The sequence below is a fragment of the Aristolochia californica genome, unplaced genomic scaffold, assembly GCF_029961685.1.
Source record: "Aristolochia californica isolate CCGP_79_NKW_82.1479 unplaced genomic scaffold, dmAriCali1.0.hap1 SCAF_3, whole genome shotgun sequence".
Lineage (NCBI taxonomy): Eukaryota > Viridiplantae > Streptophyta > Magnoliopsida > Piperales > Aristolochiaceae > Aristolochia > Aristolochia californica.
This window is the reverse complement of record NW_027181992.1, coordinates 36,147,323-36,219,411: the sequence shown is the minus strand read 5'-3', so window position 1 is coordinate 36,219,411 and position 72,089 is coordinate 36,147,323.

Sequence of the window (72,089 nt, the reverse complement as noted above, 5' to 3'; positions counted from 1 at the left end):
AGCATGTTAAAGACGCAAATGATTGCATAACCTAAGATAAAAAAACTTGTGTGAGTTTACAATCCCTAAAAATTACAGGCAGTTTTTGGAATTATCTCTGTCTAAATTTGTGCATTTCCATTTTAGATGTATACTTTTCTCTTAAAGATAAACTTGTGTTATCTCTCCTAAACAACAATATAAGAAGGGAAATAAGTCACAGTACATTGAAAATTTTAGGGAAAAAAATTTAAAACAGGACAAAAATAAGTGAAAAAAATTTATTCACGCACCACAAAGGAACACAAAAGTTTTGTTATCCAAGTCTGGGAAATTCCACTTGTTCAACTCTAATAGCTTGGAATTTTGTGAGAAAGAGATTTCTAATTGATGATACACATGTTTTAAACATGAATATTGCATGCTTGAAGCATGTTAAAGATGCAAATGATTGGCAAACCTAAGAGAAAAAAATTGAAGTGAGTTTACTATCCCTAAAAATTACAAACACTTTTTGGAATTACTTCTGTCTAAATTTGTGAATTTCCATTTTAGATGTATAATTTTCTCTTAAATATAAACTTGAGTTATCTCACGTAAACAAAAGTATAAGAAGGCAAATAGATTATAGTAAAATGAAAATTTTAGAGAAATTTTTTTTAAAAAAAACAAATGTAAGTGAAGAAAATTTATTCACACACCACAACGAATACAAAAGTTTTGTTATCCGAGATTTGGTAATTCCACTAGTTGAACCTTAATAACTTGGCATTTTGTGAGAAAGAGATTTCTAATTGATCCAAGACATGTTTTAAACCTGGATATTGCGTGCTTGAAACATGTTAAAGACGGAAATGATTGCATAAGCTAAGATATAAAAACTGAAGAGAGTTTACAATCCCTAAAAATTACAGACACCTTTTGGAATTATCTCTGTCTATATTTGTGCATGTATACTTTTCTCTTAAATATAAACTTGAGTTCACAGTAAAAATAAAATTTTAGAGTAAAAAATTTAAAACAAAAACAAAGTGAAGGAAATTTATTCACAGACCACAAATGAAAACAAAAGTTTTGTTATCCAAGTTTGGGAAATTCCACCAGTTGAACTCTAATAGCTTTGAATTTTGAGTGAAAGATATTTCTAATTGATCCTGCACATGTTTTAAACATGGATATTGCATGCTTGAAGCATGTTATAGATGCAAATGATTGCAAAACCTAAGATATAAAAACTTAAGAGAGTTTACAATCCTTAAAAATTACACTCTTTTTGGAATTATCTCTGTGTAAATTTGTGCATTTATTTTTTGGATGTATACTATTCACCAAAATATAAACTTGAGTTATCTATCGTAAACAAAAAAATAAGAAGGAAAATTGATTACAGTAAAAAGAAAATTTTAGAGAAAAAAATTTTAAACAAGTAAAGAAAATTTATTTACACACCCCCAATTGAATAGAAAGTAAAGAAAATTTATTTACACACCCCCAATTGAACAGAAAAGTTTTGTTATCCAAGTTTTGGAAATTCCACTAGTTCAACAATAATAGCTTGGAATTTTGTGAGAAAGAGATTTCTAATTTATCCAACATGTGTTTTAAAAATGGATATTGCATGCTTGATGCATGTTAAAGACACAAATGATTGCAAAACCAAAGATATAAAAACTGAAGAGAGTTTATAATCCCTAAAAATTACACACACTTTTTAGAATTATCACTATCTAAATTTGTGTATTTCCATTTTAGATGTATACTTTTCTCTTAAATATAAATTTGAGTTATCTCTCGTATACAAAAATATAATACAGCAAATTGATCACAGTAAAAAGAAAATTTTAGAGAAAAAAATTTAAAACAAGTAAAGAAAATTAATTCAGACAGCACAAATGAACACAAAACTTTTGTTATCTAAGTTTGGGAATTCCACCAGTTCAACCCTAATAGCTTGGAATTTTGTAAGAAAGTGATTTCTAATTGATCCAACATGTGTTTTAAACATGGATATTGCTTGCTTGAAGCATGTTACAGACACTTTTTGGAATTATATTTGTTTAAATTTATGCATTTCCATTTTAGATGTATACTTTTCTCATTAATATAAACTTATCTATCGTAAACAAAAATATAAGAAGGCAAATAGATCAGAGTAAAAATAAAAATTTTAAAAAAAAAATTGGATAGAAAAAGAAAGTAAGTGAAGAAAATTTATTAACACACCACCTATGAACACAAAAGTTTTGTTATCAAAGTTTGGGAAATTCCACCAGTTCAACCCTAATAGCATGGAATTTTGTGGAAAAGAGATTTCTAATTGATCTAACTCATGTTTTAAACATGGATTTTGCATGCTGAAAGCATGTTAAAGACACAAATGATTGTAAAACCTAAGATATAAAAACTGAAGTGAGTTTACAATCCCTAAAAATTACAGACACTTTTTATGAATTATTTCAGTCTAAATTTGTGCATTTCCATTTTAGATGTATGCTTTCCTCTTAAATATAAACTTTTGTTATCTCTCGTAAATAACAGTGTAAGAAGGCAAATAAGTCATAGTACATAAAAAATTTTATGGAAAAAATTAAAATAAAACAAATGTATGTGAAAAAATATTTTTCATACACCACAAATTAACACAAAAGTTTTCTTATCCAAGTTTGAGAAATTCCACCACTTCAACTCTAATAGCTTGGAATTCTGTGAGAAAGAGATTTCTAAATGATCCAACACATGTTTTAAACTTGGATATTGCATGCTTGAAGCATGTTAAAGATGCAAATGAATGCAAAACCTTAGATATAAAAACTGAAGAGAGTTTAATATCCCTAAACATTAAAGACAATTTTTAGAATTATCACCATCTAAATTTGTGCATTTCCATTTTAGATGTATACTTTTCTCTTACATATAAACTTGAGTTATCTATCGTAAACAAAAATATGAGAAGGTAAGTAGATCACAGTAAAAAGAAAATTTTAGAGCAAAAAAATTTAAACAAAAAAAAAATGTAACAAAAGAAAATTTATTCACACACCACAAATGAACACAAAATTTTCGTCATCAGAGTTTGGGAAATTCCACTAGTTCAACCCTAATAGCTAGGAATTTTGTGGGAAAGAGATTTCAAATTGTGCTAACTCATGTTTTAAACATGGATATTGCATACTTGAAGCATGTTAAAGACGCAAATGATTGCAAAACCTAAGATCTAAAAACTTGAGTGAGTTTACAATCCCTAAAAAATACAGGCACTTTTTGGAATTATCTTTGTCTAAATTTGTGCATTTCCATTTTCGATGTATACTTTTCTCTTAAAGATAAACTTGTGTTATCTCTCCTAAACAACAATATAAGAAGGGAAATAAGTTATAGTACATTGAAAATTTTAGGGAAAAAAATTTAAAACAGAACAAAAATAAGTGAAAAAATTTATTCACGCACCACAATGGAACACAAAAGTTTTGTTATCCAAGTTTGGGAAATTCCACCGGTTCAACTCTAATAGCTTAGAATTTTGTGAGAAAGAGATTTCTAATTGATGTTACACATGTTTTAAACATGGATATTGCTTGAAGCATGTTAAAGACGCAAATGATTGGCAAACCTAAGACAAAAAAGTTGAAGTGAGTTTACTATCCCTAAAAACTACAGACACTTTTTGGAATTATCTCTGTCTAAATTTGTGCATTTCCATTTTAGATGTATACTTTTCTCTTAAATATAAACATGTGTCATCTCGTGTAAACAACAATATAAGGAGGCAAATAAGTCATAGTACATTGAAAATTTTAGGGAAAAAAATTTAATACAAAACAAAAGTAGGTGAAAAAAATTTATTCTCACACCACAAATGAAAACAAAAGTTTACTTATCCAAGTTTGGGAAATTCAACCAATTCAACTCTAATAGCTTGAAATTTTGTGAGAAAGAGATTTCTAACTGATCCTACACATGTATTAAACATGGATATTCCATGCCTTAAACATGTTAAAGACGCAAATGTTTGCAAAACCTAAGATATAAAAACTGAAGAGAGTTTACAATCCCTAAAAATTACAGACACTTTTTTGAATTATCTCTGTCTAAATTTGTGCATTTCCATTATAGATGTATATTTTTCTCTTAAATATGAACTCGAGTTATCTCTCATAAACAAAAATATAAGATGGCAAATAGGTCACAGTAAAAAGAAAATTTTAGAGAAAAATTTTTAAAACAAGTAAAGAAAATTTATTTACAAGCAGAAATGAACACAAAAGTTTTGTTATCCAAGTTTGGGAAATTCCACCAATTCAACCCTAATAGCTTGAAATTTTGTGAGAAAGAGATTTCTTATTCATCCAACATGTGTTTTAAACAAGGATATTGCTTGCTGGAAGTATGTGAAAGACGCAAATGATTGCAAAACCTAAGATATAGAACTGAAGAGAGTTGACAATCCCTAAAAATTACAGACACTTTTTGGAATTATCTCTGTCTAAATATGTGCATTTCTGTTTTAGATGTATACTTTTCTCCTAAATATAAACTTGAGTTATCTCTCGTAAACAAAAAAATAAGACGACAAAAAAGAACTCAGAAAAAAGAAAATTTTAGAGAAAAAAATTTAAAATAAAAACAAATGTAAGTGAAAAAAATTTATTCACACACCATAAATGAACACATACGTTTTGTTATCCAATTTTGGGAAATTCCACCAGTTCAACCCTAATAGCTATGAATTTTGTAAGAAAAAGATTTCTAGTCGATCCAACACATGTAAACATGGATATTGGATGCCTTAAACATGTTAAAGACGCAAATGTTTACAAAACTTAAGATATAAAAACTAAAGAGAGTTTACAATCCCCAAAAATTACAAACACTTTTTGGAATTATTTTGGTCTAAATTTGTGCAATCCCGTTTTAGATATATACTTTTCTCTTAAATAAAAAATTGAGTTATCTCTCGCAAACAGAACTATAAGAAAGCAAATAGATCACAATAAAAAGAAATTTTAGAGAAAAAAATTTAAAACAAAAACAAAGTTAGTGAAGAAAATTTATTCACACACCACAAATGAACACAAAAGTTTTGTTATCAGAGTTTGGGTAATTCCACTTGTTCAACCCTAATAGCTTGGCATTTTGTGAGAAAGATATTTCTAATTGATTCAACACATGTTTTAAACATGGAAATTGCATGCTTGAAGAATGTTAAAGACGCAAATGATTGCAAAATCTAAGGTGTAAAAACTGAAGAGAGTTTACAATCCCTAAAAGTTATAGACACTTTTTGGAATTATCTCTGTCTAAATTTGTGCATTTCAATTTTAGATTTATACTTTTCTCTTAAATATAAAATTGAGTTATCTCTAGTAAACAAAAATATAAGAAGGCAAATAGATCACAGTAAAATAAAAATTTTAGAGAAAAAAATTTAAAACAAAAACAAATGTAAGTGAAGAAAATTTATTCACACAACACAAATGAAGAGAATAGTTTAGTTATCAGAGTATGGAAAATTCCACTAGTTCAACCCTAATAGCTTGGAATTTTGTGAGAAAGATATTTCTAACTGATGAAACACATGTTTTAAACATGGATATTGCATGCATTAAACATGTTAAAAACGCAAATGTTTGCAAAACCTAAGATGTAAAAACTGAAGAGAGTTTACAATCCCTAAAAATTACAGACACTTTTTGGAATTATCTCTGTCTAAATTTTTGCATTTCCATTTTATATGTATACTTTTCTCTTAAATATAAACTTGAGTTATCTATCGTGAACAAAAATATAAGAAGGCAAATAGAGCACAGAAAAAATTAAATTTTAGACAAAAAAATTTAAAACAAAAAACAAAGTAAGTGAAGAAAATTTATTCACACACCACAAATAAACACAAAAGTTTTTTTATCAGAGTTTGGAAAATTCCACCAGTTCAACCCTAATATCTTGGAATTTTTTGGGAAAGAGATTTCTAATTGATCTAACTCAAGTTTTTAAACATGGATATTGCATTCTTGAAGCATGTTAAAGATGCAAATGATTGCAAAACCTAAGATATAAATACTGAAGTGAGCTTTCAAACCCTAAAAATTATAGACACATTTTGGAATTATCTCTATCTAAATTGTGCCTTTCCATTTTAGATGTATACTTTTCTCTAAAATAAAAACTTGAGTTATCTCTCGTAAACAAAAATATAGGATGGCAAATGGATCACAGTAAAACGAAATTTTTAGAGAAAACAATTTAAAACAAGTAACGAATATTTATTCACACAGCTCAAATGACCACAAAAGTTTTTTATCCAAGTTTGGGAAATCCCACCGGATAACCCCTAATAGCTTGGAATTTTTTGAGAAAAAGATTTCTAATAGATCCAACATGTGATTTAAACATGGATATTGCATGGTTGAAGCATGTTAAAGACGCAAATGATTGCAAAACCTAAAATATAAAAACTGAAGAGGGTTTACAATCCCTAAAAATTACTAACACTTTTTGGAATTATCTCTGTCTAAATTTGTGCATTTCCAATTTTAGATGTATACTTTTCTCTTAAATATAAACTAGAGTTATCTCTCGTAAAAGAAAATATAAGACAACAAAATAGAAAACAGAAAAAAGAAACTTTTAGAGAAAAAAATTTAAAACACAAACAAATGTAAGTGAAGAAAATTTATTCACACACCACAAATGAACAAACACGTTTTGTTATCGAAGTTTGGGAAATTTGACCAGTTCAACCCTAATAGCTTGGAATTTTGTGAGAAAGAGCTTTCTAATTGATCGACCACTTGTTTTAAACATGGATATTGCATGCCTTAAACATGTTAAAGACGCAAATGTTTTCAAAACCTAAGATATAAAAACTAAAGAGAGTTTACAATTCCAAAAAACAACAGACACTTTTTGGAAATATCTCTGTCTAAATTTGTGCATTTTCATTTTAGCTGTATACTTTTCTCTTAAATATAAACTTGTGTTATCTCACATAAACAACAATATAAGAAGGCAAATATGTCACAGTACATTGAAAATTTTAGGGAAAAAATTTTAAACAAAACAAAAGTAAGTGAAAATAATATATTCACACACCACAAATGAACACAAAAGTTTGGTGATTTAAGTTTTGGAAATTCCACCAGTTCAACTCTAATAGTTTGGAATTTTGAGAGAAAGAGATTTCTATTTGATCCTACACATGTTTTAAACATGGATTTTGCATGCTTGAAGCATGTTAATGATGCAAATGATTGCAAAACCTAAGATATAAAAACTGAAGAGAGTTTACAATCCCTAAAAATTACAGACACTTTTTGGAATTATCTCTGTCAAAATTTGTGCATTTCCATATTAGATGTATACTTTTCTCTTAAATATAAACTTGAGTTATCTCTCGTAAAAAAAAATATATGACGGCAAATAGATCACAGTAAAATGAAAATTTTAGAAAAAAAAATAAAACAAGTAAAGAAAATTTATTCACACAGCACAAATGCACACATAAGTTTTGTTATCCAAGTTTTGGAAATTCCACTAGTGCTACCCTAATAGCTTGGAATTTTGTGCAAAAGAGATTTCTAATTGATCCAACATGTGTTTTAAACATTGATATTGCATGGTTGAAGCATGTTAAAGATGCAAATGATTGCAAAACCTAAGATATAATAACTGAAGAGAGTTCACAATCCCTAAAACTTACAGACACTTTTTTGGAATTATCTCTGTCTAAATTATTGCATTTCCATTTCCGATATATACTTTTCTCTTAAATATAAACATGAGTTATCTCCCGTAAAAAAAATATAAGATGACAAAATAGAACACAGAAAAAAGAAAATTTTAGAGAAAAAAATTTAAAACAAAAACAAATGTGAGTGAATAAAATTTATTCACACAACACAAATGAACACAAACTATTTGTTATCCAAGTTTTGGAAATTCCACCAGCTCAACCCCAATAGCTTGGAATTTTGTGAGAAAGAGATTTCTAATTGATCCAACACATGTTTTAAACATGGATATTGCATGCCTTAAACATGTTAAAGACACAAATTTTTGCAAAACCTAAGAAATAAAAACTGAAGAGAGTTTACAATCCCTAAAATTACAGACACTTTTTGGAATTATCTCTATCTAAATTTTTGCATTTCCATTTTAGATGTATGCTTTTCTCTTGAATATAAACTTGAGTTATCTCTCATAAAAAAAAATATAAGAAGGCAAATAGATCACAGTAAAATGAAAATTTTACAGAAAAAAATTTAAAAAAAAAACAAATATAAGTGAAGAAAATTTAGTCACACACCACAAATGAACACAAAAGTTTTGTTATCTGAGTTTGGGTAATTCCTCCAGTTCAACCCTAATAGCTTGGCCTTTTGTGAGAAAGAGATTTCTAATTGACCCAACACATGTTTTAAGCATGGATATTGAAAGCCTGAAGATTGCAAAACCAAAGATAGAAAAACTGAAGAGAGTTTACAATCCCTAAAAATTACTGACACTTTTTGGCATTATGTCTATCTAAATTTGTGCCTTTCCATTTTAGATGTATACTTTTCTCTTAAATATAAACTTGAGTTATCTCTCATCACAAAAAATATAAGAAGGCAAAAAGATCACAGTAAAACAAAAATTTTTTGAGAAAAAATTTTAAAATAAAACCAAATGTAAGTGAAGAAAATTTATTCTCACACCACAATTGTAAAGAATAGTTTTGTTATCATGGTTTGGGAAATTCCACCAGTCCAACCCAAATAGCTTGGAATATTTTGAGAAAGATATTTCTAATTGATCCAACACATGTTTTAAAGTTTGATATTGCATGCCTAAAACATGTTAAAGACGCAAATGTTTGAGAAACCTAAGATATAAAAACTGAAGAGAGTTTACAATCCCTAAAAATTACAGAGACTTTTTGGAATTATCTCTGTCTAAATTTGTGCATTTCCATTTTATATGTATACTATTCTCTTAAATATAAGCTTGAGTTATCCATCAAAAACAAAAATATAAGAAGGCAAATAGATCACAGAAAAAATAAAATTTAGAGAAAAAAATTTAAAACAAAAACAAAGTAAGTGAAGAAAATTTATTCACACACCACAAATGAACACAAAAGTTTTGTTATTAGAGTTTGGAAAATTCCACCAGTTCAACCCTAGTAGCTTGGAATTTTGTGGGAAAGAGATTTCTAATTGATCAAACTCATGTTTTAAACATGGATATTTCATGCTTGTAGCATGTTAAAGATGCAAATGATTGGAAAACCTAAGATAAAAAAATTGAAGAGAGTTTACAATCCTTAAAAATTACAGACACTTTTTGGAATTATCTCTGTCTAAATTTGTGCATTTCCAATTTAGATATATACTTTTCTCTTAAATATAAAGTTCAGTTATCTCTCCTAAACAAAAATATAAGACGGCTAGTAGAACACAGTAAAATGAAAATTTTAGAGAAAAAAATTTAAAACAAGTAAAGAAAATTTATTCACACACCACAAATGAACACAAACGTTTTGTTATCCAAGTTTTGGAAATTCCACCAGTTCAACCATAATAGCTTGGAATTTTGTAAGAAAGAGATTTCTAATTGATCCAACTCATGCTTTAAACTGGATATTGCATGCTTGAAGCATGTAAAAGACGCAAATGATTGAAAAACCTAAAATATAAAAACTGAAGAGAGTTTACAATCCCTAAAAATTACAAACACATTTTTGAATTATCTCTGTCTAAATTTGTCAATTTTTAATTTAGATGTATACTTTTCTCTTAAATATAAATTTGATTTATCTCTCGTAAACAAAATATAAGACGGCATAAAAGTACAAGAAAAAAGAAAATTTTAGAGAAAAAATTTAAAACTAAAACTAATGTAAGTGAAGAAAAGTTATTCACACACCACATATGAACACAAACGTTTTGTTATCCAAGTTTGGGAAATTTCACCAGTTCAACCCTAATAGCTTGGAATTTGGTGAAAGAGAGATTTCTAATTGATCCAACACATGTTTTAAACATGGATATTGCAGGACTTAAACATGTTAAAGACGCAAATGTTTGCAAAACCTAAGATATAAAAACAGAAGAGAGTTTAAAATCGCTAAAGATTACAAACACTTTTTGGAATTATCTCTGTCTAAATTTGTGCATTTCCATTTTATATTTACACTTTTCTCTTAAATATAAACTTTAGTTATCTCTCGTATAAAACAAATATAAGACGGCAAATAGATCACAGTGAAATAAAAATTTTAGAGAAAAAATTTAAAACAAAAACAAATGTAAGTGAAGAAAATTTATTCACACACCACAAATGAACACAAAAGTTTTGTTATCAGAGTTTGGGTAATTCCACCAGTTTAACCCTAATAGCTTGACATTTTTTGAAAAACAGATTTCTAATTGATCCCAGACATGTTTTAAACATGGATATTCCATGCCTTAAACATGTTAAAGACGCAAATGTTTGCAAAACCTAAGATATAAAAACTGAAGACAGTTTACAATCCCTAAAAATTATAGACACTTTTTGGAATTATATCTGTCTAAACTTTTGCATTTCCATTTTAGATGCATACTTTTCTCTTAAATATAAACTTGAGTTATCTCTCGTAAAAAAAAAAATGAGAATGCAAATAGATCACAGTAAAATAAAAATTTTAGAGAAAAAAATTTAAACAAAAACATATGTTAGTGAAGAAAATTTATTCACACACCAGAATTGATCACAAAAGTTTTGTTATCAGAGTTTGGGTAATGCCACCAGTTCAACCCTAATAGTTTGATATTTTTTTGACAAAGAGATTTCAAATTGATCCAACACAAGTTTTAAATATGGACATTGCATTCTTGAAGAATGTTAAAGACGCAAATGATTGAAAAACCTAAGATATACTTTTCTCTTAAATATAAACTTGTATTATCTCTCGTAAACAATAGTATAAGAAGGCAAATTAGTCACAATACATTGAAAATTTTAGGGAAAAAAATTTTAAACAAAACAAAAGAGTGTGAAAAAAATTTATTCACAAACCACAAATGAACACAAGTTTTGTAATCCAAGTTTGGGAAATTCCACCAGTTCAACTCAAATAGCTTGGAATTTTGAGAGAAAGAGATTTCTAATTGATCCTACACATGTTTTAAACATGGATATTGCATGCATGAAGCATGTTATAGATGCAAATGATTGCAAAACCTAAGATATAGACACTAAATAGAGTTTACAATCCCTAAAAATTACTGACACTTTTCTGAATTATCTCTGTCTAAATTAGTGCATTTCCATTTTAGATGTACAACTTTCTCTTAAATATAAACATGGGTTATGTCTCATAAATAAAAATATAAGATGGCAAATAGATCACAGTCAGAAGAAAATTTTGGTGAAAAAAATTTAAAACAAGTAAAGAAAATTTATTCACACAGCACAAATGAACACAAAAGTTTTACAATCCAAGTTTGGGAAATTCCACCAGTTCAACCCTAATAGCTTGGAATTTTGTGAGAATGTGATTTCTAATTGATCCAACCTGTGTTTTTAACTTGGATATTGGTTAGTTGAAGCATGTTAACGACGCAAATGATTGCAAAACCAAAGATATAAAAACTGAAGAGAGTGTACGATCCCTAAAAATTATAGACACTTTTTGGAATTATCTCTATCTAAATTTTTGCATTTCCATTTTAGATGTATACTTTTATCTTAAATATAAACTTGAGTTATCTCTCGTAAACAAAAATATAAGACGGCAAAATAGAACACTGAAGTAAGAAAATTTTATTGAAAAAAATTAAAACAAAAACAAATGTAAGTCAAGAAAATTTATTCACACACAATAAATGAACAGAATAGTTTTGTTATCAGAGTTTGGGAAATTCCACCTGTTCAACCTTAATAGACTTGAATTTTGTGAGAAAGAGATTTCTAATTGATCCTACACATGTTTTAAACATGGATATTGCATGCCTTAAACATGTTAAAGACGCAAATGTTTGGAAAACCTAAGATATAAAAACTAAAGAGAGTTTACAATCCCTAAAAATTACAGACACTTTTTGGAATTATCTCTGTCTAAATTTTTGCATTTCCATTTTAGATGTATGCTTTTCTCGTAATTATAAACTTGAGTTATCTATCGTAAACAAAAATATAAGAAGGAAAATAGATCATAGTAAAAAGAAAATTTTAGAGAAAAAAATTTAAAAAAGTAACAAAGTAAATGGAGAAAATTTATTCACACTCCACAAATGAACAAAAAAGTTTTCTTATCAGAGTTTGGGTAATTGATCAACCTCATGTTTTAAACAGGGATGTTGCATGCTTGAAGCATGTTAAAGACGCAAATGATTGCAAAACCTAAGATATAAAAACTGAAGTGAGTTGACAATCCCTAAAAATTACAGACACATTTTGAAATTATCTCTGTCTAAATTTGTGCATTTCCATTTTAGGTGTATACTTCTCTCTTAAATATAAACTTGTGTTATCTCTCGTAAACAACAGTATAAGAAGGCAAATAAGTCACACTACATTGAAAATTTTAGGGAAAATGATTTAAAACAAAACAAAAGTCATTGAAAAAAATTTATTCACACACCACAAATGAACTCAAAAGTTTGTTATCCAAGTTTTTGAAATTCCACCTGTTCAACTCTAATACCTTGGAATTTTCAAAGAAAGAGATTTCTAATTGATGCTACACATGTTTTAAACATGTATATTGCATACTTGAAGCATGTTAAAGATGCAAATGATTGCAAAACCTAAGATATAAAAACTGAAGAGAGTTCACAATCCCTAAAAATTACCGACACTTTTTGGACTTATCTCTGTCCAAATTTGTGCATTTCCAGTTTAGATGTATACTTTTCACATAAAAATAAACTTAAGTTATCTATCGTAAACAAAAATATAAGACGACAAATAGATCAGAGAAAAATGAAAATCATATTGAAAAAAATTTAAAACAAGTGGAGAAAATTTATTTACACAACACAAATGAACACAAAAGTTTTGTTATCTAAGTTTGGCAAATTCCACAAGTTCAACCCTAATAGCTTGGAATTTTGTGAGAAAGAGATATCTAATTGATCAAACATTTGTTTTAAACATGGATATTGCATGGTTGAAGCATGTTAAAGATGCAAATGATTGCAAAACCTAAGACATAAAAACTGAAGAGAGTTTACGATCCCTAAAAATTAGACACTTTTGTGAATTATCTATGTCTAAATTTGTGCATTTCCATTTTAGATGTATACTTTTCTCTTAAATATAAACTTCAGTTATCTCTCATAGACAAAAATATAAGACGACAAAATAGAACTCAGAAAAAAGAAAATTTTAGGCAAAAAAATTTAAAACAAAAACAAATGTAAGTCAAGAAAATTTATTCACACAACACAAATGAACACACGTTTTGTTATCCAAGTTTGGGAAATTCCACCTGTTCAACCCTAATAACTTGGAATTTTGTGAGAAAGAGATTTCTAATTGATCCAACACATGTTTTAAACATGGATATTGCATACCTTAAACATGTTAAAGACGCAAATATTTGCATAACCTAAGAAATAAAAACAGAAGAGAGTTTACAATCCCTAAAACTTACAGACACTTTTTGGAAATATCTCTTTCTAAATTTGTGCATTTCCATTTTAGATGTATACTTTTGTCTTAAATACAAACTTGTGTTATCTCTCGTAAACAACAGTATAAGATGGCAAATATGTCACAGAACTTTGAAATTTTTAGGGAAAAAAATTTAAAACAAAACAAAAGTAAGTGAAAAAAATTTATTCACACACCACAAATGAACACAAAAGTTTTTTATCCAAGTTGGGAAATTCCACCAGTTCAACTCAAATAGCTTGGAATTTTTAGAGAAAGATATTTCTAATTGATCCTACACATGTTTTAAACATGGATATTGCATGCTTGAAGCCTGTTAAAGATGCAATTTATAGCAAAACCTAAGATATAAAAACTAAAGAGAGTTTACAATCCCTAAAAGTTACAAACACTTTTTGGAATTCTCTCTGTCTAAATTTGTGTATTTCCACTTTAGATGTATACTTTTTTCTTAAATATAAACTTGACTTATCTCTCGTAAACAAAAATATAAGACAACAAATAGATCACAGTAAAATGAAAATTTTAGAGAAAAAAATTAAAAACAAGTAAAGAAAATTTATTCACACAACACAAATGAACACAAAAGTTTTGTTATCCAAGTATGGGAAATTCCACCAATTCAACCCTAATAGCTTGGAATTTTTTGAGAAAGAGATTTCTAATTGATCCAACATGTGTTTTAAACATTGATATTGCATGGTTGAAGCATGTTAAAGACACAAATGATTCCAAAACCTAAGATATAAAAACAGAAGAGAGTTTACAATCCCAAAAAATTACAGACACTTTTTGGAATTATCTCTTTCTAAATTGGTGCATTTCCATTTTAGATGTATACTTTTGTCTTAAATATAAACTTGTGTTATCTCTCGTAAACAACAGTATAAGAAGGCAAATATGTCATAGAACATTCAAATTTTTAGGGAAAAAAATTTAAAACAAAACAAAAATAAGTGAAAAAAATTTATTCACACACCACAAATGAACACAAAAGTTTTGTTATCCAAGTTGGGAAATTCCACCAATTCAACTCTAATAGCTTGGAATTTTGAGAGAAAGACAATTCTAATTGATCCTACACATGTTTTAAACATGGATATTGCATGCTTAAAGCCTGTTAAAGATGCAATTGATTGCAAAACCTAAGATATAAAAACTAAAGACAGTTTACAATCCCTAAAAATTACAGACACTTTTTGGAATTCTCTCTGTCTAAATTTGTGCATTTCCATTTTAGATGTATACTTTTCTCTTAAATATAAACTTGACTTATCTCTCGTAAACAAATATATAAGACGACAAATAGATCACAGTAAAATGAAAATTTTAGAGAAAAAAATATCAAACAAGTAAAGAAAATTTATTCACACAGCAGAACTGAACACAAAAGTATTCTTATCCAAGTATGGGAAATTCCACCAGTTCAACCCTAATAGCTTGAAATTTTTTGAGAAAGAGATTTCTACTTGATCCAACATGTGTTTTAAAAATGGATATTGCATTGTTGAAGCATGTTAAAGATGCAAATGATTGCAAAACCTAAGATACAAAAACTGTAGAGAGTTTAAAATCCCTAAAAATTACAGACTCTTTTTGGATTTATCTCTGTCTAAATCTGAGTATTTCCAATTCAGATGTATACTTTTCTCTTAAATATAAAATTGAGTTATCTCTCATAAAAAAAATATAAGAAGGTAAATAAATCACAGTAAAATGAAAATTTTAGAAAAAAAATTAAAACAAAAACAAAATTGTAAGTGAAGAAAATTTATTCACACACCACAAATGAACACAAAAGTTTTGTTATCAGAGTTTGGGTAATTCAATCAGTTCAACCCAAATAGCTTAGCATTTTGAGAGAAAGAGATTTCTAATTGATCCAACACATGTTTTTAACATTGATATTGCATGCTTGAAGCATGTTAAAGACGCAAATGATTGCAAAACCTAAGATAAAAAAACTGAAGAGAGTTTACAATCCCTAAAAATTACAGGCATTTTTTGGAATTATCTCTGTCTAAATTTTTGTGTTTCCATTTTAGATGTACACTTTTCTCTTAAATATAAACTTGAATTATCTCACGTAATAGAAAATATAAGAAGGCAAATAGATCACAGTAAATGAAAATTTTAGAGAAAAAAATTTAAAAAAAAAAAAACAAATGTAAGTGAAGAAAATTTATTGACACACCACAAATGAACATAATAGTTTTGCTATCAGAGTTTGGGAAATTCCACCAGTTCAACCCTAATTGCTTGGAATTTTGTGAGAAAGAGATTTCTAAATAATCCAACACTTGTTTTAAACATGGATATTGCTTGCCTTAAACATCATAAAGACGCAAATGTTTGCTAAACCATAGATATAAAAACTAAAGATAGTTTACAATCCCAAAAAATTACAGAGACTTTTTGGAATTATCTCTTTCTAAATTGGTGCATTTCCATTTTAGATGTATACTTTTCTCTTAAATAAAAACTTGAGTTATCTCTCGTAAACAAAAATATAAGAAGGCAAATAGATCACAGTAAACATAAAATTTTAGAAAAAAAATTTAAAACAAAAACAAATGTAAGAGAAGAAAATTTATTCACACACCACAAATGAACACAAAAGTTTTGTTATCAGAGTTAAGGTAATTCCACCAGTTCAACCCTAATAGCTTGGCTTTTTGTGAGAAAGAGATTTCTAATTGATCCAACACATGTTTTAAACATGGATATTACATGCATGAAGCATGTTAAAAACGTAAATGATTGCAAAACCTAAGATATAAAAACTGAAGAGAGTTTACAATCCCTAAAAATTACAGACACTCTTTGGAATTATCTCTGTCTAAATTTGTGCATTTCCATTTTAGATGTATACTTTTCTCTTAAATATAAACTTGACTTATGTCACGTAAGAAAAAATATAAGAAGGAAAATAGATCACAGAAAAACGAAAATTTTAGATCAAAAAATTTAAAACAATAACAAATGTAAGTGAAGAATCGTTATTCACACAGCACAAATGAACAGAATAGTTTTGTTATTAGAGTTTGGGAAATTCCACCAGTTCAACCCTAATAGCTTTGAATTTTATGAGAAAGAGATTTCTAATTGATCCAACACATGTTTTAAACATGGATCTTGCATGCCTTAAACATGTTAAAGACGCAAATGTTTGCAAAACCTAAGATATAAAAAATGAAGAGATTTTACAATTCATAAAAATTACAGACACTTTTTGGAATTATTTCTGTCTAAATTTGTGCATTTCCATTTTAGATGTATACTTTTCTCTTCAATATAAACTTGAGTTATCTCTCGTAAACGAAAATATAAGAAGGCAAATAGATAACATTAAAATGAAAATTTTAGAGAAAAAATTTAAAACAAAAACAAAGTAAGTGAAGAAAATTTATTCACTCACCCCAAATGAACACAAAAGTTTTGTTAACAGATTGGGGAAATTCTACCAGTTCAACCCTAATAGCTTGGAATTTTGTGCGAAAGAGATTTCTAATTGATCCAACACATGTTTTAAAGATGGATATTGCATGGTTGAAGCATGTTAAACACGCAAATGATTGTAAAACCTAAGATATAAAAAATGAAGTGAGTTTACAATCCCTAAAAATTACAGACACTTGTTGGAATTATCTCTGTCTAAATTTGTGCATTTCCATTTTAGATGTATACTTTTCTCTTAAATATAAAGTTGTGTTATCTCTCCTAAATGACAGTATAAGAAGGCATATAAGTCACGGTACAATGAATAATTTAGGTAAAAAAATTTAAAACAAAACAAAAGTAAGTGAAAAAATTTATTCACACACCACGAATGAACACAAAATTTTTTTTATCCAAGTTAGGGAAATTCCAGTGGTTCATCTCTAATAGCTTGGAATTTTGTGAGAAAAAGATTTCTAATTGATCCTACACATGTTTTAAATATGGAGATTGCATGCTTGAAGCATGTTAAAGATGCTAATAATTGCAAAACCTAAGACATAAAAACTGAAGAGAGTTTACAATCCCTAAAGATTACAGATACTTTTTGGAATTATCTCTGTCTAAATTTGTGCATTTCCATTTTAGATGTTTTATTTTCTCTTAAATATAAACTTGAGTTATCTCTCATAAACAAAAATATAAGATGGCAAATAGATCACAGTAAAATGAAAATTTTAGAGAAAAAAATTTAAAACAAGTAAAGAAAATTTATTCACACAGCACAAATGAACACAAAAATTTTGTTATACAAGATTGGGAAAGTCCACCAGTTCAACCCTAATAGCTTGGAATTTTGTGAAAATGAGATTTCTAATTGATCCAACATGTGTTTTAAAAATGGATATTGCATGGTTTAAGCATGTTAAAGACGCAAATGATTGCAAAACCTAAGATATAAAAACTTAAGAGAGTTTACAATCCCTAAAAATTACAAAAGCTTTTTGGAACTATCTCAGTCTAAATTTTTGCATTTCCATTTTGGATGTATACTTTCCTCTTAAATATAAACTTGAGTTATCTCTCGAAAAAAAAAAAGACTGCAGAATAGAACACAGAAAAAAGGAAATTTTAGAGAAAAAATTAAAAAAACAAAGGTAAGTGAAGAAAATTTATTCACACACCACAAATGAATAGAATAGTTTTGTTACCAGAGTTTGGGAAATTCCTCCAGTTCAACCCTAATAGCTTGGAATTTTGTGAGAAAGAGATTTCTAATTCATCCAACACATGTTTTAAACATGGATATTGCATGCCTTAAACATGTTAAGGACGCAAATGTTTGCAAAACCTAAGATATAAAAACTGAAGAGAGTTTACAATCCCTAAAAATTACAAACACTTTTTGGAATTATCTCTGTCTAAATTTGTGCATTTCCATTTTAGATGTATACTTTTCTCTTAAATATAAACTTGTTTTATCTCTCTTAAACAACAGTATAAGAAGGCAAATAAGTGACAATACAATGAAAATTTTATTGAAAATTTTTGTAAAAAAAACAAAAGTAAGTGAAAAAATTTATTCACACACCACAAATGAACTCAAAAGTTTTGTTATCCAAGTTAGGGAAATTCCACCAGTTCAACTCTAATAGCTTGGAATTAGCTTGGAATTTTGTGAGAAAGAGATTTCTAATTGATTCTACACATGTTTTAAACATGGATTATGCATGCTTGAAGCATGATAAAGATGCAAATGACTGCAAAACCTAAGACGTAAAAACTGAAGAGAGCTTACAATCCCCAAAACTTACAGACGCTTTTTGGAATTATCTCTGTCTAAATTTGTGCATTTCCTTTTAGATGTGTACTTTTCTCTTAAATATAAACTTGAGTTATCTCTCGTAAACAAAAATATAAGATGGCAAATAGATCACATTAAACTGAAAATTTTAGAGAAAAAAATTTAAAAGAAGTAAAGAAAATTTATTCACACAACACAAATGAATACAAAAGTTTTGTTATCCAAGTTTTGGAAATTCCACCACTTCAACCCTAATAGCTTGGAATTTTGTGAGAAAGAGATTTCTAATTGATCCAACATGTGTTTTAAACATGGATATTGCATGGTTGAAGCATGTTAAAGACGCAAATTATTGTTAAACCTAAGATATAAAAACTTAAGAGAGTTGACAATCCCTAAAAATTACAGACACTTTTCTGAATTATGTCTATCTAAAATTGTGCATTTCCATTTTAGATGTATACATTTCTCTTAAATATAAACTTGAGTTATCTCTCGTAAACAAAAATATAAGACGACAAAAAAGAAGACAGAAAAAAGAAAATTTAAGAGGAAAAAATATAAAAAAAATAAATGTAAGTGAAGAAATTTATAATTGATATGACACATGTTTTAAACAAGGATATTGCATGCCTTAAACATGTTAAAGATGCAAATCTTTGCAAATCCACAGTTATAAAAACTAAAGAGAGTTTGCAATCCCTAAAAATTACAGATAATTTTTTGAATTATCTCAGTCTAAATATGTGCATTTCCATTATAGATGTATACTTTTATCTTAAATAAAAACTTGATTTATCTCTTGTGAACAAAAATATAAGACGGCAAAATAGAACACAGAAAAAAAGAAAATTTTTGAGAAAAAATATAAAAAAAACAAATGTAAGTCAAGAAAATTTATTTACCCAGCACAAATGAACATAATAGTTTTGTTATCAGTGTTTGGGAAATTCCACCAATTCAACCCAAAGAGCTTGGAATTTTGTGAGAACAAGATTTCTAATTGATCCAACACATGTTTTAAACATGGATATTGCATGCCTTAAACATGTTAAAAACGCAAATGTTTGCAAAACCTAAGATATAATAACTGAAGAGATTTTACAATCCCTAAAACTTACAGACACTTTTTGGAATTATCTTTGTCTAAATTTTTGCATTTCCTTTTTGATGTATATTTTTTTCTTAAATATAAACTTGAGTTATCTCTTGTAAAAAAAAATATAAGATGGCGAATAGATCACAGTAAAATGAAAATTTTAGTGAAATAAATTTAAAACAAGTAAAGAAAATTTATTCACACAGCACAAATGAACACAAAAGTTTTGTTATCCAGGTTTGGGAAATTCCACCAGTTCAACCCCAATAGCTTGGAATTTTGTGAGAAAGAGATTTCTAATTAATCCAACATGTGTTTTAAACATGGATATTACATGCTTTAAGAATGTTAAAGACGCAAATAATTGCAAAACCTAAGATATAAAAACTGAAGAGAGTTTAGAATCCCTAAAATTATAGACAGTTTTTGGTAATATCTCCGTCTATATTTCTGCAATTCCATTTTAGATGTATATGTTTCTCTCAAATATCAACTTGAGTTATCTCACCTAATCAAAAATATAAGAAGGCAAAAATATCACAATAAAACGAAAAATTTTAGAGAAAAAAATTTAAAACAAAAACAAATGAAAGTGGAGAAAAATTATTACACACCACAAATGAACAGAATAGTTTTGTTATCAGAGTTTGGGAAATTCCACCAGTTCAACCTTTATAGCTTGGAATTTTGTGAGAAAGAGATTTCTAATTCATCCAACACATGTTTTAAACATTGATATTGCATGCCTTAAACATGTTAAAGACGCAAATGTTTGCAAAACCTAAGATATAAAAACTGAAGAGAGTTTACAATCCCTAAAAATTAAAGACACTCTTTGGAATTATTTTAGTCTAAATTTTTGCATTTCCATTTTAGATGTATACTTTTCTCTTAAATATAAACTTGTGTTATATCTCATAAACAACAATATAAGAAGGCAAATAAGTCACTGTCAATAAAAATTTTGGGGAAAAAAATTTAAAACAAAAAAAAAGTAAGTGAAAAAATATATTCACACTGCACAAATGAACACAAAAGTTTTGTTATCCAAGTTAAGGAAATTCCACCAGTTCAACTCTAATAGCTTGGAATTTTGTGAGAAAGAGATTTCTAATTGATCCTACACATGTTTTAAACATGGATATTGCATCCTTGAAGCAAGTTAAAGATGCAAATGATTGCAAAACCTAAGACATAAAAACTGAAGAGTGTTTACAATCCCTAAAAATTATAGACACTTTTTGGAATTATCTCTGTCGAAATTTGTGCATTTCGATTTTAGATGTATACTTTTTTCTTAAATATAAACTTGAGTTATCTCTCGTAAACAAAAATATAAGATGGAAAATAGATCACAGTAAAATGAAAATTTTATAGAAAAAAATTAAAACAAGTAAAGAAAATCTATTCACACAGCACAAATGAACACAAAAGTTTTCGTATCCAAGTTTCGGAAATTCTGCCTGTTCAACCCTAATAGCTTGGCATTTTGTGAGGAAGAGATTTCTAATTGATCCCACGTGTGTTTTAAACATAGATATTGGATGGTTGAAGCATGTTAAAGACGCAAATAATTGCAAAACCTAAGATATAAAAACTTAAGAGAGTTTACAATCACTAAAAATTACAGACATTTTTTGGAATTATCTTTGTCTAAATTTGTGCATTTCCATTTTTGATGTATACTTTTCTCTTATATATAAACTTGAGTTATCTATCGTAAACAAAAATATAAGACGGACAAATAGAACACAGAAAAAAAGAAAATTTTAGAGAAAAAAATATAAAAAAAAACAAAAGTAAGTCAAGAAAATTTATTCACACACCACAAATGAACACAAACGTTTTCTTATCCAAGTTTGGGAAATTCCACTAGTTCAACCCTAATAGCTTGGAATTTTGTGAGAAAGAGATTTCTAATTAATCCAACACATGTTTTAAACATGGATATTTAATGCCTTAAACATGTTAAAGACGCAAATGTTTGCAAAACCATAGAAATAATAACAAAAGAGAGTTTACAATCCCAAAAAATTACAGACACTTTTTGGAATTATCTCTTTCTAAATTTTTGCATTTCCATTTTAGATGTATACTTTTCTCTTCAATATAAACTTGAGTTATCTTTCATAAACAAAAATATAAGAAGGCAAATAGATCACAGTAAAAAGAAAATTTTAGAGAAAAAATTTAAAACAAAAACAAAGTAAGTGAAGAAACTTTATTCACACACCAAAAATGAACACAAAAGTTTTGTTAACAGATTTGGGAAATTCTACCAGTTCAACCCTAATAGCTTGGAATTTTGTGAGAAAGAGATTTTTAATTGATCCAACACATGTTTTAAACATGAATATTGCATGCTTGAAGCATGTTAAAGACACAAATGATTGCAAAACCTAAGATATAAAAACTGAAGTGAGTTTACAATCCCTCAAAATTACAAACACTTTTTGGAATTATCTCTGTCTAAATTTGTGCATTTCCATTTTTGATGTATATTTTTCTCTTAAATATAAACTTGTGTTATCTCTCCTAAATGACAGTATAAGAAGGCAAATAAGTCACGATACAATGAAAATTTTAGGGAAAAAAATTTAAAATAACACAAAAGTAAGTGAAAATACTTATTCACACACCACAAATGGACACAAAAATTTTGTTATCCAAGTTAGGCAAATTCCACCGGTACAACTCTAATAGCTTGGAATTTTGTGAGAAAAAGATTTCTAATTGATCTACACATGTTTTAAACATGGAGATTGCATGCTTGAAGCATGTTCAAGATGCAAATGATTGCAAGACCTAAGACATAAAAACTATAGAGAGTTTACAATCCTTAAAAATTACAGACACTTTTTGGAATTATCTCTATCTAAATTTGTGCATTTCCATTTGAGATGTATAATTTTCTCTTAAATATAAACTTGAGTTATCTCTCATAAACAAAAATATAAGATGGCAAATAGATCACAGTAAAATGAAAATTTTAGAGAAAAAAGTTTAACACAAGTAAAGAAAATTTATTCACACAGCACAAATGAACACAAAAGTTTTGTTATACAAGATTGGGAAAGTCCACCAGTTCAACCCTAATAGCTTGGAATTTTGTGAGAAAGAGATTTCTAATTGATCAGACAAGTGTTTTAAAAATGGAAATTGCATTGTTGAAGCATGTTAAAGATGCAAATGATTGCAAAACCTAAGATATAAAAACTTAAGAGAGTTTACAATCCCTTAAAATTTCAAAAACTTTTTGGAATTATCTCAATCTAAATTTTTGCATTTCCATTTTGGATGGATACTTTCCTCTTAAATATAAACTTGATTTATCTCTCGTAAAAAAAAAAAAGACTGCAAAATAGAACACAAAAAAAAGAAAATTTTAGAGAAAATAAAATAAAATGTAAGTGAAGAAAATTTATTCACACATCACAAATGAACAAAATAATTTTGTTATCTGAGTTTGGGAAATTCCTCCAGTTCAACCCTAACAGCTTGGAATTTTGTGAGAAAGAGATTTCTAATTCATCCAACACATGTTTTGAACATGGATATTGCATGCCTTAAACATGTTAAAGACGCAAATGTTTGCAAAACCTAAGATATAAAAACTGAAGAGAGTTTACAATCCCTAAAAATTATAGACACTTTTTGGAATTATCTCTGTCTAAATTTGTGCATTTCCATTTTAGATGTATACTTTTCTCTTAAATATAGACTTGTGTTATCTCTTGTAAACAACAGTATAAGAAGGCTAATAAGTCACAGTACAATGAAAAGTTTAGGGAAAAAAATTTAAAAGAAAACAAAAGTAAGTGAAAAAATTGATTCACAGACCACAAATGAACTCAAAAGTTTTGTTATACAAGTTAGGGAAATTCCACCATTTCAACTCTAATAGCTTGGAATTTTGTGAGAAAGAGATTTCTAATTGTTCCTACACATGTTTTAAACATGGATATTGCATGCTTGAAGCATGTTAAAGATGCAAACGATTGCAAAACCTAAGACATAAAAACTGAAGAGAGTTTACAATCCCTAAAACTTACAGACACATTTTGGAATTATCTCTGACTAAATTAGTGCATTTCCTTTTACAGGTATACTTTTCTCTTAAATATAAACTTGAGTTATCTCTCATAAACAAAAATATAAGATGACAAACAGATCATAGTAAAATGAAAATTTTAGAGAAAAAAATTTAAAACAAGTAAAGAAAATTTATTCACACAACACAAATGAAGAAAAAAGTTTTGTTATCCAAGTTTGGGAAATTCCACCAGTTCAACCCTAATAGCTTGGAATTTTGTGAGAAAGAGATTTCTCATTGATCCAACATGTGTTTTAAACTTGGATATTGCATGGTTGAAGCATGTTAAAGACGCAAATGATTGTTAAACCTAAGATATAGAAACTTAAGAGAGTTTACAATCCCTAAAAATTACAGACACTTTTTAAATTATATCTGTCTAAAATTGTGCATTTCCATTTTAGATGTATACATTTCTCATAAATATAAACTTGAGTTATCTCTCGTAAATAAAAATATAAGACGACAAAAAAGAAGACACAAAAAAGAAATTTTTAGAGAAAAAAATATAAAAAAAAATAAATGTAAGTGAAGAAAATTTATTCACATACCACAAATGAACACAAATGTTTTGTTATCCAAATTTGGGAAATTCCACCAGTTCAACCCTAATAGCTTGGAATTTTGTGAGAAAAAGATTTCTAATCGATCTGACACATGTTTCAAATATGGATATTGCATGCCTTAAACATGTTAAAGACGCAAATCTTTGTAAATCCACAGATATAAAAACTAAAGAGAGTTTACAATCCCAAAAAGGTACAGATAATTTTTGGAATTATCTATGTCTAAATTTGTGCATTTCCATTTTAGATGTATACTTTTTCCTTAAATATAAACTTGAGTTATCTCTCGTAAACAAAAATATAAGACGGAAAAGTAGAACACAGAAAAAAGAAAATTTTAGAGAAAAAAATATAGAAAAATCAAATGTAAGTAAGAAAATCTATTCACACACCACAAAGGAACAAAATAGTTTTGTTATCAGAGTTTGGGAAATTCCACCAGTTCAACTCTAAGAGCTTGGAATTTTGTGAGAACGAGATTTCTAATTGATCCAACACATGTTTTAAACATTGATATTGCATGCCTTAAACATGTTAAAGACGCAAATGTTTGCAAAACCTAATATATAATAACTGAAGAGAGTTTACAATCCCTAAAACTTACAGACACCTTTTGGAATTATCTCTGTCTAAATTTGTGCATTTCCTTTTAGATGTAAACTTTTCTCTTAATTATAAACTTGAGTTATCTCTTGTAAACAAAAATATAAGATGGCAAATAGATCACAGTAAAATGAAAATTTTAGAGAAAAAAATTTAAAACAAGTAAAGAAAATTTATTCACACAGCAGAAATGAACACAAAAGTTTTGTTATCCAAGTTTGGGAAATTCCACTTGGTCAACCCTAATAGCTTTGAATTTTGTGAGAAAGAGGTTTCTAATTAATCTAACACAAGTTTTAAACATGGATATTACATGCTTTAAGCATGTTAAAGATGCATATAATTGCAAAACCTAAGATATAAAAACTGAAGAGAGTTTACAGTCCCTAAACTTATAGACAGTTTTTGGAAATATCTCTGTCTAAATTTCTGCATTTCCATTTTTGATGTAAATGTTTCTCCCAAATATAAATTTGAGTTATCTCACATAATAAAAAATATAAGAAGGCAAAAATATCACAGTAAAACAAAAATTTTAGAGAAAAAATTTAAAACAAAAAGAAATGTAAGTAAAGAAAATTAATTCACACACCACAAATGAACAGAATAGTTTTGTTATCAGAGTTTGGGAAATTCCACCAGTTCAACCTTAATAGCTTGGAATTTTGTGAGAAAGAGATTTCTAATTCATCCAACACATGTTTTAAACATTGATAGTGCATGCCTCAAACATGTTAAAGACGCAAATGTTTGCAAAACCTAAGATATAAAAACTGATGAGAGTTTACAATCCCTAAAAATTACAGACACTTTTTGGAATTATCTCAGTCTAAATTTTTGCATTTCCATTTTAGATGTATACTCTTCTCTTAAATATAAATTTGTGTTATCTCTCATAAACAACAGTATAAGAAGGCAAATAACTCACTGTCAAATAAAAATTTAGGGAAAAAAATTTAAAATAAAACAAAAGTAAGTAAAAAAATATATTCATACTGCACAAATGAACACAAAAGTTTTGTTATCCAAGTTAAGGAAATTCCACCAGTTCAACTCTAATAGCTTGGAATTTTGTGAGAAACAGATTTCTAATTGATCCTACACATGTTTTAAACATGGATATTGCATGTTTGAAGCATGTTAAAGATGCAAATGAATGAAAAACCTAAGACTTAAAAACTGAAGAGGGTTTACAATCCCTAAAAATTACAGACACTTTTTGGAATTATATCTGTCTAAATTTGTGCATTTCCATTTTAGATGTATACTTTTCTCTTAAATATAAACTTGAGTTATCTCTCGTAAACAAAAATATAAGATGTCAAATAGATCACAGTAAAATACAAATTTTAGTGAAAAAAATTTATAAGAAGTAAAGAAAATTTATTTACACAACACAAATGAACACAAAAGTTTTGTTATCCAAGTTTGGGAAATTCCACCAGTTCAACCCTAATAGCTTGGAATTTTGTGAGAAAGAGATTTCTAATTGATCCAACATGTGTTTTAAACATGGATATTGCATGGTTGAAGCATGTTAAAAACGCAAATGATTGTTAAACATAAGATATAAAAACTTCAGAGAGTTTACAATCCTTAAAAATTACAGACACTTCTTTGAATTATCTCTGCCTAGAATTATGCATTTCCATTTTAGATGTAAACTTTTCTCAGAAATATAAACTTGAGTTATCTCTCGTAAACAAAAATATAAGACGGCAAAATAGAACACAGAAAAGAGAAAATTTTAGAGAAAATAATATAAAAAAAATAATTGTAAGTGAAGAAAATTTATTCACACAAAACAAATGAGCACAAATGTTTTGTTATCCAAGTTTGGGAAATTCCACCTGTTCAACCGTAATAGCTTGGCATTTTGTGAGAAAGAGATTTCTAATTGATCCAACACTTGTTTTAAACTTGGATATTACATGCTTGAAGCATGTTAAACACGCTAATGATTGCAAAACCTAAGATATAAAAACTAAAGAGAGTTTACAATCCCTACAAATTACAGACACTTTTTGGAATTATCTCTGTCTAAAATTTCGCATTTCCATTTTATATATATACTTTTCTCTTAAATATAAACTTGAGTTATCTCACATAATAAAAAATATAAGAAGGCAAATAGATCATAATGAAACAAAAATTTGAGAGAAAAAAATTTTAAACAAAAACAAATGTAAGTGAAGAAAATTTATTCACACACCAAAAATGAACAGAATAGTTTTGTTATCAGAGTTTGGGAAATTCCACTAGTTCAACCCTGATAGCTTGGAATTTTGTGAGAAAGAGATTTCTAATTCATCCAAAACATGTTTTAAACATGGATATTGCATGCCTTAAACATGTTAAAGACGCAAATGTTTGCCAAACCTAAGATATAAAAACTGAAGAGAGTTTACAATCCCTAAAAATTAAAGACACTTTTTGGAATTATCTCTGTCCAAATTTGGGCATTTCCATTTTAGATGTATACTTTTCTCTAAAACATAAACTTGAGTTATCTATCGTAAACAAAAATATATGAAGGCAAATAGATCACAGTAAAATGAAAATTTTAGAAAAAATATTTATTCACACAGATCAAATGAACACAAAAGTTTTGTAATCCAAGTTTGGGAAATTCCACCAGTTTAACCCTAATAGCTTGGAATTTTGTGAGAAAGAGATTTCTAATTGATCCAACACATGTTTTATACATGGATATTGCATGCTTGAAGCATGTTAAAGACGCAATTGATTTCGAAACCTAAGATATAAAAACTTAAGAGAGTTTACAATCCCTAAAAATTACAGACACTTTTTATAATTATCTCTATCTAAATTTGTGCATTTCAATTTTAGATCTATACTTTTCTCTTAAATATAAAGTTGAGATATCTCTCGTAAACAAAAATATAAGATGGCAAAATAGAACACAGAAAAAAGAAAATTTTAGAGAAAAAAATATAAAAAAAAAATGTAAGTGAAGAAAATTTATTCACACACCAAAACTGAGCACAAACGTTTTGCTATCCAAGTTTGGGAAATTCCACAAGTTCAGCCCTAATAGCTTGGCATTTTGTGATAAAGAAATTTCTAATTGATCCAACACAGGTTTTAAACATGGGTATTACATTCTTGAAGCATGTTAAAGACGCTAATGATTGCAAAACCTAAGATATAAAAACTGAAGAGAGTTTACAATCCCTACAAATTACAGACACTTTTTGGAATTATCTCTATCTAAATTTTTGCATTTCCATTTTAGATGTATATTTTCTCTTAAATATAAACTTGAGTTATCTCACGTAATCAAAAATATAAGAAGGCAAATAGATCACAATAAAAAGAAAATTTTGTAGAAAAAATTTAAAAAAAAAACAAAGTAAGTGGAGAAATTTTATTCACACACCACAAATGAACACAAAAGTTTTTAATCAAAGTTTGGGAAATTCTACCAGTTCAACCCTAATTGCTTGGAATGTTGTGGGAAAGACATTTCTAATTGATCTTACTCATGTTTTAAACATGGATATTGCTTGCTTGAAACATGTTAAAGACGCAAATAATTGCAAAATCTAAGATATAAAGACTGAAGTGAGTTTACAAACCCTAAAAATTACAGACACTGTTTGGAATTGTCTCTGTCTAAATTTGTGCATTTCCATTTTAGATGTATACTTTTCTCTTACATATAAACTTGTTTTATCTCTCGTAAAAAATAGTATAAGAAGGGAAATAAGTCACAGTACATTGAAAATTTTAGGGAAAAAAATTTATTCACACACCACAAATGAACACAAAAAGTTTTGTTATCCAAGTTTGGGAAATTCCACCAGTTCAACTCTAATAGCTTGGAATTTTGAGAGAAAGAGATTTCTAATTTATCCTACACATGTTTTACACATGGATATTGCATGCTTAAAGCATGATAAAGATGCAAATGATTGCAAAACCTAATATATAAAAACTGAAGAGAGTTTACAATCCCTAAAAATTACAGACACTTTTTTGAATTATCTCTGTCTAAATTTGTGCATTTCTTTTTAGATGTATACTTTTCTCTTAAATATAAACTTGAATTATCACTTAAATATAAACTTGAATTATCCCTCGTAAACAAAAATATAAGACGACAAATAGATCACAGTAAAATTAAAATTTTAGAGAAAAAAATTTAAAACAAGTAAAGAAAATTTATTCACAAAGCACAAATGTATACCAAAGTTTTGTTATCCAAGTTTGGGACATTCCACCAGTTCAACCCTAATAGCTTGGAATTTTGTGAGCAAGAGATTTCTAATTGATCCAACATGTGTTTTAAACATGGATATTGCATGGTTGAAGCATTCTAAAGACGCAAATGATTGCAAAACCTAAGATATAAAAACTGAAGAGAGTTTATAATCTCTAAAAATTATAGACACTTTTTGGAATTATGTTTGTCTAAATTTGTACATTTCCATTTTAGATGTATACTTTTCTCTTAAATATAAACTTGAGTTATCTCTCGTAAACAAAAATATAAGACAGCAACATAGAACACAGAAAAAAAAATTTGAGAAAAAAATTTAATTAAAAAAAATGATAGTGAAGAAAGTTTATTCATTCACCACAAATAAACACAAACGTTTTGTTATCCAAGTTTGGGAAATTCCACCAGTTCAGCCCTAATAGCTTCGAATTGATCCAACACATGTTTTAAACATGGATATTGCATGCGTTAAACATGTTAAAGACCCAAATGTTTGCAAAACGTAAGATATAAAAACTGAAGAGAGTTTACAATCCCGAAAAATTATAGACACGTTTTGGAATTATCTCTGTCTAAATTTTTGCATTTCCATTTTAGATGTATACTTATCTCATAAATATAAACGTGAGTTATCTCTCATAAACAAAAATATATGAAGGCAAATAGATCACAGAAAAATGAAAATTTTGGAGAAAAAAAATTATTCACACAGCTCAAATGAACACAAAAGTTTTTTTATGCAAGTTTGGGAAATTCCACCAGTTCAACCCTAATAGCTTGGAATTTTGTGAGAAAGAGATTTCTAATTAATCCAACACATGCTTTAAACATGGATATTGCATGCTTGAAGCATGTTAAAGACGCAAATGATTATGAAACCTAAGATATAAAAACAGAAGAGAGTTTACAATCCCTAAAAATTATATACACTTTTTTTATTTATATATGTCTAAATTTGTGCATTTCCATTTTAGATGTATACTTTTCTCTTAAATATAAACATGAGTTATCTATCATAAAAAAAATATAAGAAGGCAAATAGATCACAGTAAAAAGAAAATTTTAGAGAAAAAAATTTTAAACAAAAACTATGTAAGTGAAGAAAATTTATTCACACACCAAAAATGAATACAAAAGTTTTGTTATCAGAGTTTGGGAAATTCCACCAGTTCAACCTTAATAGCTTGGAATTTTTTGGGAAAGATATTTCTAATTTATCCAACTCATGTTTTAAACATGGATATTGCATGCTTGAAGCATGTTAAAGACACAAATGATTGAAAACCTTAAGATATAAAAACTGAAGTGAGTTTACAATCCCTAAATATTACTGACACTTTTTGGAATTATCTTTGTCTAAATTGGTGCATTTCATTTTTAGATGTATACTTTTCTCTTAAATATAAACTTGTTTTATCTCTCGTAAACAACAGTATAATTAGGCAAATAAGTCACAGTGCATTGAAAATTTTAGGGAAAAAAATTTTAAAACAAAACATAAGTAAGTGAAAAAAATTTATTCACACACCACAAATGAACACAAAAGTTTTGTTATCCATGTTTGGGAAATTCCACAAGTTCAACTCTAATAGCTTGGAATTTTGTGAGAAAGAGATTTCTAATTGATCCTACACATGTTTTAAACATGGATGTTGCATGATTGAAGCATATTAAAGACGCAAATGAATGCAAAACCTAAGACATAAAAACTGAAGAGAGTTTACAATCCCTAAAAATTAAAGACATTTTGGAATTATCTATGTCTAAATTTGTGCATTTCCATTTTAGATGTATACTTTTCTCTTAAATATAAACTTGAGTTATCTCTCATAGACAAAAATGTAAGACGTCAAAATGAAACTCAGAAAAAAGAAAATTTTAGAGAAAAAAATTTAAAACAAAAACTAATGTATGTCAAAAAAATTTATTCACACACCACAAATGAACACAAAGATTTTGTTTTCCAAGTTTGGGAAATTCCACCAGTTCAACACTAATAACTTGGAATTTTGTGAGAAAAAGATTTCTAATTGATCCAGCACATGTTTTAAACATGGATGTTGCAAGCCTTAAACATGTTAAAGACGCAAATGTTGGAAAAACCAAAGATATAAAAATTGAAGAAAGTTTAGAATCCCTAAAAATTATAGAAACATTTTGGAATTACCGCTTTCTAAATTATTGCATTTCCATTTTAGATGTATACTTTTGTCTTAAATATAAACTTGTGTTATCTCTCAGAAACAACAGCATAGGAAGCTAAATATGTCATAGTTCATTGAAATTTTTAGGGAAAAAAATTTAAAGCAAAACAAAAGTAAGTGAAAAAAATTTATTCAAACACCACAAATGAACACAAAGGTTTTGTTATCCAAGTTTGGGAAATTCCACCATTTCACCTCTAATAGCTTGGAATTTTGAGAGAAAGAGATATCTAATTGATCCTACATATGTTTTAAACATGGATATTGCATGCTTGAAGCATGTTAAAGATGCAAATGATTGCAAAACCTAAGATATAAAAACTGAATAGAGTTTATAATCCCTAAAAATCACAGACACTTTTTGGAATTGTCTCTGTCTAAATTTGTGCATTTCCATTTTAGATGTATACTTTTCTCCTAAATATAAACTTGACTTATCTCTCGTGAACAAAAATATAAGATGGCAAAAAGATCATAGTCAAATGAAAATTTTAGAGAAAAAAATATCAAACGAGTAAAGAAAATTTATTCACACAGCACAAATGAACACAAATATTTTGTTATCCAAGTATGGGAAATTTCAACAGTTCAACCCTACTAGCATGGAATTTTGTGAGAAAGAGATTTCTAATTGATCCAACATTTGTTTTAAACATTGATATTGCATGGTTGAAGTATGTTAAAGACGCAAATGATTCCAAAACCTAAGGTATAAAAACTGAAGAGAGTTTACAATCCCTAAAAATTACAGACACTTTTTGGAATTATCTCTGTCTAATTTGTGCATTTCTATTTTGGATGTATACTTTTCTCTTAAATATAAACTTGAGTTATCGCTCGTAAAAAAAAAAATATAAGATGGCAAATTAGAACACAAAAAAAAATATTTTAGAGAAAAATATTTAGAAGAAAAAAAAACGAAAGTGAAGAAAATTTATTCACACATCACAAATGAACACAAACGTTTTGTTATCCAAGTTTGCGAAATTCCACCAATTCAACCCTAGTAGCTTGGAATTTTGTGAGAAAGAGATTTCTAATTGATCCAACACATGTTTTAAACATGGATATTGCATGCCTTAAACATGTTAAAGACGCAAATCTTTGCAAATCCATAGATATAAAAACTAAAGAGAGTTTACAATCCTTAAAAATTACAAATACTTTTTGGAATTGTCTCTGTCGAAATTTGTGCATTTCCATTTCAGATGTATACTTTTCTCTTAAATATATAGTTGAGTTATGTTAGTGAAGAACATTTATTCACACACCACAAATGAACTCAAAAGTTTTGTTATCAGAATTTTGGTAACTCCACCAGTTCAACCCTAATAGCTTGCAATTTTGAGAGAAAGAGATTTCTGATTGATCTGACACATGTTTTAATCATGGAAATTGCGTGCTTGAAGCATGTTAAAGACGCAAATGATTGCAAAACCTAAGATATAAAAACTGAAGAGAGTTTCAATCCTTAAAAATTATAGACACTTTTTGGAATTATCTCTGTCTAAATTTGTGCATTTCCATTTTTGATGTACACTTTTCTCTTAAATATAAACTTCAGTTATCTCTCGTAAAAAAAAAAATATAAGAGGGCAAATTGATTACAGTAAAATGCAAATTTTAGAGAAAAAAATTTAAAACAAGTAAAGAAAATTTATTCTGATAGCACAAATGAACACAAATGTTTTGTTATCCAAGTTTGGGAAATTCCACCAGTTCAACCCTAATAGCTTGGAATTTTGTGAGAAAGTGATTTCTAAATGATCCAACACATGTTTTAAACATGGATATTGCATGCCTTAAACATGTTAAAGACGCAAATGATTCCAAAACCTAAGACATAAAAACTGAAGAGAATTTACAATCCCTAAAAATTATACGCACTTTTTGGAATTTTCTCTGTCTAAATTTGTTTATTTCCAGTTCAAATGTATACTTTTCTCTTAAATATAAACTTGAGTTATCTCTCGTAAACAAAAATATAAGAAGGCAAATAGATCACAGTAAAAACAAAAATTTTAGAGAAAAAAATTTAAAACATAAATAAATGTAAGTGAAAAAGTTTATTCACACGCCACAAATGAACAAAATAGTTTTGTTATCAGAGTTTCGGAAATTCCAGCAGTTCAACCCTAATAGCTTGGAATTTTGTGAGAAAGAGATTTCTAATTCATCCAACACATGTTTTAAGCATGGATATCGCATGCCTTAAACGTGTTAAAGACGCAAATGTTTGCAAAACCTAAGATATATTAACTGAAGAGAGTTTACAATCCGTAGAAATTACAGACACTTTTTGGAATTATCTCGGTCTAAATTTGTGTATTTCCATTTTAGATGTATACTTTCTCTTAAATATAAACTTGAGTTATCTATCGTAAACAAAAATATAAGAAGGCAAATAGATCAAAGTTAAATGAAAATTTTAGAGAAAAATTTTAAAACAAAACCAAAGTAAGTGAAGAAAATTTATTCACACACCTCAAATAAACACAAAAGTCTTGTTATCAGAGTTATTGTAATTCCACATATTCAATCCTAATAACTTGGCCTTTTGTGAGCAAGAGATTTCTAATCGATCCAACACATGTTTTAAACATGGAAATTGCATGCGTGAAGCATGTTAAAGACGCAAATGATTGGAAAACCTAAGATATAAAAATTGAAGAGAGTTTACAATCCCTAAAAATTACAGACACTTTTTGGAATTATCTCTGTCTAAATTTGTGAATTTCCGTTTTAGATGTATACTTTTCTCTTAAATAAAAACATGATTTATCTCTCATAAACAAAATTATAAGATGGCAAAATAGAACACAGAAAAGAGAAAATTTTAGAGAAAAAAATTTAAAACAAAAACAAATGTCAGTGAAGAAAATTTATTCACACACCACAAATGAACACAAATGTTTTGTTATTAGAGTTTGGGAAAATCCACTAGTTCAACCCTAATAGCTTGGAATTTTGTGAGAAAGAGGTTTCTAATTGATCCAACACAAGTTTTAAACATGGATATTGCATGCCTTCAACATGTTCAAGAAGCAAATGTTTGCAAAACCTAAGATATAAACACTGAAGAGAGTTTACAATCCCTAAAAATTACAGACACTTTTTAGAATTATCTTTGTTTAAATTTGGGCATTTCCAATTTAGATGTATACTTTCCTTTTAAATATAAACTTGAGTTTTCTCTCGTCAACAAAAATATAAGAAGGCAAATAGACCAAAGTAAAATGAAAATTTTTACAGAAAAAAAATTTAAAACAAAAACAAATGTCGTTGAAGAAAATTTATTGACACACCACAAATGAACTCAAAAGTTTTGTTATCAGAGTTTGGGTAATTCTACCAGTTCAACCCTAATAGCTTGGCCTTTTGTCAGAAAGAGATTTCTAATTGATCCAACACATGATTTAAACTTGGATATTGCATGCTTGAAGCATGTTAAAGATGCAAATGACTAAAAATCCAAAGATATAAAATCTGAAGAGAGTTTACAATCCATCAAAATTACAGACAATTTTTGGAATTATCTATGTCTAAATTTGTGCATTGCCTTTTTAGATGTCTACTTTTCTCTTAAATATAAACTGGTGTTATCTGTCATAAAAAAAATATAAGATGGCAAATAGATCACAGTTAAAAGAAAATTTTAGATAAAAAAATTTAAAACAAAAACAAATGTAAGTGAAGAAAATTTATTCACACACCACAAATGACCAAAATAGTTTTGTTATCAAAGTTTGGGAAATTCCACCAGCTTAACCCTAATAGCTTAGAATTTTGTGAGAAAGAGATTTCTAATTGATCCAACACAGGTTTTAAGCATGGATATTGCATGCCTTAAACATGTTAAAGACGGAAATGTTTGCAAAACCTAAGATAAAAAACTGAAAAGAGTTTACAATCCCTAAAAATTACAGACACTTTTTGGAATTATCTCTGTCTAAATTTGTGCATTTCCATTTTAATTGTATACTTTTATCTTAAATATAAACTAGAGTTATCTATCGTTAAAAAAATATTAGAAGGCAAATAGACCACAGTAAAAAGAAAATTTTGAGAGAAAAATTTAAAACAAAAACAAAGTAAATGAAGAAAATTTATTCACAGATCGCAAATGAACACAAAAGCTTTCTTATCAAAGTTTGGGAAATTCCACCAGTTCGACCCTAATAGCTTGGAATTTTTTGGGAAAGAGATTTCTAATTGATCCAACTCATGTTTTGAACATGGATATTGCATGCATGAAGCATGTTAAAGACGCAAATGATTGCAAACCCTAAGATATAAAAACTGAAGTGAGTTACAATCCCTAAAAATTAATGACGCTTTTTGGAATTATCTCTGTCTAAATTTGTGCATTTCCAATTTAGATGTATACTTTTTTCTTAAATATGAACTTCAGTTATCTCTAGTAAACCAAAAATATAAGACGACAAATAGATTACAGTTAAATGAAAATTTTAGGAAAAAAAATTTAAAACAAGTAAAGAAAATTATTTACACAGTACAAATGAACACAAAAGTATTGTTATCCAAGTTTGGGAAATTCCATCTATTCAAACCTAATATCTTTGAATTTTGTGAGAAAGAGATTTCTACTTGATCCAACACATGTTTTAAACCTGGATATTGCAAGCGTGAAGCATGTTAAAGACGAAAATGATTGAAAAACCAAAGATATAAAAACTGAAGAGAGTTTACAATCCCTAAAAATTACAGACACATTTTGGAATTATCTCTGCCTAAATTTGTGCATTTCCATTTTAGATGTATACTTTTCTCTTAAATATAATCTTAAGTTATCTCTTGTAAACAAAAATATAAGACGGAAAAATAGAACACAGAAAAAAGAAAATTTTAGAGAAAAAACTTTAAAACAAAAACAAATGTAAGTGAAGAAAATTTATTCACACACCACAAATGAACACAAAAAATTGTTATAAGAGTTTTGGTAATTCCACCACCTCAACCCTAATAACTTAGCATTTTGTTAGCAAGAGATTTCTAATCGATCCAACACATGTTTTAAACATGGATAGTGCATTCCTTAAACATGTTAACGACACAAATGTTTGAAAAACCTAAGATATAAAATCCTAAGAGAGTTTACAGTCCCTAAAAATTACATACACTTTTTGGAATTACCTATATCTAAATTTTTGAATTTCCATTTTAGATGTATACTTTTCTCTTAAATATAAACTTGCGTTATCTCTCGTAAACAAAAATATAAGAAGGCAAATAGATCACAGTGAAATAAAAATTTTAGAGAAAAAAATTTAAAAGAAAAACAAATGTAAGTGAAGAGAATTTATTCACACACCACATATGAACATAATAGTTTGGTTATCAGAGTTTGGGAAATTCTACCAGTTCAACCCTAATAGCTTGGAATTTTGTGAGAAAGAGATTTCTAAATGATCCAACACATGTTTTAAGCATGGATATTGCATGCCTTAAACATGTTAAAGACGCAAATGTTTGCAAAACCTAAGATATAAAAATTGAAGAGAGTTCACAATCCCTAAAAATTACAGACACTTTTTGGAATTATCTCTGTCTAAATTTGTGCATTTCCATTTTAAGTGTATACTTTTCTCTTAAATATAAACTTGAGTTATCTGTCGTAAAAAAAATATTAGAAGGCAAATAGATCACAGTAAAAAGAAAATTTTAGAGAAAAAAAGTTAAAACAAAAACAAAGTAAGTGAAGAAATTTTTTTCACAGACTGCAAATGAACACAAAAGTTTTGTTATCAGAGTTTGGGAAATTCCACCAGTTCAACGCTAATAGCTTGGAATTTTATGGGAAAGAGATTTCTAATTGATCCAACTCAAGTTTTAAACATGGATATTGCATGCTTGAAGCATGTTAAAGACGCAATTGATTGCAAAACCAAAGATATAAAAAATGAAGAGAGTTTACAATCCCTACAAATTACAGACACTTTTTGGAATTATCTCTGTCTAAATTTGTGCATTTCCATTTTAGATGTATACTTTTCTCTTAAATATAAACTTTAGTTATCTCTCGTAAACAAAAATATAAGATGACAAATAGATCAAAATTGAAAGAAAATTTTGGAGAAAAAAATTTAAAACAAAAACAAATGTAAGTGAAGAAAATTTATTCACACACCACAAATGAATAGAATAGTTTTGTTATAAAGTTCAGGAAATTCCACTAGTTCAACCCTAATAGCTTAGAATTCCGTGAGAAAGAGATTTCTAATTGATCCAACACAGGTTTTAAGCATGGATATTTCATGCCTTAAACATGTTAAAGACGCAAATGTTTGCAAAACCTAAGAAATAAAAATTGAATAGAGTTTACAATCCCTAAAAATTATATATACTTTTTTGAATTATCTCTGTCTAAATTTGTGCATTTCCATTTTAAATGTATACTTTTCTCTTAAATATAAACTTGAGTTATCTATCGTGAAAAAAAATATTAGAAGGCAAATAGACCACAGTAAAAAGAAAATTTTAGAGAAAAAAATTTAAAACAAAAACAATGTAAGTGAAGAAATTTTATTCACAAACTGCAAATGAACAAAAAAGTTTTGTTATCAGAGTTTGGGAAATTACACCAGTTCAACCCCAATAGCTTGGAATTTTTTGGGAAATAGATTTCTAATTGATCCAACTCATGTTTTAAACATGGACATTCCATGCTTGAAGCATGTTTGAGACGCAAATGATTGCAAACCCAAAGATATAAAAACTGAAGTGAGTTTACAACCCCAAAATATTACAAACACTTTTTGGAATTTTCTTTTTCTAAATTTGTGCATTTCCATTTTAGATGTATACTTTTCTCTTAAATATAAGCTTGTGTTATCTCTCGTAAACAACAGTATAAGAAGGCAAATAAGTAACAGTACATTGAAAATTTTAGCAAAAAAAATTTAAAACAAAACAAAAGTAAGTGAAAAAAATTTATTCACACACCACAAATGAACACAAAAGTTTTGTTATCCAAGTTTCGGAAATTCCACCAGTTCAACTCTAATAGCTTGGAATTTTGTGAGAAAGAGATTTCTAATTGATCCTACACATGCTTGAAGCATGTTAAAGATGCAAATCATTACAAAACCCAAGATATAAAAATTGAAGAGAGTTACAATCCCTAAAAAATAATGGCACTTTTTGGAATAATCTCTGTCTTAATTTGTGCATTTCCTATTTAGATGTATACTTTTTTTCTTAAATATGAACTTCAGTTATCTCTCATAAACCAAAAATATAAGACGACAAATAGATTACAGTTAAATGAAAATTTTAGAGAAAAAAATTAAAACAAGTAAAGAAAATTTATTCACACAGCACAAATGAACATAAAAGTATAGTTATCCAAGTTTGGGAAATTCCACCAATTCAAACCTAGTAGCTTTGAATTTTGTGAGATAGAGATTTCTAATTGATCCAACACATGTTTTAAAAATGGATATTGCATGCTTGAAGCATGTTAAAGACGCAAATTATTGAAAAACCTAAGATTTAAAAACTGAAGAGAGTTTACAATCCCTAAAAATTACAGACACTTTTTGGAATTATCTCTTTCTAAATTTGTGCATTTCCATTTTAGATGTATACTTTTCTCTTAAATATAAACTTGAGTTATCTCTCATAAACAAAAATACAAGACGGAAAATAGAACATAGAAAAAAGAAAATTTTAGAGAAAAAACTTTTTAAAAAAAACAAATGTAAGTGAAGAAAATTTATTCACACACCACAAATGAACACAAAAATTTGTTATTAGTGTTTTGGTAATTCCACCAGTTCAACCGTAATAACTTGGCATATTGTGAGCAAGAGATTTCTAATCGATCCAACACATGTTTTAAACATGGAAATTGCATGCTTGAAGCATGTTAAAGACGCAAATGATTTCAAAACCTAAGATATAAAAACTGTAGAGAGTTTACAATCCCTAAAAAATATAGACACTTTTTGGAATTATCTCTGTCTAAATTTGTGCATTTCCGTTTTAGATGTATACGTTTCTCTTAAATATAAACTTGAGTTATCTCATTGAATAAAAAATACAAGAAGACAATTAGATCACAGTAAAATAAAAATTTTAGAGAAAAAATTTAAAAAAAAAATGTAACTGTAGCAAATTTATTCAGACACCACAAATGAGTAGAATAGTTTTGTTATCAGAGTTTTGGTAATTCCACCAATTCAACCCAAATAGCTTGGAATTTTGTCAGAAAGAGATTTCTAAATCCTCCAACACATGTATTAAACATGGATATTGCTTGCTTGAAGCATGTTAAAGACGCAAATGATTGCAAAACCTAAGATATAAAAACTGAAGAGTGATACAATCCCTAAAAATTACAGACACTTTATGGAATTATCTCTGTCTAAATTTGTGCATTTCCATTTTAGATGTATACTTTTCTCTTAAATATAAACTTGAGTTATCTCTCGTAAACAAAACCATAAGACAGTAAAGTAGAAAACAGAAAAAAGACAAATTTAGAGAAGAAAATTTAAAACAAAAACAAATGTAAGTGAAGAAAATTTATCCACACACTACAAATGAACGCAAACGTTTTGTTATCCAAGTTTGGGAAATTCCACCAGTTCAACCCTAATAGCTTGGCGTTTTGTGAGAAAGAGATTTCCAATTAATCCAACACATGTTTTAAACATGGATAGTGCATGCCTTAAACATGTTAAAGACGCAAATGTTTGCAAAACCTAAGATATAAAATCCTAAGAGAGTTTACAATCCCTATAAATTACAAACACTTTTTGGAATTACCTCTATCTAAATTTTTGCATTTGCATTTTAGATGTATACTTTTCTCTTAAATATAAACTTGAGTTATCTCTCGTAAAAAAAATATAAGAAGGCAAATAGATCACAGTAAAATGAAAATTTTAGAGAAAAAAAATTAAAACAAAAACAAATGTAAGTGAAGAAAATTTATTCACACACCACAAATAAACTCAAAAGTTTTGTTATCACAGTTTGGGTAATTCCACCAGTTCAACCCTAATAGCTTGACCTTTTGTGTGAAAGAGATTTCTAATAGATCCAACACATGATTTAAACTTGGATATTGCATGCTTGGCGCATGTTAAAGACGCAAATGATTGAAAAACCTAAGATATAAAACTTAAGAGAGTTTACATTCCCTAAACATTACAGACACTTTTTGGAATTATTTCTGTCTAAATTTATGCATTTCCATTTTAGATGTATACGTTTCTCTTAAATATAAACTTTAGTTATCTATCGTAAAAAGAAATATAAGAAGGCAAGTAGATCGCAGCAAAAAGAAAATTTTAGAGAAAATAATTTAAAACAAAAACAAATGTTAGTGAAAAAAATTTATTCACACACCACAAACGAACACAAAAGTTTTGTTAACAGAGTTTTGGAAATTCCACCAATTCAACCCTAATAGCGTGGAATTTTTTGGGAAAGAGATTTCTAATTGATCCAACTCATATTTTAAACATGGATATTGCATGCTTGAAGCATGTTAAAGACGCAAATGATTGCAAAACTAAGATATAAAAACTGAAGTGAGTTTACAATCCCTAAATATTACAAACACGTTTTGGAATTATCTCTTTCTAAATTTGTGCATTTCCATTTTAGATGTATACTTTTCTCTTAAATATAAACTCGTGCTATCCATCGTAAACAACAATATAAGAAGGCAAATAAGTCACAGTACATTGAAAATTTTAGGGAAAAAAAATTAAAACAAAATAAAAAGTAAGTGAAAAAAATTTATTCACACACCACAAATGAACACAAAAGTTTTGTTATCCAAGTTTGGGAAATTCCACCAGTTCAACTCTAATAGTATGGAATTTTGTGAGAAAGAGATTTCTAATTGATCCTACACATGTTTTAAAAATGGATATTGCATGCTTGAAGCATGTTAAAGATGCAAATGATTGCAAAACCTAAGATATAAAAACTGAAGAGAGTTTACAATCCCTAAAAATTACGGACACTTTTTGGAATTATCTCTATCTAAATTTGTGCACTTCCATTTTCCATGTATACTTTTTTCTTAAATATGAACTTCAGTTATCTCTCGTAAATCAAAAATATAAGACGGCAAATAGATTACAGTAAAATGAAAATTTTAGAGAAAAAATATTAAAAAAAGTAAAGAAAATTTATTCACACAGCACAAATGAACACAAAAGTATTGTTATTCAAGTTTGGGAAATTCCAATAATTCAAACCTAATAGCTTTGAATTTTGTGAGAAAGAGATTTCTATTTGATCCAACACATGTTTTAAACGTGGATATTGCATGCTTGAAGTATGTTAAAGACGCGAATGATTGAAAAACCAAAGATATGAAAACTGAAGAGAGTTTACAATCCCTAAAAATTACAGACACTTTTTTGCAATTATCTCTGTCTATATTTGTGCATTTCCGTTTTAGATGTATACTTTTCACTAAAACATAAACTTGAGTTATCTCTCATAAACAAAAATATAAGACGGCAAAATAGAACACAGAGAAAAGCAAATTTTAGAGAAAAAACTTTAAAACAAAAACAAATGTAAGTGAAAAAAATTCATTCACACACCACAAATGAACCCAAAAGTTTTGTTATCAGAGATTGGGTAATTCCACCCGTTCAACCCTAATAGCATGGAATTTTGTGAGAAATAGATTTCTAATTCCAACACATGTTTTAAACATGGATATTGCATGCTTGGAGCATGTTAAAGACGCAAATGATTGAAAAACCTAAGATATAAAAACCTGAAGAGTGTTTCAATCCCTAAAAATTACAGACACTTTTCTGAATTATCTCTGTATAAACCTGTGCATTTCCATTTTGGATGTATACTTTTATTTTAAATATAAACTTGAGTTATCTCACGTAATCAAAAATATAAGAAGGCATATACATCATAGTAAAACGAAAATTTTAGAGAAAAAAATTTAAAAAAAAAAACAAATGTTAGTGAAGAAAATTTATTCACACTCCACAAATAAACAGAATAGTTTTGTTATAAGAGTTTGGGAAATTCCACCAATTCAACCCTAATAGCTTGGAATTTTTTGAGAAAGAGATTTCTAATTGAACCAACACATGTTTTAAACATGGGTATTGCATACATTAAACATGTTAAAGACGCAAATTTTTGCAAAACCTAAGATATAAAAATTGAAGAGAGTTTAGAATCCCTAAAAATTACAGACACTTTTTGAAATTATCTTTGTCTAAATTTGTGCATTTTCATTTTAGATGTATACTTTTCTCTTAAATATAAACCTGAGTTATCTATCGTAAAAACAAATATAAGAAGGCAAATAGATCACACTAAAAAGAAAATTTTAGAGTCAAAAATTTAAAACAAAAACAAAGGAAGTGAAGAAAATTTATTCACACACCAAAAAAGAACACAAAAGTATTGTTATCAGAGTTTGGGAAATTCCACTAGTTCAACTCTATTAGCTTGGAATTTTGTGAGAAAGAGATTTTTTATTGATCCTACACATGTTTTAAACATGGATATTGCATGCTCGAAGTATGTTAAAGATGCAAATGATTGCAAATCCTAAGATATAAAAACTGAAGAGAGTTTAAAATCCCTAAAATTTACAGACACTTTTTGGAATTATCATTGTCTAAATTTGTGCATTTCCATTTTAGATGTATATTTTTCTTTAAATATAAACTTCAGTTATCTCTCGTAAACAAAAAATATACGACAGCAAATTGATTACAGTAAAATGAAAATTTTAGAGAAAAAAAAATTTAAACAAGTATAGAAAATTTATTCACACAGCACAAATGAACACAAAAATTTTGTTATCCAAGTTTGGGAAATTCGACCAGTTCAAACCTAATTGCTAGGAATTTTGTGAGAAAGAGATTTCTAAATGATCCCACACATGCTTTAAACATGGATATTGCATGCTTGAAGCAGTTAAAGACACAAATGATTGCAAAACCTATGATATAAAAACTGAAGAGAGTTTACAATCTTTGAAAATTACATATACTTTTTGGAATTATCTCTGTCTAAATTTTTGCTTTTCAATTTTAGATATATACTTTTCTCTTAAATATAAACTTGAGTTATCACTCATCACCAAAAATATAAGAAGGCAAATAGATCACAATAAAATGAAAATTTTAGAGCAAAAATTTTAAAACAAAAACAAATATAAGTGAAGAAAATTTATTCACACACCACAAATGAACAAAAAATTTTTGTCATCCGAGTTTGGTTATTTCCACCAGTTCAACGCTAATAGCTTGGAATTTTGTGAGAAAGAGATTTCTAATTGATCCAACACATGTTTTAAACGTGGATATTACATGCTTGAAGCATGTTAAAGACGCAAATGATTGCAAAACCTAAGATTTAAAAACTGAAGAGAGTTTACAATCACTAAAAATTACAGACACTTTTTGGAATTATCTCTGTCTAAATTTTTGCATTTCCATTTAAATGTAAACTTTTCTCTTAAATATATACTTGAGTTTTCTCACATAATAAAAAATATAAGAAGGCATATAGATCACAGTAAAACAAAAAATTTTAGAGAAAAAAATTTAAAACAAAAACAAAGTAAGTGAAGAAAATTTATTCGCACACCACAAATGAAAACAAAAGTTTTGTTATCAGAGTTATGGAAATTTCACCAATTCAACCCTAAGAGCTTGGAATTTTGCATCCAACACATGTTTTGAACATGGATATTGCATGCCTGAAGCATGTTAAAGACGCAAATGATTGCAACACAGAAGATATAAAAACTGAAGTGAGTTTACAATCCCTAAAAATTACAGACACTTTTTGGAATTATCTTTGTATAAATTTGTGCATTTACATTTTAGATGTACACTTTTCTCTTAAATATAAAATTGTGTTATCTCTTGTAATCAACAGTATAACAAGGCAAATAAGTCACAGTACATTGAAAATTTTAGGGAAAAAAAATTAAAACGAAACAAAAGTAAGTGAAAAAAATTTATTCACACACCACAAATGACCACAAAAGTTTTGTTATCCAAGTTCGGGAAATTCCACCAGTTAACTCTAATAGCTTGGAATTTTTTGAGAAAGAAATTTCTAATTGATCCTACACATGTTTTAAACATGGATATTGCATGCTTGAAGCATGTTAAAGATGCAAATGATTTCATAACCTCATATAAAAAAACTAAAGAAAGTTTACAATCCTTAAAAATTACAGACACTTTTTTGAATTTCCATTTTAGATGTATACTTTTCTCTTAAATATAAACTTCAGTTATCTCTAGTAAACGAAAATATAAGACGACAAATAGATCACCGTAAAATGAAAATTTTAGAGAAAAATATTTAAAACAAGCCAATTAAATTTATTCACACAGCACAAATGATCACAAAATTTTTGTTATCAAAGTTTGGGAAATTCCACCAGTTCAACCCTAATAGCTTGGAATGTTGTGAGAAAGAGATTTCTAATTGATCCAACATGTTTTTTAAACTTGGATATTGCATGGTTGAAGCATGTTAAAGACTCAAATGATTGCAAAACCTAAGATATAAAAACTAAAGAGAGTTTACATACCCTATAAATTACAGACACTTTTTGGAATTATCTCTGTCTAAATTTGTGCATTTCCATTTTAGATGTAAACTTTTCTCTTAAAAATAAACTTGAGTTATCTCTCATAAAAAAAAATTATAAGACGGCAAAATAGAACATAGAAAAAAGAAATTTTTAGAGAAAAAAGTTTAAAACAAAAACAAATGTAAGAGAAGAAAATTTATTCACTCACCAGAAATGAACACAACCATTTTGTTATCCAAGTTTGGGAAATTCCAACACTTCAATCCTAATAGCTTGGAATTTTGTGAGAAATAGATTTCTAATTGATTAAACACATGTTTTAAACGTGGATATTGCATGCCTTAAACATGTTAAAGACAAAAATGTTTGCAAAACCTAAGATTTAAAAACTGAAGAGTGTTTACAATCCCTAAAAATTAAAGACACCTTTTGGAATTATCTTTGTCTAAATTTGTGCTTTTCCGTTTTAAAAGTATAATTTTCTCTTAAATAAACTTGAGTTATCTTTCGTAAAAAAAAATATAAGAAGGTAAATAGATCACAGCAAAATGAAAATTTTAAAGAAAAAAATTTTGAAGACAAAAAAAATGTAAGTGAAAAAAATTTATTCACACACCACAAATGGACTCAAAAGTTTTGTTATCAGAGTTTGGGTAATTCCACCAGTTCAACCCTAATAGCTTGGCATTTTGTGAGAAAGAGATTTCTAATTAATCACACACATGTTTTAAACATGGATATTGCATGCTTGAAGCATGTTAAAGACGCAAATGATTGCAAAACCTAAGATATAAAAACTGCAGAGAGTTTACAATCCCTAAAAATTACAGACACTTTTTGGAATTATCTTTGACTAAATTTGTGCATTTCCATTTTAGGTGGATACTTTTCTGTTAAAAATAAACTATAGTTATCTCACGTAATAAAAAATATAAGAAAGCAAAAAGATCACAGCAAAATAAAATTTTAGCGAAAAAAATTTAAATTAAAAACAACTTTAAGAGAAGAAAATTTATTCACACACCACAAATGAACAAAATAGTTTTGTTCTCAGAGTTAGGGAAATTCCACCAGTTCAACCCTAATAGCTTGGAATTTTGTGAGAAAGAGATTTCTAATTGATCCAACACATGTTTTTAACATGGATATTGCATGCCCTAAACATGTTAAAGACGCAAATGTTTGCTATACCTAAGATATAAAAACTAAAGAGAGTTTACAATCCCAAAAAAGGACAGACACTTTTATGAATTATCTCGGTCTAAATTTGTGCATTTCCATTTTAGATGTATACTTTTCTCTAAAATATAAGCTTGAGTTATCTATCGTAAAAAAATATATAAGAAGACGAATAAAGCACAGTAAAAAGAAAATTTTAGAGAAAAAAATTTAAAACAAAGTAAGTGAAGAAAATTTATTCACCCACCACAAATGAACACAAAAGTTTTGTTATCAGAGTTTGGGAAATTCCACCAGTTCATCCCTAATAGCTTTGCATTTTGTGGGAAAGTGATTTCTAATTGATCCAACTCATGTTTTAAACATGGATATTGCATGCTTGAAGCATGTTGAAGACGCAAATGATTGCAAAACTTTAGATATAAAAACTGAAGTGAGTTTACAGTCCCTAAAAACTACAGACGCTTTTTGGAATTATCTTTGTCTAAATTTGTGCATTTCCATTTTAGATGTATACTTTTCTCTTAAATATAAACTTGTGTTATCTCTCGTAAACGAGAGTATAAGAAGGCAAAGAAGTCACAGTACTTTGAAAATTTTAGGGAAAAAAATTTAAAACAAAAAAAAAGTAAGTGAAACTAATTTATTCACGCACCACAAATGAACCCAAGTTTTGTTTTCCAAGTTTGGGAAATTCCACCAGTTAAATTCTAACAGCTTGGAATTTTGTGAGAAAAATATTTCTAATTGATCCTACACATGCTTTAAACATGGATATTGCATGCTTGAAGCATGTTAAAGATGCAAATGATTGCAAAACCTAAGATATAAAAACTAAAGAGAGTTTACAATCCCTAAAAATTACAGACATTTTTTTGAATTATCACTGTCTAAAGTTCTGCATTTCAATTTTAGATGTGTACTTTTCTCTTAAGTATAAACTTGAGTTATCTCTCATAAACAAAAATATTAGACGACAAATAGCTCACAGAAAAATATAAAATTTTAGAGAAAATAATTTAAAACTAGTAAAGAAAATTTATTCACACAGCACAAATGAACACAAAAGTTTTGGTATCCAAGTTTGGAAAATTCCACTAGTTCATCCCTACTAGCTTGGAATTTTGTGAGTAGAGATTTCTAATAGATCCAAAATGTGTTTTGAACTTGGATATTGCATGCGTGAAGCATGTTAAAGATGCAAATGATTGTAAAACCTAAGATATAAAAAATAAAGAGAGTTTACAATCCCTAAAAATTACAGACATTTTTTCAAATTATCTCTGTCTAAATTTTTGCATTTCAATTTTAGATGTATAATTTTCTCTTAAATATAAACTTGCGTTATCTCTCGTAAAAAAAATATAAGAAGGCAAATAGATCACATTAAAATGAATATTTTAGAGAAAAAATTAAAAAAGAGTAGAAAAAATTTATTCACAAAGCACAAATGAACACCAAAGTTTTGTTATCCAAGTTTGGGAAATTCCACCAGTTGAACCCTAATAGCTAAAAAATTTGTGAGAAAGAGATTTCTAATTGATCCAACATGTGATTCAAACATGGATATTGCGTGCTTGAAGCATGTTAAAGACGCAAATGATTGCAAAACCTAAGATATAAAAACTAAAGAGAGTTTACAATGCCTAAAAATTACAAACACTTTTTGGAATTATCTTTGTCTAAATTTTTGCATTTCCCTTTTAGATGTATACTTTTCTCTTAAATATAAACTTGAGTTATCTCTCGTAAAACAAAATATAAGACGACAAAATAGAACACAGAAAAAAGAAAATTTTAGAGAAAAAAAATTAAAACAAAAACAAATGTATGTGAAGAAAATTTATTCACACACCACAAATGAACACAAATATTTTGTTATCCAAGTTTAGGAAATTCCACCAGTTCAACCCTAATAGCTTGGAATTTTGTGAGAAAGAGATTTCTAATTGATCCAACACATGTTTTAAACATGGATATTGCATGCCTTAAACATGTTAATGACACAAATGTTTGCAAAACCTAAGATATAAAAACTGAAGAGAGTTTACAATCCCAAAAAGTTACAGGCACTTTTTGGAATTGTCTCTGTCTAAATTTATGCATTTCTATTTTAAATTTATATTTTTCTCTTAAATATAAACTTGAGTTATCTCTTGTAAACAAAAAAATAAGAAGACAAATAGATCACAGTAAAAAGAAAATTTTAGAGAAAATTTTTTTAAACAAAAACAAATGTAAGTGAAGAAAATTTATTCACACACCACAAATGAACACAGAAGTTTTTTTATCAGAGTTTGGATAATTCCACCAGTTAAACCCTAATTGCGTGGCATATTGTGAGAAAAAGATTTCTAATTGATCCAACACATGTTTTAAACAGGGATATTGCATGCTTGAATCATGTTAAAGACGTAAATGTTTGCAAAACCTAAGAAATAAAAACATAAGAGAGTACAATCCCTAAAAATTACAGACTTTTTGGAATTATCTCTGTCTAAATTTGTGCATTTCCATTTTAGATCTATACTTTTGTCTTAAATATAAACTTGAGTTATCTCACTTAATAAAAAATATAAGAAGGCAAATAGATCACACTAAAACGAAAATTTTAGAGACAAAAAGTTAAATAAAAAACAAATGTAAGTGAAGAAAATAGATTCACACACACAAAAGAACAGAATAGTTTTGTTATCAGAGTTTGGGAATTTCCACCAGTTCAACCCTAATTGTTTGGAATTTTGTGAGAAAGAGATTTCTAATTGATCCAACACATGTTTTAAACATAGATATTGCATGCCTTAAACATGTTAAAGACGCAAATATTTGCAAAACCTAAGATAAAAAAACTGAAGAGAGTATACAATCCCTAAAAATTATAGACACTTTTTGGAATTATCTCTTTCTATATTTGTGCATTTCCATTGTAGATGTATACTTTTCTCTTAAATATAAACTTGAGTTATCTATCGTAAAACAAATATAAGATGGCAAATAGATCACAGTAAAAAGAAAATTTTAAAGGAAAAAATTTAAAACAAAAACAAAGTTAGTGAAGAAAAATTATTCATACTCCACAAATGAACACAAAAGTTTTGTTATCAGAGTTTGGGAAATTCCACCAGTTCAACCCTAATAGCTTGTAATTTTATGCGAAAGGGATTTCTAATTGATCCAACACATGTTTTAAACATGGATATTGCATGCTTCAAACATGTTAAAGACGTAAATGTTTGCAAAACTTAAGATATAAAAACTGAAGTGAGTTTACAATCCCGAAAACTTACAAACACATTTTGGAATTATCTCTGTCTTAATTTGTGCATTTCCTTTTTAGATGTGTACTTTTGCCTTAAATATTAACTTGTGTTATCTCTCGTAAACAACAGTATAAGAAAGCAAATAAGTCACAGTACATTGAAAAATTAGGGAAAAAATTTTAAAACAAAACAAAACTAAGTGAAAAAAATTTATTTACACACCACAAATGAACACAAAAGTTTTGTTATCCAAGTTTGAGAAATTCCACCAGTTCAACTCTAATTGCTTGGAATTTTGTGAGAAAGAGATTTCTAATTGATCCTACACATGTTTTAAACATGGATATTGCATGCATGAAGTGTGTTAAAGATGCAAATGATTGCAAAACCTAAGATATAAAAATTGAAGAGAGTTTACAATCCCTAAAAATTACAGACACTTTTTAGAATTATCTCTTTCTAAATTTTTGCATTTCCTTTTTAGAGGTATACTTTTCTCTTAAATATAAAATTAAGTTATCTCTCATAAACAAAAATAGTAGACGGCAAAGAGATCACAATAAAATGAAAATTTTAGAGAAAAAATTTTAAAACAAGTAAACAAATATTATTCACACAGTACAAATGAACACAAAAGTTTTGTTATCCAAGTTTTTGAAATTCCACCAGTTCAACCCTAATAGCTTGGAATTTTGTGAGAAAGAGATTACTAATTGATCCAACATGTGTTTTAAATATGGATATTGCATGCTTGAAGCATGTCAAAGATGCAAATGATTGCATAACCTAAGATATAAAAACTGAAGAGGGTTTACAATCCCTAAAAATTACAGACACTTTTTGGAATTATTTCTGTATAAATTTTTGCATTTCCATTTTAGATGTATACGTTTATCTCAAATATAAACTTGAGTTATCTCTCGTAATAAAAAATATAAGAAGGCAAATAGATCACAGTAAAACGAAAATTTAAGAGAAAAAAATTTAAAACTAAAACAAATGTAAGTGAAGAAAATTTATTCACACTCCTCAAATGAACAGAATAGTTTTGTTATTAGAGTTTGGGAAATTCCACCACCTCAACCCTAATAACTTGGAATTTTGTGAGAAAGAGATTTCTAATTGATCCAACACATGATATAAACAAGGATATTGCATGCCTTAAACATGTTAATGACGCAAATGTTTCAAAACCTAAGATAAAAAATCTGAAGAGAGTTTACAATCCCTAAAACTTACAGACACTTTTTGGAATTATCTCTGTCTAAATTGGTGCATTTTCATATTAGATGTATAGTTTTCTCTTAAATATAAACTTGAGGTATCTATCGTAAAATAAATATAATAAGGCAAATAGATCACAGTAAAAAGAAAATTTTATAGAAAAAATTTTAAAACAAAAAGAAGTGAAGAAAATTTATTCACACACCACAAACGAACACAAAAGTTATGTTATCAGAGTTTGGGAAATTCCACTAGTTCAACCCTAATAGCTTGGAATTTTGTGGGAAAGAGATTTTGAATTGATCCAACTTATGTTTTAAACAAGGATGTTGCATGCTTGAAGCATGTTAAAGACTCAAATGATTGCAAAACTTAAGATATAATAACTGAAAAGTGTTTACAATCCCTAAAAATTAAAGACACTTTTCTGAATTATCTCTGTCTAAATTTATGCATTTAAATTTTAGATGTATACTTTTCTCCTAAATATACACTTGAGTTATCGCACGTAATAAAAAATATAAGAAGGCAAATAGATCATTGTAAAACGTAAATTTTAGAGAAAAAAATTTAAAACAAAAAGAAATGAAAGTGAAGAAAATTTATTCACCCTCCATAAATAAACACAAAGTTTTGTTATCAGAGTTTGGATAATTCCACCAGTTCAACCCTAATAGCTTGGCATTTTGTGATAAAGAGATTTCTAATTGATCTAACATGTGTTTTAAACATGGATTTTGCATTCTTTAAACATGTTAAAGACGCAAATATTTGCAAAACCTAAGATATAAAAACTGAAGAGAGTTTACAATCCCAAAAAATTACAGAAACTTTTTGGAATTATCTCTGTCTAAATTTGTGCATTTCCATTTTAGCTGTATACTTCTTTATTAAATATAAACTTCAGTTATCTCCCATAAAAAACAATAAAGGACGACAAAATAGAACACAGAAAAATGAAAATTTTAGAGAAAAAAATTTTAAAAAATACCAAATGTAAGTGAAGAAAATTTATTAACACACCACAAATGAACACAAATGTTTTGTTATCCAAGTTTGGGAAATTTCACCAGTTCAAACCTAATAGCATTGAATTTTGTGAGAAAGAGATTTCTAATTGATCATACACATGTTTTAAACATGGATATTGCATGCCTTAAACATGTTAAAGACGCAAATGTTTGCAAAACCTAGGTTATAAAAACTGAATAGAGTTTACAATCCCTAAAAATTACAGACATTTTATGGAATTATCTCTGTATAAATTTGTGCATTTCCATTTTAGGTGTATACTTTTCTCTTAAATATAATCTTGAGTTATCTCTCGTAAACAAAAATTTAAAAAGACAAATAGATCACAGTAAAACGAAAATCTTAGAGAAAAAATTTAAAACAAGCAAAGAAAATTTCTTCACACAGCACAAATGAATACAAAATTTTGGTTATCCAAGTTTGGGAAATTTCACCAGTTCTACCCTACTAGCTTGGAATTTTGTGAGAAAGAGATTTCTAATTGATCCTACATGTGTTTCAAACATGGATATTGCATGGTTGAAGCTTGTCAAAGACGCAAATGATTGCAAAAACTAAGATATAAAAACTGAAGAGAGTTTACAATCCCTAAAAATTACAGACACTTTTTGGAATTATTCCTGTTTAAATTTTAGCATTTCCATTTTAGATGTATACGATTCTCTTAAATATAAAGTTGAGTTATCTCACGTAATAAAAAATATAAGAAGGCAAATAGATCACAGTAAAACGAAAATTTAAGAGAAAAAAGTTTAAAACAAAAACAAATGTAAGTGAAGAAAATTTATTCACACAATACAAATGGACTCAAAAGTTTTGTTATCAGACTTTGGGTAATTCCACCAGTTCAACCCTAATAGCTTGGCATTTTGTGAGAAAGAGATTTCTAATTAATCACACACATTTTTTAAACATGGATATTGCATGCTTGAAGCATGTTAAAGACGCAAATGATTGCAAAACTTAAGATATAAAAACTGAAGAGTGTTTACAATTCCTAAAAATTACAGACACTTTTTGGAATTATCTCTGTCTAAATTTGTGCATTTCCATTTTAGATGTATACATTTCTCTTCAATATAAACTTGAGTTATCTCTCGTAAACAAAAATATCGGACGGCAAATAGATCACAGTAAAAATAAAAATTTAGAGAAAAAATTTAAAACAAGTACAAAAAATTTATTCACACGGCACAAATGAACAGAAAATTTTTGTTAACCATGTTTGGGAAATTCCACCAGTTCAACCCTATTAGCTTGGAATTTTGTGAGAAAGAGATTTCTAATTGTTCCAAAATGTGTTTTAAACATGGATATTGCATGGTTAAAGCAAGTTAAAGACGCAAATGATTGAAAAACCTAACATATAAAAACTGATGAGAGTTTAGAATCCCTAAAAATTACATAAACTTTTCGGAATTATCTATGTCTAAATTTGTGCATTTCCATTGTAGAGGTATACTTTTCTCTTAAATATACACTTGAGTTATCTCACGTAATAAAAAATATAAGAAGGCAAAGAGATCACAGTAAAAAAATATTTTATAGAAAAAAATTTAAAACAAAAAAAATGTAAGCGAAGAAAATTTATTCAAACACCACAAATGAACAGAATAGTTTTGTATCAGTGTTTGGGAAATTCCACATGTTCAACCCTAATAGCTTGGAATTTATTGAGAAAGAGATTCCTAATTGATCCCACACATGTTTTAAGCATGGATATTGCATGCCTTAAACATGTTAAAGACGCAAATGTTTGCAAAACCTAAGAAATAAAAATTGAAGAGAGTTTACAATCCCTAAAAATTACAGACACTTTTTTTGAATAATCTCTATCTAAATTTGTGCATTTCCATTTGAGATGTATACTTTTCTCTTAAATATAAACTTGAGTTATCTCTCGTGAACAAAAACATAAGAAGGCAAATAGATCACTGTAAAATGAAAATTTTTGAGAAAAAAATTTAAAACAAAAAAGAAATGTAAGTGAAGAAAATTTATTCACCAACCAATGAACACAAAAGTTTTGTTATCAGAGTTTGGGAAATTCCACCAGTTCAACCCTAATCGCTTAGAATTTTGTGAGAAAGAGATTTCTAATTGATCCAACACATGTTTTAAACATGGATATTGCATGCTTGAAGCATGTTAAAGAGGCAAATGATTGCAAAACCTAAAATATAAAAGCTGAAGAGAGTTTACCATCCCTAAAAATTACAAACACTTTTTGGAATTATCTCTGTCTAAATTTGTGCATTTCAATTTTAGATGCATACTTTTCTCTTAAATATACACTTGAGTTATCTCACGTAATAAAAAATATAAGCAAGAAAATAGATCACAGTAAAAAAAAATTTTAGAAAAAAAAAAATTAAAACAAATGCCAATGTAAGTGAAGAAAATTTATTCACCCACCACAAATGAACACAAAAGTTTTGTTATATGACTTTGGATAATTCCACAAATTCAACCCTAATAGCTTGGCATTTTGTGAGAAAGAGATTTCTAATTGATCCAACACACGTTTTAAACATTGATATTGCATGCTTGAAGCAAGTTAAAGACGCAAATGATTGAAAAACCTAAGATATAAAAACTGAAAAGAGTTTACAATCCTTAAAAATTAAAGACACTTTTTGGAATTATCTCTGTCTAAATTTGTACATTTAAATTTTAGATGTATACTTTTATCTTAAATATACACTTGAGTTATCTCACGTAATCAAAAATATAAGAAGGCAAATAGATCACAGTAAAACCAAAATTTTAGAGAGAAAAATTTAAAACAAAAAGAAATGAAAGTGAAGAAAATTTATTCACCCACCAAAAATAAACACAAAGTTTTGTTATCAGAGTTTGGATAATTCCACCAGTTCAACCCTAATAGCTTGGCATTTTGTGAGAAAGAGATTTCTAATTGTTTCAACAAGTGTTTTAAACTTGGATATTGCTTGGTTAAAGCATGTTGAAGGCGCAAATGATTGCAAAACCTAAGATATAAAAACATAAGAGAGTTTACAATCCCTAACAATTACAGAAACTTTTTGGAATTATCTTTGTCTAAATTTATGCATGTCCATTGTAGATGTATACTTTTCTCTTAAATATAAACTTCAGTTATCTCTCGTAAACAAAAATATTCGAAGGCAAAAAAGAATACAGAAAAATGAAATTTTTAGATAAAAAAATTTAAAACAATAACAAATGTAAGTGAAGAAATTTATTCACACTCCACAAATGAACACAAATGTTTTGTTATCCAAGTTTCGGGAATTCTACCAGTTCAAACCTAATAGCTTGGAATTTTGTGAGAAAGAGATTTATAATTCATCCAACACATGTTTTAAACATGTTAAACACACAAATGTTTGCAAAACCTAGGATCTAAAAATTGAAGAGAGTTTCCAATCCCTAAAAATTACAGACACTTTTCTGAATTATCTCTGTATAAATTTGTGCATTTCCATTTTAGATGTATACTTTTCTCTTAAATATAAACTTGAGTTATCTCTCGTAAAAAAAAAAAATATAAGAAGGCAAATAGATCACAGTAAAATGAAAATATTAGAGAAAAAATATTAAAACAAAAACAAATGAAAGTGAAGAAAATTTATTCGCCCACCATAAATAAATACCAAGTTTTGTTATCAGATTTTGGATAATTCCACCAGTTTAACCCTAATAGCTTGACATTTTGTGAAAAAGAGATTTCTAATTGATCCAACACATGTTTTAAACATGAATATTGCATGCTTGAAGCATGTTAAAGACACAAATGATTGCAAAACCTAAGATATAAAAACTGAAGAGAGTCTACAATCCCTAAAAATTACAGACACTTTTTGGAATTATCTCTGTCTAATTTTGTGCATTTCCAATTTAGATGTATAATTTTCTCCTAAATATACACTTGAGTTATCTCACTAAATCAAAAATATAAGAAGGCAAATAGATCACAGTAATACAAAAATTTTAGAGAAAAAAATTAAAAGAAAAACCAATGTAAGTGAAGAAAATTTATTCACACACCACAAAAGAGCAAAATAGTTTTGTTATCAGAGTTTGGGAAATTCCACCAATTCAACCCTAATAGTTTGAAATTTTGTGAGAAAGAGATTTCAAATTGATCCAACACATGTTTTAAACATGGATTTTGCATTCTTTAAACATGTTAAAGATGCAAATGTTTGCAAAAGATAAGATATAAAAACTGAAGAGAGTTTACAATCCCTAAAAAACTGACACGTTTTGGAATTATCTCTCTCAAAATTTAAGCATTTCCATTTTATATGTTTACTTTTCTCTTAAATATAAACTTCCGTTATCTCTCGTAAAAAAACAATATAAGACGGCAAAAAAGAACACAGAAAAATGAAAATTTTCGAGAAAAAAATTTAAAACAAAACCAAATGTAACTAAAGAAAATTTATTCACACACCACAAATGAACACAAACGTTTTGTTATCCAAGTTTGGAAAATTTTACCAGTTCAAACTTAATAGCATCGAATTTTGTGAGAAAGAGATTTCTAAATGATCAGACACATGTTTTAAACATGGATATTGCATGTCTTAAACATGTTAAAGACGCAAATGTTTGCAAAACCAAAGTTATAAAAACTGAAGAGAGTTTACAATCCCTAAAAATTACAGACACTTTTTGGAATTATCTCTGTCTAAATTTGTGCATTTCCATTTTAGATGTATACTTTTGTCTTAAATATAAACTTGAGTTATCTCTCGTAAACTAAAATATAAGAAGACAAATAGATCACAGTATGACAAAAATTTTAGGGAAAAATATTTAAAACATGTAAAGAAAATTTCTTCATAGAGCAAAAATGAACACAAAATTTTGGTTATCCAAGTTTGGGAAATTCCACCAGTTCAACCCTAATAGCTTGGAATTTTGTGAGAAAGAGATTTTTAATTGATCCAACATGTGTTTTAAACATGGATATTGCATGGTTGAAGCACGTCAAAGACACATATGATTGCAAAATCTAAGATATAAAAACTGAAGAGAGTTTAGAATCCCTAAAAATACAGACTCTTTTTGAATTATCTCTGTCTAAATTTTTGTATTTCTATTTTAGATGTATACGATTCTCTTAAATATAAACTTGATTTATCTCACGTAATAAAAAATATAAGAAGGCAAATAGATCACAGTAAAACGAAAATTTAAGAGAAACTATTTAAAACAAAAACAAATGTAAGTGAAGAAAATTTATTCACACACCACAAATGAACAGAATAGTTTTGTTATTAGACTTTGCGAAATTCCACGAGTTCAACCCTAATAGCTTGGAATTTTGTGAGGAAGAGATTTCTAATTGATCCAACACATGTTTTAAACATGGATATTGCATGCCTTAAACATGTTAAATACACAAATGCTTGCAAAACCTAAGAAATAAAAATTGAAGAGAGTTTACAATCCCTAAAATTTACAGACACTTTTTGGAATTATCTCTGTCTACATTTGTGCATTTCCATTTTAAATGTATATTTTCTCTTAAATAAAAACTTGAGTTATCTATCGTAAAAAAATATATAAGAAGGCAAATAGATCAAAGTGAAAAGAAAATTTTAGAGAAAAAAATTTAAAACAAAAACAAAGTGAAGAAAATTTATTCACACACCACAAATGAACATAAAAGTTTTGTTATCAGAGTTTGGGAAATTCCACCAGTTCAAACCTAGTAGCTTGGAATTTTGTGGGAAAGAGATTTCTAATTAATCGAACTCAGGTTTTAAACATGGATATTGCATGCTTGAAGCATGTTAAAGACCCAAATGATTGCAAAACCTAAGATATAAAAACTGAAGAGAGTTTACAATTCCTAAAAATTACAGACACTTTTTGGAATTTTCTCTGTCTAAATTTTTGCATTTCCATTTTAGATGTATACTATTCTCTTAAATATAAAATTGATTTATCTCACGTAATAAAAAATATAAGAAGCCAAATAGATCACAGTAAAAAAAAAATTTAAGAGAAAAAATTAAAACAAAGACATATGTAAGTGAAGAAAATTTATTCACACACCACAAATGAACAGAATAGTTTTGTTATTTGACTTTGGGAAATTCCACCAGTTCAACCCTAATAGCTTGGAATTTTGTGAGAAAGAGATTTCTAATTGATCCAACACATGTTTTAAACATGGATATTGCATGCCTTAAACATGTTAAACACACAAATGCTTGCAAAACCTAAGATATAAAAACTGAAGAGAGTTTACAATCCCTAGAAATTACAGACACTTTTTGGAATGATCTCTGTCTAAATTTGTGCATTTCCATTTTAAATGTATATTTTCTCTTAAATAAAAACCTGACTTATCTATCGTAAAAAATTATATAAAAAGGCAAATAGATCAAAGTGAAAAAAAAAATTTAGAGAAAAAAATTTAAAACAAAAACAAAGTGAAGAAAATTTATTCACACACCACAAATGAACACAAAAGTTTTGTTATCAGAGTTTGGGAAATTCCAGCAGTTCAACCCTAATTGCTTGGAATTTTGTGGGAAACAGATTTCTAATTAATCCAACTCATGTTTTAAATATGGATATTGCATGCTTGAAGCATGTTAAAGACCCAAATGATTGCAAAACCTAAGATATAAAAACTGAAGAGAGTTTACTATCCCTAAAAATTACAGACATTTTTTGGAATTATCTCTATCTAAATTTGTGCATTTCCATTTTAGATGTATACTTTTCTCTTAAATATAAACTTGAGTTATCTCTCGTAAAAAAAAATATCAGACGCCAAATAGATCACAGTAAAATGAAAATTTTAGAGAAAAAAATTAAAAACAAGTACAAAATTTTTGTTATCCAAGTTTGGGAAATTCCACTAGTTCAACCCTAATTGCTCAGAATTTTGTAAGAAAGAGATTTCTAATTGATCCAACATGTGTTTTAAACATGGATATTGCATGGTTAAAGCATGTTAAAGACGCAAATGATTGCAAAACCAAATATATAAAAACTTAAGAGAGTTTACAATCCGTAAAAATTATAGAAACTTTTTGGAATTATCCTTGTCTTAATTTGTGCATTTCCATTTTAGATCTATACTTTTCTCTTAAATATACACTTGAGTTATCTCACGTAATCAAAAATATAAGAAGGTAAATAGATCACAGTAAAATGCAAATTTTAGAGAAAAAAAATTAATACAAAAACAAATTTAAGTGAGGAAAATTTATTCACCCACCAGAAATGAACAGAATAGTTTTGTTATCAGAGTTTGGGAAATTCCACTAGTTCAACCCTAATAGCTTGGAATTTTGTGAGAAAGAGATTTCTAATTGATCCAACACATGTTTTAAACTTGGATATTGCATGCCGCAAACATGTTAAAGACGCAAATGTTTGCAAAACCAAAGATAGAAAAATTGAAGAGAGTTTACAATCCCTAAAATCTACAGACACTTTTTGGAATTATCTCTGTCTAAATTTGTACATTTCCATTTTAGATGTATACTTTTCTCATAAATATAAAATTCAGTTATCTCTCGTAAAAAAAAATATAAGAAGGCAAATAGATCACAGTAAAATCAAAATGTTAGAGAAACAAATTTAAAAAAAAACAAATGGAAGTGAAGAAAATTTATTCACCCACCAAAAATGAACACTAAAGTTTTGTTATCAGAGTTTGGGTAATTCCACCAATTCAACCCTAATAGCTTGGAATTTTGTGAGAAAGAGATTTCTAATTGATCCAACACTTGTTTTAAACATGGATATTGCCTGCCTTAAACATGTTAAAGACGCAAATGTTTGCAAAACCTAAGATATAAAAATTGAAGAGAGTTTACAATTCCTTAAAATTATAGAAACTTTTTGGAATTATCTCTATTTAAATTTGTGCATTTCCATTTTAGAAGTATAATTTCTCTTAAATATAAACTTGAGTTAGCTCTCGTAAACAAAAATATAAGACGGCAAATAGATCACAGTAAAATAAAAATTTTAGAGTAAAAAAAATAAAACAAAAACAAATGGAAGTGAAAAAAATTTATTCTCCCACCACAAATGAACACTAAAGTTATGTTATCTGAGTTTGGGTAATTCCTCCAGTTCAACCCTAATAGCTTGGCATTTTGTGAGCAAGATTTTACTAATTGATCCAACACATGTTTTAAACATGGATATTGTATGCTAGAAGCATGTTAAAGACACAAATGATTGCAAAACCTAAGATATAAAAACTGAAGGGAGTTTACAATCCCTAAAAATTACAGACACTTTTTGGAATTACCTCTGCATAAATTTGTGGATTTCCATTTTAGATGTATACTTTTCTCTTAAATATAAACTTGAGTTATCTCTCGTAAAAAAAAATATAAGAAGGCAAATAGATCACAGTAAAATGAAAATTTTAGAGAATAAATTTAAAACAAATACAAATGGAAGTGACCAAAATTTATTCACCCACCACAAATGAACACAAAAGTTTTGTTATCAGAGTTTGGGTAATTCCACCAGTTCAACCTAATAGCTTGGCATTTTGTGAGAAAGAGATTTCTAATTAATCCAACACATGTTTTAAACATGGATATTGCATGCTTGAAACATGTTAAAGACGCAAATGATTGTAAAACCTAAGATATAAAAATTGAAGATAGTTTACAATCCCTTAAAATTACAGACACTTTTTGGAATTATCACTATCTATATTTTTGCATTTCCACTTTAAATGTATACTTTTCTCTTAAATATAAACTTGGATTAAGTATCCTAAAAATAGTATAAGAAGGAAAATACATCACAGTTAAAAGAAAATTTCAGAAAAAAAATTTAAATAAAAAACAAAGTTAGTGAAGAAATTTATTCACTTACCACAAATGAACACAAATGTTTTGTTATCAGAGTTTGGGAAATATCACCAGTTCAACCCTAATTGCTTGGAATTTAATGGGAAAAAGATTTCTAATTGAACCAACTCATGTTTTAAACATGGATATTGAGTGCTAAAGCATGTTAAAGACGCAAATGATTGCAAAACCTAAGATATAAAACTGAAGTGAGTGTGCAATCCTTAAAAATTATAGACACATTTTGGAAATATCTCTGTCTAAATTTATGCATATCGATTTTAGGTGTATACTCTTCTCTTAAATGTAAACTTGTGTTATCTTCTGTAAACAACAGTATAAAAGGCAAATAAGTCACAGTAAATTGAAAGTTTTAGGAAAAAAATTTAAAACAAAATAAAAGTAAGTGAAAATAATTTATTCACACAACACAAATGAACACAAAAGTTTTGTTTTCCAAGTTCGGGAAATTCCACCAGTTCAACTCTTATAGCTTGGAATTCTGTGAGAAAGAGATTTCTAATTGACCCTACACATGTTTTAAACATGGATAATGCATGCTTGAAGCATGGTAAAAACGTAAATGATTGCCAAACCTAATATATAAAAACTGAAGAGAGTTTAGAATGCCTAAAAATTATAGACACTTTTTGGAATTATCTTTGTCTAAATTTGTGCGTTTCCATTTTAGATGTATACTTTTCTCTTAAATATAATCTTGAGTTATCTCTCGTACTCAAAAATATAAGAAGGGAAATAGATCACAGTAAATAGAAAATTTTTGAAACAAAAACAAATGTAAGTGCAGAAAATTTATCCACACACCACAAATGAACACAAAAGTTTTGTTATCAGAGTTTGGGTAATTCTACCAGTTCAACCCTAATAGCTTGGAATTTTGTGGGAAAGAGATTTCTAAATGATCCAACACATGTTTTAAACATGGATATTGCATGCCTTAAACTTTTTAAAGACGCAAATGTTTGCAAAACCTAAGATATAAAAACTGAAGAGAGTTTACAATCCATAAAAATTACAGATACTTTTTGGAATTATCTCTATCTAAATTTGTGCATTTCCATTTTAGATCTATACTATTCTCTTAAATATAAACTAAAGTTATCTCTCGTAAAAAAAAAAATATAAGACGACAAAATAGAAATCAGAAAAAAGAAATTTTAGAGAAAAAAATTTAAAACAAGAACAAATGTAAGTGAAGAAAATTTATTCCCACACCACAAATGAACACAAACGTTTTGTTATCGAAGTTTCGGAAATTCCACCAGTTCAAACCTATTAGCTTCGAATTTTCTGAGAAAGTGATTTCTAATTGATTCAACATGAGTTTTAAAGATGGATATAGCATGCTTGAAGCATGTTAAAGACGCAAATTATTTCAAAACCTAAGATATAAAAACTGAAGAGAGTTTAGAATGCCTAAAAATTAGAGAAACTTTTTGGAATTATCTCTGTCTAAATTTGTGCATTTCCATTTTAGATGTATACTTTTCTCTTAAATATAAACTTGAGTTATCTCTCGTAAACAAAAATATAACAAGGGAAATAGATCATAGTAAAATGAAAATTTTAGAGAAAAAAATTTAAAAAAAAAAACAAATGTAAGTGAAGAAAATTTATTCACCCACCACAAATGAACACTAAAGTTTTGTTATCAGAGTTTGCAAAATTCCACCAGTTCAACCCTAATATCTATGAATTTTGTGAGAAAGAGATTTCTAATTGATCCAACATGTGTTTTAAACATGGATATTGCATGGTTGAAGCATGTCAAAGACACAAATGATTGCAAAATCTAAGAAATAAAAATTGAAGAGAGTTCACAATCCCTAAAAATTACAGACACTTTTTTGAATTATCTTTGTCTAAATTTGTGCATTTCCATTTTAGATGTATACTTTTCTCTCAAATATAAACTTGAGTTATCTCTCATAACCAAGAATGTAAGAAGGCAAATAGATCACAGTAAAATGTAAATTTTAGAGAAAAAAATTTAATACAAAAACAAATGTAAGTGAAGAAAATTTAGTCACCCACCACAAATGAACACTAAAGTTTTGTTATCAGAGTTTGGGTAATTCCACCAGTTCAACCCTAATAGCTTGGCATTTTGTGAGAAACATATTTCTAATTGATCCAACACATGTTTTAAACATGGATATTGCATGCTTGAAGTATGTTAAAGACGCAAATTATTGCAAAACCTAAGATATAAAAACTGAAGAGAGGTTACAAACGCTAAAAATTACAGACACTTTTTGGAATTATCTCTGTCTAAATTTGTGCATTTCAGTTTTAGATGTATACTTTTCTCTTAAATATAAACTGGATTTATCTCTCGTAAACAAAAATATAAGAAGGCAAATAGGTCACAGTAAAAATGAAAATTTTAGAGAAAAAAATTTAAAACAAAAAAAAATGGAAGTGAAGAAAATTAATTCACGCACCACAAATGAACACAAAAGTTTTGTTATTAGGGTTGTGGTAATTCCACCAATTAAAACTTAATAGCATCGAATTTTGTGAAAAAGAGATTTCTAATTGATCGTACACCTGTTTTAAACATTGATATTGCATGCCTTAAACATGTTAAAGACGCAAATGTTTGCAAAACCTATGTTATAAAAAATGAAGAGAGTTTACAATCCCTAAAAATTACAGATACTTTTTGCAATTATCTCAGTCTAAATTTGTGCATTTCCATTTTAGATGTATACTTTTCTCTAAAATACAAACTTGAGTTATCTCTCATAAACAAAATAAAAGAAGACAAATAGATCACAGTGAAACAAAATTTTAGAGAAAAAATTTAAAACAAGTAAAGAAAATTTCTTCACACAGAACAAATGAACACAATTTTTGTTATCCAAGTTTGGGACATTCCACTAGCTGAACCGTAATAGCTTGGAATTTTGTGAGAAAGAGATTCTAATTGATCCAACATGTGTTTTAAACAAGGATATTGCATGGTTGAAGCATGTCAAAGACGCAAATGATTGTAAAACCTAAGATATAAAAACTGAACAGAGTTTACAATTTCAAAAAATTACAGACACTTTTTGGAATTATGTCTGTCAAATTTTTTGCATTTCCATTTTAGATGTATACGTTTCTCTTTAATATAAACTTGAGTTATCTCATGTAATAAAAAATATAAGAAGGCAAATAGATCACAGTAAAACGAAAATTTAAGAGAAAAAAATTTAGAACAAAAGCAAATGTAAGTGAAGAAAATTTATTCACACACCACAAATGAACATAATAGTTTTCTTATTAGACTTTGTGAAATTCCACCAGTTCAACCCTAATAGCTTTGAATTTTATGAGAAAGAGATTTCTAATTGATCTGACACATGTTTTAAACATGGATGTTGCATGCCTTAAACATGTTAAAGACGCAAATGTTTGCAAAACCTAAGATATAAAAACTGAAGAGAGTTTTCAATCCCTAATAATTACAGACACTTTTTATAATTATCTCTGTCTAAATTTGTGCATTTCTATTTTAGATGTATACTTTCTTCTTGAATAAAAACTTTAGTTATGTATCGTAAAAAAAATATAAGAAAGCTAAAAGATCACAGTAAAAAGAAAATTTTAGAGAAACAAATTTAAAACAAAAACAAAGTATGTGAAGAAATTTATTCACACATCACAAATGAACAAAAAAATTTCTTATTAGAGTTTGGGAAATTCCACTAGTTTAACCCTAATAGCTTGGAATTTTTTGGGAAAAAGATCTCTAATTGATCCAACACATGTTTTAAACATAGATATTGCATGCTTGAAGCATGTTAAAGACGCAAATGATTGAAAAACCTAAGATATAAAAACTGAAGTGAGTTTACAATCCCAAAAATTACAGACAATTTTTTTGAATTATCTCTGTCTAAATTTGTGCATTTCCATTTTAGATGTAAACTTTTCTCTTAAATATAAATTTGTGTTATCTCTCGTAAAAAAATAGTATAAGAAGGCAAATAAGTCACAGTACATTGAAAATTTTAGGGAAAATAATTTAAAACAAAACAAAAGTAAGTGAAAAAATTTTATTCACACACCACAAATGAACTCAAATGTTTTTTTATCCAAGTATTTGAAATTCCACCAGTTCAACACTAATAGCTTGGAATTTTGTGAGAAAGAGATTTCAAATTGATCCTACACATGTTTTAAACCTAGACAAACTCTGATAACAAAACTTTTGTGTTCATTTGTGGTGGTGAATAAATTTTCTTCACTTACATTTGATTTTGTTTTAAATATTTTTCTCTAAAATTTTCATTTTACTGTGATGTATTTGCCTTCATATATTTTTTTTTACGAGAGATAACTCATTTTATATGTAAGAGAAAAGTATACATCTAAAATGGAAATGCACAAATTTAGACAGAGATAATTCAAAAAAGTGTCTGTAATTTTTAGGGATTGTAAACTCTCTTCAATTTTTATATCTAAGGTTTTGCAAACATTTGCGTCTTTAACATGTTTAAGGCATGCAACATCCATGTTTAAAACATGCGTTGGATCATTTAAAAATATCTTTCTCAAAAAATTCCAAGCTATTAGGGTTGAACTGGTGGAATTTCCCAAACTCTTATAACAAAACTATTCTTTTCATTTGTGGTATGTGAATAAATTTTCTTCACTTACATTTTTTTTATTTTAAATTGTTTTCTCTTTAATTTTTGGTTTACTATGATCTATTTGCCTTCATATATTTTTTATTACGTGAGATAACTCAAGTTTATATTTAAGAGAAAAGTATACATCAAAAATGGAAATTCAAAAATTTAGACAGAGATAATTCCAAAAAGTGTCTGTAATTTTTAGGGATGGTAAACTCACTTTTGTTTTTATATCTTAGGTTTTGCAATCATTTGCGTCTTTAACATGCTTCGAGCATGCAATATCCATGTTTAAAACATGAGTTGGATCAATTAGAAATTTCTTTCCTACAAAATTCCAAGCTATTAGGGTTGAATTGGTAGTATTTCCCAAACTCTGATAACAAAACTTTTCTTGTCATTTGTGGTGTGTGAATAAATGTTTTACACTTTCATTTGTTTTTGTTTTAAATTTTTTTCTCTAAAATTTTCATTTTACTATGATCTATTTCCCTTCTTATATTTTTGTTTACGAGAGATAACTCAAGTTTATATTTAAGAGAAAAGTATACATCAAAAATGGAAATGCACAAATTTAGACTGAGATATTTCCAAAAAGTGTCTGTAATTTTTAGGCATTCTAAACTCTCTTCAGTTTTTATATCTTAGGTTTTGCAAACATTTGCGTCTTTAACATGTTTAAGGCATGCAATATCCATGTTTAAAACACGTGTTGGATGAATTAGAAATCTCTTTCTCATAAAATTCCAAGCTATTGGGGTTGAACTGGTGGAATTTCCCAAACTTGGATAAGAAAACAAATTCCACAAGTTCAATCCTATTAGCTTGGCATTTTGTGAGAAAGAGATTTCTAATTGATCCTACACGATTTTTAAATGTGGATATTGCATGCCTTAAACATGTTAAAAACGCAAATGTTTGCAAAACCTAAGATATAAAAACTGAAGAGAGTTTAGAATGCCTAAAAATTAGAGACACTTTTTGGAATTAACTCTGTCTAAATTTGTGCATTTCCATTTTAGATGTATACTTTTCTCTTAAATATAAACTTGAGTTATCTCTCGTAAACAAAAATATAAGAAGGGAAATAGATCACAGTGAAACGAAAATTTTAGAGAAAAAAATTTTAAAAAAAACAAATGTAAGTGAAGAAAATTTTTTCACCCACAACAAATGAACACTAAAGTTTTGTTATCAGAGTTTGGGAAATTCCACCAGTTCAACCCTTATATCTATGAATTTTTTGAGAAGGAGATTTCTAATTGATCCAACATGTGCTTTAAACATGGATATTGCATGGTTGAAGCATTCCAAAGACACAAATGATTGCAAAATCTAAGAAATAAAAATTGAAGAGAGTTTAAAATCCTTAAAAATTACAGACACTTTTTTGAATTATCTCTGTCTAAATCTGTGTATTTCCATTTTAGATGTATACATTTCTCTTAAATATAAACTTGAGTTATCTCTCGTAAACCAAAAAGTTAGAAGGCAAATAGATCACAGTAAAATGTAAATTTTAGAGAAAAAATTTTAAAACAAAAACAAATGTAAGTGAAGAAAATTTATTCACCCACCACAAATGAACACTAATGTTTCGTTATCAGAGTTTGGGTAATTCCACCAGTTCAACCCTAATAGCTTGGCATTTTGTGAGAAACAGATTTCTAATCGATCCAACACATGTTTTAAACCTGGATATTGCATGCTTGAAGCTTGTTAAAGACGCAAATTATTGCAAAACCTAAGATATAAAAACGGAAGAGAGTTTACAAACGCTAAAAATTACAGACACTTTTTGGAATTATCTCTTCCTAATTTTGTGCATTTCAGTTTTAGATGTATACTTTTCTCTTAAATATAAATTGGAGTTATCACTCGTAAACAAAAATATAAGAAGGCAAATACGTCATAGTAAAATGAAAATTTTAGAGAAAAAAATTTAAAACAAAAACAAATGGAAGTGAAGAAAATTAATTCACGCACCACAAATGAACACAAAAGTTTTGTTATGAGGGTTATGGTAATTCCACCAGTTCGAACTTAATAGCACCAAATTTTTTTGAAAAAGAGATTTCTAATTGATCGTACACATGTTTTAAACATTGATATTGCATGCCTTAAACAAGTTAAAGACGTAAATGTTTGCAAAACCTAAGTTATAAAAACTGAAGAGAGTTTACAAGCCCTAAAAATTACAGATACTTTTTGCAATTATCTCTGTCTACATTTGTGCATTTCCATTTTAGATGTATACTTTACTCTAAAATATAAACTTGAGTTATCTCTTGTAAACAAAATAAAAGAAGACAAATAGATCACAGTGAAACGAAAATTTTAGAGAAAAAATTTAAAATATGTAAAGAAAATTTCTTCACACAGCACAAATGAACACAAAATTTTTGTTATCCAAGTTTGGGACATTCCACCAGTTCAACCCTAATAGCTTGGAATTTTGCGAGAAAGAGATTTCTAATTGATCCAACACGTGTTTTAAACATGGATATTGCATGGTTGAAGCATGTCAAAGACACAAATGATTGTAGAACAAAAGATATAAAAACTGAACAAAGTTTACAATTCCAAAAAATTATAGACACTTTTTGGAATTATCTCTGTCTAAATTGTTGCATTTCCATTTTAGATGTATATGTTTCTCTTTAATATAAACTTGAGTTATCTCATGTAATAAAAAATATAAGAAGGCAAATAGATCACAGTAAAATAAAAATTTAAGAGAAAAAGATTTCTAATTGATCCAACACATGTTTTAAACATGGATATTGCATGCTTGAAGCATGTTAAAGACGCAAATGATTGCAAAACCTAAGATATAAAAACTGAAGTGAATTTACAGTCCCTAAAAATTACAGACAGTTTTTTGGAATTATCTGTGTCTAAATTTGTGCATTTCCATTTTAGATGTATACTTTTCTCTTAAATATTAACTTGTGTTATCTCTCGTAAACAACAGTATAAGAAGGCAAAGAAGTCACAATACATTGAAAACTTTAGGGAAAATAATTTAAAACAAAACAAAAGTAAGTAAAAAAATTTATTCACACACCACAAAAGAACTCAAAAGTTTTTTTATCCAAGTATTTGAAATTCCACCAGTTCAACTCTAATAACTTGGAATTTTGTGAGAAAGAGATTTCAAATTGATCCTACACATGTTTTAAACATGGACAAACTCTGATAACAAAACTATTGTGTTCATTTGTGGTGGTGAATAAATTTTCTTCACTGACATTTGTTTTTGTTTTAAATTTTTTTCTCTAAAATTTTCATTTTACTGTGATCTATTTGCTTTCTTATATTTTTTTTTACGAGAGATAACTCAAGTTTATATTTAAGAGAAAAATATACGTCTAAAATCGAAATGCACATATTTAGACAGAGATAATTCAAAAAAGTGTCTGTAATTTTTAGGGATTGTAAACTCTCCTCAATTTTTATTTCATAGGTTTTACAAACATTTGCATCTTTAACATGTTTAAGGCATGCAACATCCATGTTTAAAACATGTGTTGGATGATTTAGAAATATCTTTCTCAATAAATTCCAAGCTATTAGGGTTGAACTCGTGGAATTTCCCAAACTCTGATAACAAAACTATTCTTTTCATTTGTGGTGTGTGAATAAATGTTCGTCACTTACATTTGTTTTTATTTTAAATTGTTCTCTCTAAAATTTTCGGTCTACTATGATCTATTTGCCTTCATATATTTTTGATTACGTGAGATAACTCAAGTTTATATTTAAGAGAAAAGTATACATCGAAAATGGAAATCCACAAATTTAGGCAGAGATAATTCCAAAAAGTGTTTGTAATTTTTAGCGATTGTAAACTCACTTCTGTTTTTATATCTTAGGTTTTGCAATCATTTACGTCTTGAACATGCTTCAAGCATGCAATATTCATGTTTAAAACATGAGTTGGATCAATTAGAAATTTCTTTCCTACAAAATTCCAAGCTATTAGGGTTGAATTGGTGGTATTTCCCAAACTCTGATAACAAAACTTTTGTTGTTATTTGTGGTGTGTGAATAAATTTTCTGCACTTACATTTGTTTTTATTTTAAATTTTTTTCTCTAAAATTTTCATTTTACTGTGATCTATTTCCCTTCTTATATTTTTGTTTACGAGAGATAACTCAAATTTATATTTAAGAGAAATGTATGCATCTAAAATGGAAATACACAAATTTAGACAGAGATAATTCCAAAAAGTGTCTGTAATTTTTAAAGATTGTAAACTCTCTTCAGTTTTTATATCTTAGGTTTTGCAATCATTTGCCTCTTTAACATGTTTAAGGCATGCAATATCCATGTTTAAAACACGTGTTGGATCAATTAGAAATCTCTTTCTCATAAAATTTCAAGCTATTAGGGTTGAACTGGTGGAATTTCCCAAACTTGGATAAGAAAACAAATTCCACCAGTTCAATCCTAATAGATTGGCATTTTGTGAGCAAGAGATTTCTAATTGATCCAACACATGTTTTAAACTTGGATATTGCATGCTTGAAGCATGTTACAGATACAAATGATTGGAAAACCTAAGATATCAAAACTGAAGAGAGTTTACAATCTTTAAAAATTACAGACACTTTTTGGAATTATCTCTGTCTAAATTTGTGCATTTCCATTTTAGATGTATACATTTCTCTTAAATATAAACTTGAGTTATCTCAGGTAATAAAAAATATATGAAGGCTAATAGATCATAGTAAATCGAAAATTTTAGAGAATTTTTTTAAAAATAAAAACAAATGTAAGTGAAGAAAATTTATTCACACTCCATAAATGAACAGAGTAGTTTTGTTATCATGGTTTGGGAAATTCCACCAGTTAAACCCCAGTAGCTTGGAATTTTGTGAGAAAGAAATTTCTAATTGATCAAACACATGTTTTAAACATGGATATTGCATTCGTTAAACAATATTAAAGACGCAAATGTTTACAAAACCTAAGAAATAAAAATTGAAGAGAGTTTACAATCCCTACAAATTACAGACACTTTTTTGAATTATCTCTGTCTAAATTTGTGCATTTCCATTTTAGATGTATACTTTTCTCTTAAATAAAAAATTGAGTTATTCTCGTAAACAAAAATGTAAGAAGGCAAATAGATCACAGTATAATGAAAATTTTAGAGAAAAAAATTTAAAACAGAAACAAATGTAAGTGAAGAAAATTTATTCACCCACCACAAATAAACACAAAAGTTTTGTTATCAGAGTTTGGGTAATTCCACCAGTTCAATCCTAATAGCATGGCATTTTGTGAGAAAGAGATTTCTAATTGATCCAACGCTTGTTAAAGATGCAAATGATTGCAAAACCTAAGATATAAAAACTGAAGAGAGTTTACAATCTTTAAAAATTACATACTTTTTTTGGAATTATCTCTGTCTAAATTTCTGCATTTCCATTTTAGATGTATACACTTCTCTTAAATATACACTTGAGTTATCTCACGAAATAAAAAATATAAGAAGGCAAATAGGACACAGTAAAACGAAAATTTTAGAGAAAAAAATTTAAAACAAATACCAATGTAAGTGAAGAAAATTTATTCACACACCGCAAATGAACAGAATAGTTTTGTTATCAGAGATTGGGAAATTCCACCAGTTCAACCCCAATAGCTTTGAATTTGGTGAGAAAGAGATTTCTAATCGATCAGACACATGTTTTAAAAAAGGATATTGCATGCCTTAAACTAGTTAAAGACTCAAATGTTTGCAAAACCTAAGATATAAAAAATGAAGAGTGTTTACAATACCTAAAAATTAAAAACACTTTTTGGAATTATCTCTGTCTAAATTTGTGCATTTCCATTTTAGATGTATAATATTCTCTTAAATATAAACTTCAGTTATGTCTCGTAAAAAAAAATATAAGACAGCAAACAAGAAGACAGAAAAATGAAAATTTTAGAGAAAAAAATTTAAACAATAACAAATGTAAGTGAAGAAAATTTATTCACACACCAAAAATGAACACAAACATTTTTTTATCGAAGTTTGGGAAATTCCACCAGTTCAAACCTATTTGCTTGGAATTTTGTGAGACAGTGATTTCTAATTGATCCAACAAATGTTTTAAACATGGAAAATGCATGCCTTAAACATGTTAAAGACGCAAATGTTTGCAAAACCGAAGATATAAAAATGTAGAGAGTATACATTCCGTAAAATTTACAGACACTTTTTGGAATTATCTCTGTTTAAATTTGTGCATTTCCATTTTTGATGTATACTATTCTCTTAAATATAAATTTGAGTTATCTCACGTAATAAAAAATATATGTAGGCAAATAGATCATATTAAACATAAAATTTTAGAGTAAACAATTTAAAAAAAAGCTAATGAAAGTGCAGAAAATTTATTCACACACCACAAATGAACAGAATAGTTTTGTTATCAGAGTTTGGGAAATTCCACTAGTTCAACCCCAGTAGCTTGAAATTTTGTGAGAAAGAGATTTCTAATTGATCCAACACATGTTTTAAACTTGGATATTGCATGCCGTTAACAAGTTAAAGACGCAAATGTTTGCAAAACCTAAGATAGAAAAATTGAAGAGAGTTTACAATCACTAAAATCTACAGACACTTTTTGGAATTATCTCTGTCTAAATTTGTGCATTTCCA